The sequence below is a fragment of the Eleutherodactylus coqui genome, chromosome 6 (assembly GCF_035609145.1).
Source record: "Eleutherodactylus coqui strain aEleCoq1 chromosome 6, aEleCoq1.hap1, whole genome shotgun sequence".
NCBI lineage: Eukaryota > Metazoa > Chordata > Amphibia > Anura > Eleutherodactylidae > Eleutherodactylus > Eleutherodactylus coqui.
The window spans coordinates 79,782,434-79,854,522 of NC_089842.1; the positions used below are offsets into that span (position 1 = coordinate 79,782,434).

At 42.0% G+C, this 72,089-nt stretch overlaps 1 protein-coding gene across 1 annotated transcript; it reads left to right on the plus strand.

Annotated features, from left to right (window-relative positions):
- Window positions 1-6,847: 6,847 nt before the first annotated feature.
- LOC136632270 (free fatty acid receptor 2-like) lies at window positions 6,848-46,622 on the plus strand. Its single transcript, XM_066607043.1, has 2 exons — window positions 6,848-7,107; window positions 43,816-46,622. The coding sequence occupies exons 1-2, from the start codon at window positions 7,067-7,069 to the stop codon at window positions 44,774-44,776; spliced, it is 1,002 nt and encodes a 333-aa protein (XP_066463140.1). The 5' UTR covers window positions 6,848-7,066; the 3' UTR covers window positions 44,777-46,622.
- The last annotated feature ends 25,467 nt before the right edge of the window (window positions 46,623-72,089 follow it).

The window sequence follows — 72,089 nt, forward strand, 5'->3', positions numbered from 1 at the left end:
CAGCTCCTGATGGCGGTGGCACAGGATTATGTTTCTCATTGCTTCTGTACAGCATTGTGGGCTATCGCCCCGCCCCTTTTAAAGAGGGTCGCTGCCTAGCCGTGCCAACCCTCTGCAGTGTGTGCCTGCGGGTCCTCGTCATGGCAGACGCACTTATAAATAGACATGAGGGTGGTGTGGCATGAGGGCAGCTGAAGGCTGCGCAGGGACACTTTTGTGTGCGCTGTGGACACTGGGTCGTGCAGGGGGGGTTGGGCAGCATGTAACCCAGGAGAAGTGGCAGCGGAGTGTCATGCAGGCAGTGATTGTGCTTTGTTGTAGGTAGTGTGGTGCTTAGCTAAGGTATGCCATGCTAATGAGGGCTTTTCAGAAGTAAAAGTTGTTGGGAGCGGGGGGGGCCCACTCTTGCCGGTATTGTGGCTTAATAGTGGGACCTGTGAACTTGAGATGCAGCCCAACATGTAGCCCCTTGCCTGCCCTATCCGTTGCTGTGTCGTTCCCATCACTTTCTTGAATTGCCCAGATTTTCACACAAGGAAACCTTAGCGAGCATCGGTGAAAAACAAAAACGCTCGGGTCGCCCATTGACTTCAATGGGGTTCGTTACTCGAAACGAACCCTCGAGCATTGCGAAAATTTCGTCCCGAGTAACGAGCACCCGAGCATTTTGGTGCTCGCTCATCTCTAGTTATTTTCTTTTTTATGTATATATTTTTATTTTATTCTGTAATTTTGTTTTACTTATTTATGTATTTAATTTTTTTTACTATCTATGTCCCCATGACATCATGTAAGACCTCTGCGGAACATTCACATCTTTTGTTATTTTTATTTGACACTTTTCCACTGTGGCTGGGGCATCCATGGGAGCCCCAGTTACAGGGAAAAACATTCCCTGTAGTGACAACAGTCACTGGCATTACTGATCAGGGTCTATTACGACCCTGCATCTCTGCTATAGCAGGGAATCCCGGCGGTCATGGGACTGTCGGCTCGTGTAGTGGAAGTTATACTTTCACTTTTTAGTACTTAGCACTCATTGAGTACTGCGTACTCAGGAAAGGAGAAGGCAGAAGGTGTTAAAAACCACTCCTTTTTTCTCCTTAGAGTTCTCAGCTGTGACAAACAGCTCACAACCTGACTTTCTTCTGCTTGATTGCAGAAGCAGGGGCTTTAATCCGACGTATTTTTTACTATTAGCTGGGATTAAAGCCCAGGACCAAGTGCTATAAATTTTCAGTGCTTGGTCCTTAATGGGTTAAACACAACTTGGTATACCTGGAGGGAGCCTATTCAATTATAGTTATGGCATACATTGAATCCAATACCCCACTGCTGCAAGACAACAAAAACAACCACTAACCTTTTTAATTTACCAATCCTAATGTTTCCAAGGGGTTCACTAACCTTTTGGCTTCATCTAGTAATCCATTAGATATTCGTTCATTCATTTCAATCGAGAATATATTTTGGAAACATGAATAAGGTCCTATCCACACACTCCATGGTTTTTCCAGTCCTAACGTGTTTGTGACAAAGTCTATTTAATTATCCTACTCATTTGACCTGGAATCAAATGTTCCTGGATAATTGAGTACGGCGTGTTTATTAGCTGATCTTATTCTATTTCAATTATGAGATATCTATTCTAGACAGATTGCAGAAAAGGTACAGATGAAAGAAAAACTCTACCTGACACAATCAATGTTCGATGAGGACACAGGGGAAGTGAGGCCAGCTATGAATTTAAAAGAAATGGTACATTTTTGGAGCTACATATTACCAAATCAAGGAGAAAACTCCTGAAAACCAGACTTTTCCAATATAACTATCCTTCAGTATACTAATACGTTTTACTTTTTGCCCAACTTTTTGATCAGTATGTTTGAGAGGTAACCTGTGCAACCCATAGACAGTGAATAACAAATTAGGTTCTACACAATCTTGTGGTCAATCAAATGTGCTGGCAGAGCTTCCATTCCAAGAAAGAGCCAGATGGCCATTGTCAACCGACGATGGAGCAAGGAGATGGCAGAATTTACTTTACTTATTCTTAATATTTTACATGCGCAGAAGACCTGTGCGGCGCGAGCACGCCGGAGCGGCCCCTTCAACAGGACAGAAAAGGCAGACTGTGCAAGCACGTCTAATCGAGGCAGAAGAAGGCTTCGGTCGGCGACATGGAGACGGGGACGCCAACACCGGAGGGGGGGGGGGGTAAGTATATAACTTCTGTATGGCCAATATTTAATGCACGATGTATATTACAAAGTGCATTTATATGGCCATACGGAAGTGTATAACCCCACTTGCTTTCACGGGACAACCCCTTTAACTTTGATTAAGATTGGACCTGAAAATTTATTTTTTATGCTGTAACATAAAAAATCCACCTTTTCTGATTCTGTAATACAATGAGAATTTTTCAAGACCCCCTTTACCAGCCCAGTTTCTGTGCAGCAGTAGGATTCAAATTTTTAACAGGTCTCCCAATTGACTGACTAAAATATACATTCTGTAGATACATATCCCTAAACTATTAATCAAAGAAAATAATTGCAGTATAGAAAATATCTATTATTAGAATCACTAATATTAGAATAATGTTCATTACATAAATACAGCACCAGAACCAGCCTCAGCACATAAATATAGCACCAGACCAGAAACAACCTTATAACATGCATATGGCACCAGAACCGATCCCATAACATGCATATATTACCAGAACCCAGCTCATAACATAAATACAGCACCAGAGCCAAGCTCATAAAATAAAAACAATAACAAAACTAAGCTCATAACAGAAATACTGCACTAGAACCAAGCCCATAACATAAATACAGCAAAAAAAACAAGCTCATAGTATAAATACAACACAAGAACCAAGCTCATAATATAAATGTAGCATAAGAACCAAGCTCATAACATGCTGTACACATAGCCCCAAAGCCAAGCTCTGTAAAAAAAATACAGCACCAGAACAACCTCATAACATAAATACAGCACCAGAGCCAAGGTCAAAAAATAAATATGACTACAGAAGTAAGCTTATAACATAAATACAGCCTCAGAACCAAACTCAAATATAAATATTGTACTAGAACCAAACCCCTATCATAAAAACAGCCTTAGAACCAATCTCGTAATACCGTATCAGAGCCAAACTCATAATGAACTGAGCTCATAACAGCAAATTAGCTGACAGGTCACAGTTGTTAAACAAAAATGTGGGGCAGTCAACAGTGGAAAATTAAATCACAGTTAATTAATTAAAGTGTGTATTATCCTGAAAGTGTTAACTATATTTAAAGAAGCACTGTTGTTGTATTTTTTTTATTGAGGGGCTGGGGGTTCCCTCACAATTTCACTGACCTCTGCAGTAAAGAACATAGTTGCTTTTATTTTTCAAGAGCTGAATATGAAATGAAAACTGCTCAGTGATTGGATGCTGTCGGCAAGAAAGGCAGTTTTTCTTTTAGCTAGCTATCATAATTTGGCCCCATTAATTGCAGGACACAGAGTGTTGTCAGAGTGCTGGTCATGTGACCTTGAGCCTAGAAAAAAAAGTGCAGAATACACAGCCTGGAGGGGACAAGCTACCAGACTGGGTTCTTTGCAGTAGAAGTCACTGATATAATGCTGGATTCCCCCTTAACAGAAAAAAGGAAAGCTTCTTAACATTGCCATAGTTCAGTAACTGAACAGAAATGAAAAATCTTGAAGGAAGTAGATGAAGATACGAAAGTCTGTTCAAAAATAGATACATTTATGAGAAATGATGAATTTAACAATTACGAAGAAAGTATTTGTAAGACACTTGACAATATGGGATAGGAAATAATTAAAAAGAAATAAGAAAAAGTCTTATGGGAATTGACCACAGTTTCAAAGTACAAAAATAAACCAGTATTCAACAAATTTCAACCATTAGCACAAGTTCCTTTTCCAAAAACAACTCAGTCATATGTTCAAATCAGCCAGGAATAAGAACAAATATCAATACTATACAGATCATATATACAGCCCAAAATAGAGAGTTACTATAAGGGTTTATTCAGATCACCGTATATCGGCTGGGTATTCACGCTGGCCGATATTCGGCGTCTCTCTCTGCAGGGGGAGGAGGCTGGAAGATCCGGAAACAGTGGTCTAAGCTCCCGCCCCCTCTCTGCCTCCTCTCCACCCCCTCTCCGCCCCTCTGCACTATTTGCAATGAGGGAAGGCGGGACAGGGGTGGAGCTAATTCCCGATCCCGCCTTTCCTCATACGGCCATTCTGCCATCACTTAGTGGTAAGCATCGTGGGAGACTGGACCCAGAGATCGGCAAGGGTATTAATGGTGAGACTTCCACCGATCAGGAAGTTATTCCCTATCCTATTTTAAAAAAAGGAGTCTAAAAATATGCTAGACAAGAAATAGGAAGAGGGATGGCAGCATTTAGGGAAGCAGTGGATATGAACCTTAGAAGACTGCGCCCTTCACATTATGGTATATAATCTGACACAAAAGGAGACAACAGCTCAGCTACTAAAGATTTACAAGAGAACTATGATGAAGAATGCAAATAACATTGGTTGGATAAAGAGGTGTATGAAGCACTGAGTAAAGATCCCGCAGAACAGTATACCAGGGAATTAGTAAATCTGTGGGATACACAAATAGAAAATGTGATATCCAATAAACAGGAATATGATTTATTGTATTCCTAGACTGCATAAAGACTATTTACATCCTTGCCTGTCCCCTTTAGTACCGCACTTTGGTGCCCTCCGATCCGCCAGGGTTAGCTGCCACTGTACTGAGACTGTTCATAGGAAAACAACATGGGATTCTCTGCAGTGAAGGGCGATCCCCTTTAAATGAAAAGTGTGAAAGTGTGAAGACCAGCAGTCCTCAGGTGTAGCCCAAAGTCAAATCAGTCAATTGCACAGTGGGTCCACCATTTAATATCTACCAGTTTATTCAATGCCACGAACAAACTACTATGTTGCCACAGTTTTTTCCAACTTACTGAACCACTTTAATAACTGACCCAACATTTTGGAACTGCACACAACTTAGCGATTATTAGCTGAGTGGGAGGCTGTATGCTGGCCGTTTTAGTGCATTTTGGGCTCACTGTTTTGGAGATAGCTGTATGCCGGTGTCTGAAATATGCTCATGTGCAAATGGCCTAAGGGCTCCTGTAGATGAGGGCAGGCATATTTACGCTTCTGAGAGCATGACATCATTGCGCTGTGAAGGGAACGCTATCACATGCTTTTGCGCGCATATCCACGCGTTCTATTGTACTTTTCTACACTGCTGGGCCCGTCCAGCACTGTGATTGAACTAGCGGAGCAGTCTAGTTAGTCCTCAAAGTTATCAACTAACATAACGAAATTACGCAGTTCCATGCCCTATAATGCCTTGGGTGCGCAAAAAATAGAGTACACCACGTATATTTTTGCATGCAAGAAAATATAGTGCAAAAACGATGAATATGAGGGAACCCATTGAATGGGCTTTTTTGTCAGTGGTTTGCACAAACGATTTTGCACCTACGAAAATGCATGAAAAATCACCCGTCTGCAAGAGCCCTAAAACAAATTAAATAGCCCATATTCTTTTAACTAGCAAGTAGAAGTTCTACCCAGTGTTATACCTAGTATTTTTTTCAAGGCTGTGGAATCAATAGGCCAAACCTCCGAATCCTCAATTTTTCCAGACTCGGACTCATATATTGCTCATTTTTTTAAAAGTAATATATTTATTGTATTAGGGCTTATTCACACGAGCATATATCGGACGCCGTTTTCATGGCCAACCGATATGCACTACTATCTAAGGAAATTGGATTCCATTCCTCGATGCCTATGATTAAGGGCAACATGCTTGCCGGAAACAAGTAAAACGGCTCATATCCTTTGTTCCTCCATGCCTGTCTGTCTGGATCATCTAATAAAGACTGAAAGCTGTTAACCCAACGTTGGACTTTCTCCATTTTTCTTTGTACATCAGTTGTGGTTTGCAGCCAGTCTGTGCATGGGAGCGTCTGCAGAGGAGCTGGTTTCTGGTTTGCATTTCTCCTTCAGAGATAGTATCACCTCCATCAGATCCTCCTTCATAGATGACCTCAAATCACTTCTAATTACTTTAAGTTAAGTTTTATAAACTGCACATTTCTATAATTCCGACTCCACCAAAATGGGATTCTGACTCCGACTCCACTACTCCAACTTTATATCCCTGTTTTTTTGTTATGATGGGGAAGGGAGGCTCCTAGAGATGAGCGAGCATACTCACTAAGGGCAATTACTCGAGCAAGCATTGTCCTTAGCGAGTACCTGCCTGCTTGGAAGAAAAGATTTGGGTGCCGGCAGGGGGTGGGGAGCGGCGTGGGAGAGTGGGGGGGAACAGAGGGGAGATCTCTCTTTCCCTCTCTCCCCCCCCCCCCGCTCCCCCCTGCTCACTCCCGCAACTCGGAATCTTTTCTTCCAAGCGGGCAGGTACTCGCTAAGGACAATGCTCGTTCGAGTAATTGCCCTTAACGAGTATGCTCGCTCATCTCTAGAGGCTACCAATAAAAACTTTGCACGGAGCACTATATAACCAGGCCCTTAATACCCCTTTAACAAGGCAGATACTGATTACACACTGAGACCATAGCCCACCTGGCCTCTGCCTACTTGTTGCTGCATTTCGCCCTCACTCAGCATGTTCCTCTTGTCTCGGGGTGTGTCTGCTTCTGACATTTTACATTTCCTTCTCTGTCATTCAGTAAGTGTTTTTGTCTTGTATCTCCCGTGGAAATGTGACGTCAGCCTTCTACAAGTTTACTTAAGTCTCTGCAGGCAACAGGCAGAGCAGCAGTGGAGCTATAACCTTCTGCTGGCAGCACTGCCTGACACATCCCTTCACTATGGTTATCCCTAACCCAAGGAGAAATGCAGAGGTATCATCCAGTCGCTAGATATAAAGTCACCTCAATTGTTGCAGATGCAGGATTGTTTTTCTTCCTGGAATGTGAAGTTTGCAAGTCATTGTACATGATAATCCATAAAGTGGAGACAGACGGATTCTATGACAGCTGCAATAGAGATGGACTCATCCAACTACTCTGGGTATGTTAATATTGAATTTTATACATTATGTATTTCAATATATTATAGACTATGATATTATATATAAGCTAGAATGTTAGGTGATAGCTAGATAAATAGATAGTTTTTGTCCAATCTAGTATGATAGTTCGCTACTATGTATTAGTACAGGACAAATATATCACTCCCGAGTTTTCAAGCCTCTGAGGATAAACAATAAATGTTTTAATCCAAAACAAACAGGTGAGAAATTAAAACAAAGCATATTAAAAAGTTGCAGAACTTTTCACTTTCAGGCAGCCTGCACATGAATGGGTCAGATTCTGCATGCAGCAGCCCACGACAGAACCCGACTCTGTGCCCGGCCAGGGACCCTGCGTATCTGTCATTTATCATCTTTTCTGTACTGCAGATGACCACGGCAAGCCGGCATTGGACATGCATAGTACAGATTTGTTTTTTTCCGTGCCATCACCAGGCGAGGACATGGATACCCGCGACCTATCTGCAATATAAATTGTGGATGGGGCGTCTGTACAGACACTGCATAAAAATAGAGCATGCTGCAATTTTTCCTCTGCTCGTGGAAATGACGATTCGTTTCCGCAAGTGTGCAGGAACAAGTGCTTTTCCATAGCATGCTATGAACGGGATTTGCTTCGGATCCGCCGTGCGTACGCCGACCGCGGATTCTGCAATGCAAATCCATTCGTGTGCAGGCGACCATAGGCCGGCTGCACACGGCCGTGACGGGCTCCGCTGTGGAATATGACGCGGCGGCGGTAGGCGGGGAAGCGGTTTCACGCTATCTTCCACTGTGCTACAGTGGAAGATAGCGTGACGGACGGCTTCCATTGACTGCAATGGAAGCCGTCTGCGCGTACACCCACGGCAAATAGAGCATGCCGCAGGAGAGGACGGGAGATTTCACGGTGCAGAATTCCGTGAGCATTGTGCTATTAGGTTCAATAGAACCTAATAGCTGCGGGCAACGCAGCAGATTTCCGCCGTCCGTGGGAAGGAGCCCTTAGTGTTTCTTCCATATCATAGGCAGCTTTAGAGTATGATGATTTCAGCAAACAGCCCCTCATATCTCATATTCCTGGACCTCGGTGAGTGATACTGGGGATAAAATATTAAGGTTATTTGAAGTCACACAGGAATTTACACATCTTTTTAATCTGTATATAAAGTATATAATACTGCAGATGAAAGTCATAATCTTGTCATGTTGCAATCAATCAAAAAAACAAACATGGCAGCAGTCCAGCTGGATGTGGCGACGCGCACAGACACTAACACAAATGCGCAGACTTTCTACTCCTGACTCGGAACCAGGCATCTAGTCCTGTATAGTCAGAGTTCCCTGAGACAGCTGAGTGACAGTCTCTGTGCGGCGACTGCTGTTCTCCTGCAGCGTTGGACGTCTCTGCTCATTTCACCTTTTAAACATTAATAGTCATAAAGCACAAAGCTCCGGAGGAAAGGACAAATATTTATAAGGTGACGGGATAACTTTTCATCAGATGTGTCAAGTTTGGTGCCAAAGTTCCACAGGCTAAAACTATAAGTGTCAAGAGGTTTGCAGAGGCCGATGAGTGATATCCTAAAGATCGACTGAGTTTACTTAAGAAAGGTTCTTCATGGCGGTATAAAGTTTATTGAAGAGCATACACGATGGATGTATTGCAGTGCGGTCAAGAGGTTGGGCTTTGGGTTGTTACATTCATTGCAGAGATTGGTTATTAAGAAAATCCGCAGAAAATCAAGACAAAAGAATCCCATGTGAACATGTCCTTAGGTGGTGGTGGGGGTCTCTATTCTGTGACTTTCCAACTTTTGGGATACTGCAGCTCTCAGGACAGACTGGGAGTTGTAGTTCCCAACACCGGGAGTATTACATGTTGGCGGCCTCTACTGAAGGTCTCCTGAATAAAGCTAGGGCTAAACAGTAACTTTGGTTGTGACATAGGCTGCGTGATCAGTGACTGCTGTGCAACCCTGTGACCTCACACTCTCATTAATGTCAATGGGGTCATAATGCAACTCGCAAGTTGCTACGAACTGCAGATTGCAAACATCGACAAAGGTTGGATTTTTTACAATCTGTAGTTCACGGTCATAGAAATTTCCAAGTTGAATCATGAACATGACCACAAAACTTTGCAGCACTATTGGCCCTGTAAAAAAAAAAAACTGAAGTCAAATGGGACGGCTTCAAAAAGAAACATTTTAGTGTTTTTTTCTATCATTGGTTGCAATGGGAAAAAACAGATTCCGTTTAAATTCAGTTTAAAAAAATGGAACAGAGGAATGGAAAGCCCTACGGCCACTCTCACACATGGTGTTGGTAAAACGCCACGATTTTGATTGTGGCATTTTACGGCGATTCCTATCAGCGTTTTCAAACACAGATTTACTGCAACCTACAGCTTTTTTTAATGCACGCCATCATTCTGAGGTGTGTTAAAAAGCGCAAAGAAAGAGCAGACAGCGCCGTGTCCGGGCACAGGTCTGCAAGGCCCCATTGAAATCAATGGGCATGTTCTACCACGATTACCGTGGCGTTCGAAACATCACGGTAATCACAGTAAAAAGTGCATGTGTGAGAGTGACGTAATGGATCATCAGGGTATCTGCCAAAAAGAAGGTTGCTTAAGATCTGGGAAGGAATGTATCATGTCTTGCCACATTAATAAATATGATCTGGGAAGGAATGTATCATGTCTTGCCACATTAATAAATATGTCACAGATCTTTTTACAAGAATTCCCCACCCCCACCCCTTCCCCCCCGGCCAATTACTGCGATTATTTATGAATTACATTTTCCTTGAACAAGAGGAAGTAAAATGCATCACATTAAAGTGTAATATGTACAATTTATGCTCTTAGCATATTACACAGAAATACTTTACATACTTTACATTGTAGCACATTATACTGCGGCACATTGGCAGCACAGTATGATGTAACAGGGTTACTAGAGCATCAGTTGTATCAAATATTAAAGAATTGGCACTGTATAGAGAAGGAGTGTCAGGTTGCTCTCACACAAACACTTTTTACCCCAATTACCATGGTGTTTTGAATGCCGCGGTAATTGTGGTATAACGCTCCCATTGATATCAATTGGGCCTCACAGACATGCGTTCAACCACGGCACTGGCACTGGATGGCACTTTACAGTGCCACAATTTTTAGCACTGTCTGCTCTATTTTTCGGTGTTTAGCGCACCTCATCACCCATCATAATGATGGGGTGCGCTAAAACACGCTGTTGGACAAAGAAACCTGCGGCTGAAAATGAGAGTAAAATCACGGTAAAGCAACGCAATTTCAATACCTTTGAAATTGTGTCACCCCCAGGCCTCCTGTTGTGTTTAATCCAGCTGACCAGAGGAAGGGGCTCGACCTTGAAATGTGTATTCACTGGCTGGTTCTCTATGTTGTTAAATAAAAAAGAAGTGCTTTCACTATCTCCTCTTGGACCTTTAGCTTTCAACTGGCTTAGAGTGTTGTGCCTTCACCACCAGGATTTTATCACATTCTCTTTTGTTATGCTCTTTGACTGCCAGGGGGGATATCTGCTCCAGTAAGAAGTGGAATAAGAGAGCAGGGCAGCCTAAACAGGTCCCAGTAGTGGGAGACTCAACTAGAGGGACAGATAGGGCAATCTGCCACAAAGGCCAAGATTGTTGAATGGTGTGTTGTCTTCCTGACGCTCGAGTTCGACACATCATGGATTGGGTTGACAGATTACTGGGAGGGACTGGTGAAGATCCAGCGGTCATGGTACATATGACAAGTTTATAGGTAGGGAGTGGGTCCTTAAAAATGATTTCAGGAAATTAAAATGTAAGCTTAGGGCAAAGACCTCCAAAGTAGTATTTTCTGAAGTACTTTCTGTACCATGTTCCACACCAGAAAGGCAGAGGGAGATTAGGGAGGCAAACAAGTAGTTTAAGAGCTGTTGGCTATAGGTTCTACCGTAGGGATGGGCTGCATCTAAATTGGGAGGGTGCAGCTATGCTAGGTGAGAAGATAGCTAGAAGGTGTGAGGAGTGTTTAAACTAGGGACTGGAGGGAAGGGAAACCAGAGCAGTAGAGGGGAAGACAATGTAGACAGTGACATGGAACTAAGTAATGGTGGTGAAGCATTGGGAGGGTCAGAACAGTTAACAGTGATAGACTTAAAATAAAAAATAACCCAAATCTTCTAAACTGTATGGTGACTAATGCTAGAATTCAATAAAGGTGACAAACAAAGTAATAATATCTGAGGAAAAATATGACATAGTGGGAATACCTGAGACATGCTGGATAAAAGCTTTGACTGGGTGATGAACTTACAGGGTTATAGTCTGCTCAGAAGGCATTGTAAAAATGGAAAGGCAGAGAGGTTTGTTTTTATGTAAAGTCCTGTTTAAAGCCCATTGAAAGAAGATATATGGGAGAGAAATGAACATGTGGAGTCTGTATGCGTAGAGATACATGAAGGGAAAAATAGTAATACAATCCCCATAAAGGTTTTCTATAGGCCACCAAATATAACAGAAAGAACTGAAAATCTATTACCGAGGCAAATAGATGAAGCAGCAAATCACAATCAGGTGATTATTATGGGGGACTTCAACAATCTGGATATAAACTGTGAAACCTGAAATGTGGATCTTAGAAGGCTAACAAGTTTCTGTCAATAATTACCTTACCAAACGTGTACAGGACCCAACTAGAGGGGTGGCTATTTTGGAATTATTATTAATCAATAGAACTGACAGAATAACAGGGGTGCAGATTGAAGGGCACCTGGGAAATAGTGACCATAATATAATGCATTTACACTTCGATCAGCTTAGTGATGCCCTTTAATCTTACTGACTGGGACAATGTCCTCAGAAAGAAGAGTACAGGCAATAAATGGGAAATGTTTAAAAACATGTTAAATCCTAATGGCCCATTTAGACACAACGATTATTGCTCAAAAATAATCATTGTATCTAACTGCACTGACATCGTGCAGTTTTCGTTAAGCCGTCGCTGAACGTAGTCTTCCAACGTGCTAAAAGAGAACAATCAGCCTTATCAGGAGTTCACAGTAGGATACAGCTGATAGTATTGTTTCAGCTGTATCCCACTCCCTGAACACAGGTGGGGTATGAAGAACAGAGCGGTGCAGCTGTGTTCTTCATGCTCCATGAACAGCCGGGGTATAAAGAACACAGTGGTCCAGCTGTGTTCTGCATACCCTGCTCAGAGCGCCTGGCTGTATAACAGCTGAGCGCTCCGAGCAGAGAACAGCTGAATGCAGAAGACAAGCGGCCCAACTTGTCTTTTTTATACCCCGCTTGGAGCACAAAGCTGTAAAGGCACACAATTATCGCTCAAAAGTCGCTCAGAAGACCTCTTTTGAGCGATAATCGTTGTGTCTAAACCAGGCTTAACTGTGAGCAGTTCATACCTTACAGGAATAAAAGAATTAGGAATAGGAGAAATCCAATGTGACTCAATGAAGATGTAAAAGGGGCAATAAACAACTTAAAAAGCACTTTAACTACTAAAACAAGAAGGCAGTGAAGAAGCACTAATAACCTACAAGGAACAAAATTATGTAAAAAGCAGATAAAAGCAGCAAAGATGAAGACAGCCAAACTTATTTCCTAAGAGAGTAAAAGTAACCATAAACTGTTCTTCAATTAGATAAAAAGCACAATTAATACTTAAAGTGTTGATCCTTTAATAAATAATGAAGGAAAAATAGCAGAGGGGGACGATGAGAAAGCAAATTTATGTAATATTTCTTTTCTCCAGTGTATTCACAGAGGAAATTAAAATGTCAGATTAGATGCAGAGTGATAACGTAAACTCTCCGCTAAATGTCACCAGTCTAGCCGCGGAGGAAGTGCAGAACCGTCTTAAAAAGATTAATATAAACAAATCGCTGGGTCCCAATGGCATACATCCCTGGGTTTTAAGGGAATTAAGTAATATGGTAGACAGATCATTGTTTATTATATTTAAGGATTCTATAGTGATGGGGTCTGTTCCACTGGATTGGCGCATAGCCAATGTGGTGCCAATATTTAAAAAGGAGTCGAAAAGCAAACCTGGAAATTACAGGCCGGTAGGTCTTACTTCTATCGTGGGTAAAATGTTTGAAGGGTTTATAAGAGATGCTATCCTGGAGTACCTCAAGGAAAGTAGCTGTATAACTCCATATCAGCATGAGTTTGTGAGAGATCACTCCTGTCACACCTACCTGATCCGCTTCTACAAGAAGGTAAGTTCTAGACTGGACCGGGGAGAGTCATTGAATATTGTTTATCCAGACTTTTTCAAAGCGTTTGATACTGTTGGTATATAAAATGATAATGCTTGGTCTGGGCGAGAATGTGTGTAAGTGGGCAAGTAACTGGCTCAGTGATAGATATCAGAGGGTGGTTATTAATGGTACATACTCTGACTGGGTCACCGTTACTAGTGGGCAGTTACAGTATTGGGCTCTATTTTTTTATATATATTTATTAATGACTAGATAGGATTGTGCAGTAGAATATCAATATTTGAAGATTAAACAAAACTATGTAAAGTAATTAACACAGGAGAGGACAGAATGTGATTGCCAATGGATCTGGATAAGTTTGGGGCTTGGGCAGAAAAGTGTCAAATGAGGTTTGAGGCCGGATCCACACGGGCTAGAAAATCTCGCTAGAAAATCATTGCTATAAAACGCATGTATGTGAAGCCCATGGTTTCCAATGGGTTCTTTCAGGCTACAAAACATCTCGCATGTGGATAAACCCATTGGAAATCATGGGCCTCACATACATGCGTTTTATAGCAATGATTTTCTAGCGAGATTTTCTAGCCCGTGTGGATCCTGCCTGACACTGATAAATGTAAGGTTCTGCACATGGGCAGGGAAATACTTGTCACCATTACACACTAAATGAGAAACCACTGGGCAAAACTGAAATGGAAAAGGACTTGGGGAGTTTAGTTAGCTGTAAACTTAACTGGAGCAACCAGTGTCAGGCAGCTGCTGCCAAGGCAAATAGGACCATAGGGTGCATCAAAAGAGGTCTAGGGGCACATGACAAGAATATTGTTCTTCGTCTTTACAAGTCACTGGTCAGACCACACATGGAACATTGTGGGCAGTTTTGGGCACAGGTACTCAAGAAGGACATAAAAGAGCTTGAGCGGGTACAAATGTGGGCAACTAAAGTAATAAATGGAATGGGTGGACTACAATACTCAGAGAGGTTATTGAAATTAAGGGTTATTATTTAGTTTAGAAAAAAATACTGCTGAGGGTTGACCTAATAACTATGTATAATTATATCAGGGCATAATACAGAGAGTCGGGGTCAATGCAAAGATCTCTCCCATCATCTATTTATACCCAGGACTGTGACTAACAAAGGGATGCCCTCTACATCTAGGGGAAAGAAGATTTCTACAACAACATGGAAGGGGGTTCTTTACTGTAAGAGCAGTGAGACTATGGAACTCTCTGCTTGAAGAATTGGTGATAGCAAACTCACTAAAGTAGTTCAAGAGGGGCCCGGACACCTTCCTTGAGCTTTACATTATTAAATATTATAGCCAATGAATTTTTCAAAGGGGTTGTTGATCTAATGATTATTCCGATTGCCAGGAGTCTGAAAGGAATTTTTTCACCTTAAGGCCTCAGTCACACGGGCGATTTTTCGAGCGATTTGTGCATGTGCATGTGACCGTCGATTTTATAGAACCATTGCTTTGCAATGGTATCGGACACATGGGCGCTTTTTATGCGCTTGTCTGATAAATTATAGAACAGAAATCGCACATTGCACCTATCTGCGATCTGCGATTCCTTGTGTTCTGTGTATGCGCTCAATGGGGCCGGCGGCAGCAGCGCCAACCCCATTGAGAACATATACTACACAAATCATTCTCCTCTGCCACAGAAGAATGATGTTTGCCCATTGAATTCAATGGAGCCGGCAATACAGCCAGCTCCATTGAAAGCAATGGGCTGCCAGTGAGCGCGGGATGAATGTTCGGGAAGGGCTTAAAAATATAAGCCCTTCCCTGAAAATCATCCAAAAATGTGTAAAAATTTTAAAAAAATATATACTCACCTTGTCCCTGCAGACGGAGTTCAGCCGCGGCCGGCCGGCAGTTCTCCTGAACTGCTCTGAGTAGTATTCAGCAGGCGGGGATTTAAAATCCCCGTCTGCTGAATGGGCTGCCTCTGATTGGTCACAGCCCTCACCAATCAGAGGCAGCTCTCACTCACCCATTCATGAATTCATGAATGGGTGAGTGAGTGCTGCCTCTAATCGGCTCAGCGCAGGGACCAATCAGGGGCAGCTCTCAGCTGTCATTCAATAGCATTCTTATATTTTTAAGCCCTTCCCGAAAATTCATCCTACGCTCGCCGGCAGCCCATTGCTTTCAATGGAGCCGGCTTTAATGCCGGCTCCATTGAATTCAATGGGGTGGACAGCGCTCCTGTGCTCCGGCCCGTTTCAAAGGAAACGCGGCTAGGAGCAGATTTTTCCGGCGATTTTTCGGCCCCGGTCACGCGATTTGCAGATGCGCATCCGTCATGCGATCCGCAAATCGCGGCAAAAAACGCCCGTCTGACCGAGGCCTAAATAAGAAAATTGGGGGAAAAAAACATTGATTTGTTTTTTTTTCCTCCGAATCAACAAGGGGGAGGGGGTTAATAGGCTGAAGTAGATGATCTTTGGAAATGTTAGAATATTCGTTTAATTTAGGTAATACTCATAGCATTATCAATCAGGTATGCCTAATTATATATGCAATGCATCGGAGAAGAACTTAGACACAAGTCAGTGGTTGAAGCTCAGAGTTTTGCTGATCTCGCTTCTCTTTTTTATTACTTCCAAAGAAGTAAAGAGTAACAATAACCAGTTAGTGTCAGACAACACCCTATAGCTATCTGCAGTTGCCGTAGTTTTGCACTTTTTAACGCACCTCATCACCCATCATAATGATGGGGTGCGTTAAAAACCGCTGTCGAACTCTGTAACCTGCGTCCCAAAAAAAGGCAGTAAAATCACAGCAAAACGCAGTTATAAAAATCGCTACGTTTTGCCGGTAGTGTGTGTGAGAGTTTCCTTAGGGTGGTCTCACATTTGCATAGGAACCTCTGGTTGGAGGTTTTGTCACAGATTTGGCGCAGAATACTAGAAGGAAAAACACTATATAGAAAAGCCAGACAGTTGAGAGGAAAGCGAACGGACCCCATTATAGTTAATTGGGTCTGATCAGCACTATTTAATTCAATCCTAAGGCCTCTTTTAAAAGGGGATCTACCTTAGGTACACAACAATCATGGGAGTAAAAAACATGCGACTCTTAGAACTAATGGTTTCCTATGGTAACGTTCAGATGCTTGATTTTTGAGTGCTTAGCTCCCCTTGTGAATGAGCCCTGAGAGGGAGCCATTCGGCCATGGGGATTCCCCTTTCCTACTCCCCGAACATAGCAGGAAAGCGAAATACCCTAAGGCCCCAGTGTCTACGGGCGTTGCGAAGTCCCGCAGCAGATCTCCGCCGCGAGAGCCACTGCCCAGGAGCAGGAGTCAGTAGACAGGCTGACCTGTGGAGATCCATCTGACAGATGGGCTCACCGCAGAGAATCGGGGCAATTTGCAGCATGCTGCAAATTGCCGGCCGCAAGCGGAGAATCGCAATGGTTCTCTGCTTGTGGACACGGGGCCGGCACTTTTTATAGCAACACTATGGAAAGCTTCAGACGGAGTGATTCGCCGGCGATTTACCACCGGCGAAATCACTGCCGTGGACAGGGGGCCTAAATAAACTTCCTATTGATGCACATTTCCCACATAAAGGAATATACTAAATTGTTCTAATTCTATTATGATGATTAAATGTCCATCTGCCCTGAACAACAATAATTGAGGGGACTATAAACTTATAAAAATACAGTATAACACAATGGTTGCCATCACACAGGCAGTAAACGTGGAATTTCCACTAGCGGAATTTCTGCGGAAGCTCCATAGTGTTTACAATACAACGCACATGAATCACAAATCCCTTTCAAATAAAGCAGATACATTTTCTCCTTCGGAAAAGCATAGAATTTGACAAATGCTGCATGTCTATTTATGTTGCGGAAACTGTGCCTATCTGCTGTGGATTTTCTCATTGAGATCAATGGGAAAGATAAAATCCACACCAAAATCCATGGTTACATAGTAATCAGTTGATGGAAACAATAGGGGTGCGGGTCCTGCTCCAACGAGCTTACATACTACAAGTAATGGGGTGATACAGAAGGTTGGAGATGTCCAAGGTATGGCAGGATGGAGAGTGTGGGATGCTATACACATAGACAATGGTCAGACTTAAGCCATGTGGTGGCTGTATCGGTGTTACTGCAGGGGGGCGGTTGATTATGGGTAGCAGGGGTTGCAGTCAGCAGGACAGGCAGCATGTTATCGGGTGGAGTACAGAGGGGTTTGGTTTAGCGGATATGGTATGCCTTCCTGAAGAGGTGCGTTTATACAAAATCCACAACAAGAACACAGTAAATTCCACGCAGCTCGTTAATCTGTCCATCTGCAGAAACGCAACAGAAACTCCACAGCACTTTCTCCGCAGCTGAGTGTAAAAGCATCCTAAAATGTTTAACTTTTTTTGCCTGGAATGACTGATAACAGATAACAATGACTGATAGTTGCGCAAGTAATAGAGAAAAGAATGACCATAGGATTAGTGTTCCGATACTTAGGATCTGTTCACACTGCTCTGTTTTATCCAGCATAAGCTCCATCTCACTTTCTACCTTATATGCAGAAAACTGCATAGGGACAGACAGCAAGATGGAATCAGGACAAAACATAGGGTACAATATGTGAGAAGGAGACCTCTTTGGTCTCTGTTTCCCATAGGAAATCTTGGGGAAAAAAAGCACTGATGATCCCAGAAATATTGATGCAAGGCATCCCAGAAATATTGATGAACTGAAAAACTCGTACATTTGCAGGAAGGAATGGTTCAAAATTCCTCAACATTATGCAAATATTATTTGCAGCTCCAGGAAATGTTTGGTGGAAGTGATTGCTGCAGGAAATTAAATTCAAGGTGTCACTAACTTTTTCTCCCTGCATTGTGGATGTTTACTTAGTGTGCTCAATAAAAGTCATGAATGATACAACTGTTAGTGTGTTATTAGTTTAATTACATTGCGTCTGTCTATAATTGTGACTTGGATATCAAGCCAGGTTCACATTTGAGCTGGAACCTCCATTCGCAAGTTCCATCGCAGATTCGAAACAACATACCAAGAAGAAATAGCGCTGCATGACGGGCTGCTGAACGGAAACAGAAGGGACTCCATTATAGTCAATGGGGTCCGTTTGGCGCTGTCCGATTCCATTATAAGATAGACTTTTTTCGGCCAGGGATTCCCCTTTCCTGTTTCCTGAATGCAGCAGGAATACGGAATCCCCACTTAAGATGTGAAAGCAGCTTTAAACCACCTTTTACTAGTAATCAATGCAGAAATCCAGGTTGATACAAAATGTTCACTTATTTCTTTTCCTGCAGTTGCATATACTAGTGATTGATTGCACTCCAGGAACTGGTTTTGCGTTCTCTGATCTCGCTGAGCTGGACCATGTACTGTATATGGTAAGGGTAGATTGGGATCTTAAAACCCAGGAACATAATGTGCTGGTACTGCTGCATATAAACCTGCCATAATGAAGTGTAGACACTGGCCTTGAGAGGAGTCCTATAAAATCCAATCTTGATAACACATGAGAGGAAATTCGGATTGTAAAACTACAAGGTACTAAATCTGCCTGTTCGTGTTATTTAACTGCAGCAGTAGAAACAGAGAACATCTACTATGTATCACTGCTACTACCCTTAAAATCCTCCATATTGTAAACAGCGGCGGCTGTGCTTTACGGAGTCTACCATCTTAACTAAATCTATTCCAGGAATATAAATCATTGGATTACCCTCTTGTTACATACTTACACAAAATATTCTGTTGGGTTTTACATTGTATGGGGGTAAACCTGGGTGACAGCTCATATGGTTTTACTGGGGTTCAACAGCAGTTTTCAAAAAGTTTTTCCTAGATACTAAATGGCAAGTCTGCTTATGAGTAAAGATGAGCGAACACCAAAATGTTCGGGTTCGCGTTATTCGAAACGAACTTCCCGCGATGTTCGGGTGTTCGTTTCGAATAACGAACCCCATTGAAGTCAATGGGCGACCGGAACATTTTTGTATTTCGCCGATGCTCGCTAAGGTTTTCATGTGTGAAAATCTTGGCAATTCAAGAAAATGATGGGAACGACACAGCAAGTTCTCCTCTGCCACAGCTGTAACAGCTGTGGCAGAGAAGAACGATGTTAGCCCATTGAATTCAATGGAGCCGTCAATACAGCCGACTCCACTGAATGCAATGGGCTGCCAATCAGAGGCAGCCCTCACTCACCCATTCATGGATTCATGAATGGGTGTGAGTGAGGGCTGGCCTCTGATTGGTCAGGCTGTGACCAATCAGAGGCATCTTATTCAGCAGGCGGGGATTTTAAATCCCTGGCTGCTGAATACTACTCACAGCTGTTCAGAGCAGTTCAGGAGAACTGCAGCCTGCCGCGCTGAACTCCGTCTGCCGGCACCAGGTGAGTATATATATATTTTTTATTTTTACACATTTCTGGATGAATTGCAGGAAAGGGCTTATATATTTAACCCCTTTCCGACAATTCATCCCGCGATCGCCGGCAGCCCATTGCATTCAGTGGAGTCGGCTGTATTGCCGGTTCCATTGAATTCAATGGGCAAACATCGTTCTTCTCTGTCACAGCTGTTACAGCTGTGGCAGAGAAGAAGGATTTGTCTTCTATATGTTCTCAATGGGGTTGGCGCTGCTGCCGCCGGCCCCATTGAGCACATATAGAAAAGATTTCTCAGTGAAGAAAGTTAAAGTAACCCGAACATCCGAACATCGTGTGGTGTTCGTTACGAATAACGAACATCCCGAACACCCTAATATTCGCCCGAGCATCAAGCTCGGACGAGTACGTTCGCTCATCTCTACTTATGAGATATTCCCTTCTCACATATAACTGGCGACACTGAGGGCCCATTCACACGGGTGTATCTCCCATCTGTGTGCTGTCCGTGTATTTCACGATCAGCACACAGACCCATTATAGCCTATAAGCCTATTCACATGTGCGAGTTTTCACACGGAACACTGGTAAAAACCGCAGCATGTCTTATTCTGGGCTATATTACGGATGAGAATGGGATATGCAATGTCCACTGCCTGCAGAGATTGGAAAGCAGACAGGCGTGCATCCGTGTGCTGTCTGATGCGTGTTGTAGCCCAATGCTATGTCCACCATGGACATTCAGTAGCCGATCTACAGTGCAAAATGACACAGTGATGGTTCTAATGGAATCTCTAAAACATAACTTTTATTCATCAAATAAAAAATAAAAAGGATTTTGGATCTCAAAATCCTAAATTCTAGACACACGAACAAAATATATATATAAAACCTAACCCCTATCTTAAAGAGGGGAAAGCAATGTATGAACCGCCTAGGCAAAAGGTATTTTGTATCAAGGATACCGGTTTTCTATCCCTGTATCCAGCCGTATACAACTTATGGATAGAGAAAGAATATAGGTCAGTTCACTAAGATTGATGTTCCCAACTTAGTTGTATTGCTGCGGCTATTCAATAGGTAGGTAACATATAAAGCCCCCGTCTTTATAGTAGGTGTATTGTTCCTCCCATTGATATACGCTGCCTGCTGTCTCAGAAAGCCGTGGGTATGAGAGCAAACACGCTTTCTACGGCTGGTTCAGGATTTGAAAAAAACCCAATGACTAGCTGACCTCTAAGTATAGCTAAAGCTCCACACAATTTTTTGTGAGCTGTAGCCAACGAGAGCCAAAATGCAGTACACCAAACTGCCAAATAAATTCTTCCGGAGGTCAGAGGTCAGCTAGTCATTGGATTTTTTTCAAATCCTGAATCAGCCGTAGAAAGCGTGACTAAACACGTAGTAGGGGTCTCTTCTGGTCAGCTCTTCCTCGATCCTTGTGACATCTCTGTCCAGTTTCCTGGCAGAGGGCAGTGTATGGCGGGCTTCAGTAAGATAAGCCAGCAAAGCAGGCAGCTTCTTGCGCTTTGAGGCCTGGACCCTAAGGGTAACCTGCACCAACAGCCCAATGGGTTGCAGCTTTGCCCTATCTGCATATAATGGCAATCACGAGAAAATCGCAGCAAAATCGCACATGTGCTCATGCGATGTCTGAGCGCCCATCATGTTTTTATTGGAAAAACATCGCTGCCGCTTGTGATTTTCTCGCGCCATAGACAGTAGGAGTTCCTAATGTTAAAAACACATGGCATCGCACGAACATCACAAGCTCGTGCGTTGCAATGCACTAAAACAGAGGCTCCAATGAAAAACGTGGTCGATTAAAAAAAGGCAAAAAACTTAAAAAGATAGGGCAGGCTGTGATTTTCAAATCTCGCAACATCACAGAAAACATCGCAATTGGGAATGAAACCTTTGAAAAGCACGTCTTTCATAATTCTGTGTTTTCTCGCACTCTCACATTGCGTAAACATTGTGAGATCTTATCGCAAGTGTGAAGGCAGCCTGCAGTGGCTCAAACAGAATCAGCCTCCACTATGCCAACATTTTAACGATGGTCCGCAGCCGTGGCAGCCCCTCTGGTGGATAGGGACTCATCCCAACCTCCACCTTCACACTGGTCTTCAGTTACACCACTGTTACCAGCTGCTGGATAGGCTTGCAGCACTAATTGCTGGGCTGCACCTAGACCTGCCTTTACTTCAAATAGCAAGTCCATATGTAGCCAGGCCATAAGTGGCAAAACGCGGGCATTATCCATGCCGCTAATGCTCATGTACTCGCACCCGAAGGAATTTAAGGAATTTGGATTGTTTATCTTGACTGCCGTCCACTTAGCAGCATTGTATTCTAGAATCAGCCTTGGTTCCCCTTTGACATCTGTAACCTTGATAAACGAGCTGTGGGTAAACTGTATATAATAACTCTCTGGAGGACTCATCCTTGTTAGTGAATGTTGTGATTTTTAAGTGTCTTTTTAAAGATCCACCATCCCATAATATGAAGTAAATATGTTTTGTTTATACATAAATATTGTTCCTTATGTTATAATAACAAGGCTATAAGTGCTGCTTAACTGGCCTTTAACTCCTTCCTGTACTATTCTCTTTAGGACCAAAGAATAAGAACACTAAATGTGACTCAGACTCACTGCTGATGGAGTATTATAGAGATTATATACTTGTACATATAGGACATGAGCCTCGTGTGGTGCAAAGTGTAAGGTAGTCCTAAACTCTCGCTCACAACTTGAAGGTTGTGGGCTCAATCCCCGCTTGGTTCAGGTAGCCGTCACAAGGTGGACTCAGCTTTCCATCCATTCAAGGTCAATAAAATGAGTACCCTGGCGCAAGCACTGAGTTGTGAGTCCTAGCATGATTTCACAGTTTGTACATTTTCTTGGCAGACTGTTTTTGCGGTTTGCCATCGCCCTCCCAGTTATTAGATGACGTCACCCTAGGAGTCAGTCACGACTCAGTGCTTACACCAGAGGACTTTACCTTACCTTACATAGAGGGCAGTATTATATAATAGTTATATTGTACATAGGAGGCAGTATTATAGTAGTTATATTCTTGTACATAGGAGCAGTATTATAGTAGTGATATTCTTGTACATAGGGGCAGTATTATAGTAGTTATATTCATGTACATAGGGGGCAGTATTATAGTAGTTATATTCTTGTACATAGGGGGCAGTATTATAGTAGTTATATTCTTGTACATAGGGGCAGTATTATAGTAGTGATATTCTTGTACATAGGGGCAGTATTATAGTAGTTATATTCATGTACATAGGGGGCAGTATTATAGTAGTTATATTCTTGTACATAGGGGCAGTATTATAGTAGTTATATTCTTGTACATAGGGGGCAGTATTATAGTAGTTATATTCTTGTACATAAGGGGCAGTATTATAGTAGTTATATTCTTGTACATAGGGAGCAGTATTATAGTAGTTATATTCTTGTACATAGGAGTAGTATTATAGTAGTTATATTCTTGTACATAGGAGGCAGTATTATAGTAGTTATATTCTTGTACATAGGAGCAGTATTATAGTAGTTATATTCTTGTACATAGGGGCAGTATTATAGTAGTTATATTCTTGTACATAAAGGGCAGTATTATAGTAGTTATATTCTTGTACATAGGGGGCAGTATTATAGTAGTTATATTCTTGTACATAGGAGGCAGTATTATAGTAGTTATATTCTTGTACATAGGGGCAGTATTACAGTAGTTATATTCTTGTACATAGGGGCAGTATTATAGTAGTTATATTCTTGTACATAGGGAGCAGTATTATAGTAGTTATATTCTTGTACATAGGAGGCAGTATTATAGTAGTTGTATTCTTCTACATAGGGAGTAGTATTATACCAATTATATACTTGTACATAGGTGGTAGTATTATAGTACTTATATTCTTGTACACAGGTGACAGTAATATAGTAGTTTTATGCTTGTACATAGGGGGCAGTATTATAGTAGTTATATTCTTGTACATAGGGGCAGTATTATAGTAGTTATATTCTTGTACATAGGGGACAGTATTATAGTAGTTATGTTCTTGTACATAGGGAGCAGTATTATAGTAGTTATATTCTTGTTCATAGGGGGCAGTATTATAGTAGTTATATTATTGTACATAGGGGACAGTATTATACTAGTTATATTCTTGTACATAGGAAGCAGTATTATAGTAGTTATATTCTTGTACATAGGAGGCAGTATTATAGTAGTTATATTCTTGTACATAGGAGGCAGTATTATAGTAGTTATATTCTTGTACATAATAGCAGTATTATACTAGTTATGTTCTTGTACATAGGAGGCAGTATTATAGTAGTTATATTCTTGTACATAGGAAGCAGTATTATAGTAGTTATATTCTTGTACATAGGAGGCAGTATTATAGTAGTTATATTCTTGTACATAGGAGGCAGTATTATAGTAGTTATATTCTTGTACATAATAGCAGTATTATACTAGTTATGTTCTTGTACATAGGGGGCAGTATTATAGTAGTTATATTCTTGTTCATAGGGGGCAGTATTATAGTAGTTATATTATTGTACATAGGGGACAGTATTATATTAGTTATATTCTTGTACATAGAAAGCAGTATTATAGTAGTTATATTCTTGTACATAGGAGGCAGTATTATAGTAGTTATATACTTGTACATAGGTGGTAGTATTATAGTAGTTATATTCTTGTACACAGGGGACAGTATTGTATAGTTATATTCTTGTACATAGGTGCAGTATTGTGGTAGGTATGTTCTTGTACATAGCAGGCACTATTATAGTAGGTATATTTTTGTACACAGGGGTAATATAATAATACTTATATTCTTGTACAAAGGAGACATTATTATATTAGTTATATTTTTGTATATAAGGGGCAGTATTATAGTAGCTATATTCTTGTACATAGGAGGCAGTATTATATTTATATACTTAAGGTTTTCCAATCCATTTTTGGCTGTGGGGGAATTAAATATATATTAACAAATAAAATTAATATCTATGTGCTGACGCATTGCTTCTCTGCTTCTCCAGTCAGTCTGCTTACTTTGTAGCAGCTAGGTAGTTGTTTACCGATGTGAGCTCTGCAGCCAATAGGAGGCCCCAACACAATGCATCACGGGTCACATTCCATGGCATCATGGGCTCAAGAATGTAAAAAAAAGATTAAGTTAGACAACCCCTCTACATATTGAGCACTAATGCAGTAGTTACATTTTTGTACATGGTGGGCAGTATTGTAGTAGATATATCATTGCATCACTCAGCAGGAAGGAACACTGAGAACAGTAGAAAATTCATCCCAGGCAATATGAGAAGCGTGCTTTCCCCTGCAGAATGTAGGGGAAGAATATATAATCCGACTGGAGATCGTTTTTTAGGCCCAATGTCTACCTATCTACTACGCGAACGCAGGGGACCACCTTAATAAACTTAATGGATGAAGGGACCACTAATAAGAGTACAGTGAGTCTACCGGATCCTGAGAAAGATATGACCATCATTAATTTGTCAAATAAGATTCTGTCTATGGAGGAAATTGCAGTCCTCGAAAAAGGTCTGTCATTCGTGCCTACACATCAGTTTGATCTGTTTACGTGGGAGAAAGACTTAGTGCTATTTCTTAGAAAGCTACGCTGGCGTAAGTATTACGCCAACCAAGAGCGTAAGAAAAGCACTGAATTGAATCTTGATCCGAGCGACATCACTGCTCTTAACGACCTAGAACAGCTCTCACAAGAAGCTCGCAGACCCATAGGGGAAGGCCCTTTTACGAACTTGAAGAATAAAAGTACTAGTATGCCGCCTGTTGGTGATAATCCACACATTGATATATTTGAAATTCTGGTAAAACAAGAACTTCAATTACCATCACAAGAAAAGTGTTTCCATCACCAAAATCTCTCAGTAATCGAGAAAAATGCCTTGGTCTCCTTAGAAAAAGGTCACAACATTGTAATAAAACAATCAGATCAAGGAGGAAATATTGTCATCATGGATAAATCAGATTACCAAGAAATGTGTTTACAGCTCCTAAAAGATACTTCAAGCTATGGTAAACTCTCAAAGGATCCTACTGATGAATTCTCACAACAATTAAAAGAAATATTAACCAAGGCTTTAGAAAATCACTTGATTGACAACAGAAAATTTGAGTTCTTACATATCAGTCATCCTCAGGTGGCGACGTTTTATGCCATACCCAAAGTTCATAAGGGCCTGTCCCTGCTTAAAGGTCGCCCAATAATCTCTGGGATTAACAGCATTACACAAAATCCAAGTGTCTATATTGACAAAGTTCTTCGGAATTTCGTAGAGGCACTGCCTTCATACGTTCAAGACACCACCGACGTACTCAGGAAACTAGATGACATCTGCATCTCAGAAACAGTTTATCTTGCAAGCTTAGATGTAGAAGCTCTTTATACATCTATTCCCCATCATGGTGGCCTCAAAGCAATAAAGCACTTCCTCAGCCAAAGGGGTCAACATTTTAGTCTGCATAACATGTTCATAATAGAACTATTACAGTTCGTCCTTAAACATAATTATTTTCTGTTTAATGGCAAATTCTCCCACCAGCTCAAGGGTACCGCGATGGGGAGCCCATGTGCCCCCACTTACGCAAATCTTTACCTGGGCTGGTGGGAGGAAAAATTTGTCTTTGAGGAATCCAACTTAAAGTGGACAAACATGGTAGACATCTGGCTGAGGTACATTGACGATGTGCTTATACTGTGGTCAGGGGATACTGATTCCTTTCAAGATTTCGTCAGTATGTTGAATAAAAACGATTTCGGGTTGAGGTTCACATCAGAGATTAACTCCCAATCAATCATGTTCTTGGACCTCCAAATTTCTAAAACCTCGACTGGCACCTTGGCAACTACTATCTACAGGAAGCCCACAGCTACCAACAATCTCCTCCATTATCAAAGCCACCATCCATGGGCCCTTAAAAAGGGCATTCCAAAGGGGCAGATTTTGAGGACAAAAAGAAATTGCTCTGAACCCCAGGAATTCGGAGTAAAACCTAGAGAAATGGCGGATAGATTCACAAGACGAGGTTATCCAGAGAACGTGATTAGAGAGGCGCAAATGGCAGTGGCAGTAAGAACAAGAACTGAGCTCCTATCAAGAAAAGTGAAAGAACAGGGTGAAGGTTTAATACGGATGATAGCAACATACGATGAAAAATCCGCCAAAGTTAGGGGAATTTTCCAAAAATATTAGAACAATCTAAGAAGGGACACTGACCTCACAAGATGTTTATCTGAGCAACCCTCTATTACATACCAGAGGGGGAGGAGCTTGAGGGACAGATTGGTGCACAGCCACTATATTCCCAAAGTGGACCCACAAAACTGGCTGGATCAACACCCAATTTCAGGCTCTTTCAGGTGTTCGGGCTGCAAAGCCTGTCCTTTTATGGAGAGGACCAAAACCTTCACCGGTGCAGCAACGGGGAAAACCTACTCCATTAGGAGCTTCATTAACTGCAGAACCACAGCCGTTATATATGTCGCAACATGTCCTTGTCCAAAGGATTATGTAGGTAAGACGACCCAACAATTGGGAAGAAGAGTGCTCTCACATATAGGAAACATAAACAGGAATGAGAGCACTAGTTTAGTGAACCGCATCCGAGACGTACATGGGAATGATCCCCATAAGGTGGTATTTAGAGGAATCGAGACCCTGCATTTGACGGCACGTAGAGGCAATGTAGATCGCGATCTACTTCAGAAGGAATCAAGATGGATCCATCGCTTGAATTCAGTTGCTCCAAATGGCTTGAATGAATGTTTGTCGTTTGCTCCTTTCATTTAAGAGTTAATAGATACCATGAATATAATGTGAGGACCTCAAAAATACATTTGTAAATTAAATATGGTTGTAATAACACACAGTTTATAATAGTAACATTTTGAGATGAATGGATCAAATAAAAACAAGAAACCATAATTAAGACAATGGTGTAGTCTTTTTATGGAAACACTTGTCTTGTTCAGCAAGAAAAATCAGTTCATTTGCTGTTAGCTTGAGCTACAATTAAAAGATACCACTCCAAATAAATATCACTGCACAAATCATAGAAATGACACGACAGCCCTGTTCTAATGTTCATTGCTCATAATGGTTTGCTAGGTAGTGTGATCATAAAACAATAGGATCGCCTATTTAATACATTATTCATATAATAAAACAGTTGGAGATAGTCTCTCCGTTAAAAGTGAGCGATTTCAAACAATTAGGCTGCATTCACAAACGGCGGATTTGCCGCGGTTCTGCCGCAGCAGGACCGCCCGCGGCAAAACCGCCCGCGGCCGCTAATCACGGGATTAGCCAGCCATGTGGACGAGGTTTCTCAGAAACCTCACCCACACGGGACGGCTAATCCGCTGCGGTAAGTCAGGCTGAAACCACGGCTGCGGCCGCCGCAGCCGCAGTTTCCAAAGATTGAGCATGTCTGTTTACTTTCGTTTTTTTGTTTATTTATGTCACGGCCGTGCTCTCCTCTATGGGAGAGCCGGCCGCAACGGAAAAGCATGCGGCCGGGCCGCTTCGAAGCTGCCGCGGCTTAAACCGCAGCGGTTCTCCCGGCGGAAATCTCGCGGTTTTTGCTGTGGCCAAACCGCGAGATTTCCGAGGGGAATCTGCCCCGTGTGAACCCTGCCATAAGGGGACAGTGAGCATGGGTGTTGAACAAGCAGACAGCAAGTGAGAGATTAACAACAAACTGTCAAGTAAGACAGCGGGACTCACGATATAACGCTGAATTTCTGCAATAGCTAAAGGCGCCTCGTGAGTTAACAGGTCACATGACACCCGCGGTCACATGACTTGAGTCATGTGACACTAGCGGTCACATGATCGCAGCAGATGGGAACGCCCACTTCAAGGCCCGGCGCCTTGTGATAGGTGCAGACAGAGATGAGCCCCCAATGAGAGGGGAGGAGTTTGGTATACTTAAACCCTGACAAACCAGAGGATACCAGGTCTGTCAGTTTATTGTGGGACATTGATCCCGGCGGTTGCACATGCTGTGGTGTGGGGGAACAATTGGAGGGTGCTATCAGATATCACATCCGATTCCAGTACTATGTTACAGCTCTCATTAGTGATCCGGGCAGCAAACTAAGTCAGCTTTAGTGTTCAGTCACTGCAATTGAGCCAAAGTATCTAGCGCTTTTGACTTAGACTAACCTAAAGCTGCACTAAGGACACTAATGATAACACAGTTTATCAATGGGCTCATAATATTGAGGCCCAACTGTGTTTATGACCGCCTATATAAAAACATTTCAAGTAGCTGTGTAACATCTGTTAGCTACTGATAGTTTATGAATAGAGATGAGCGAGCGTACTCGGAAAAGCACTACTCGCTCGAGTAATTTGCTTTATCCGAGTATCGCTGTGCTCGTCCCTGAAGATTCGGGTGCCGGCACGGAGCGGGGAGCTGCAGGGGAGAGCGGGGAGGAACGGAGGGGAGATCTTTCTCTCCCTCTCTCCCGCCCGCTCTCCCCTGCTCCCCGCTGCGACTCACCTGTCAGCCGCAGCGGCACCCGAATCTTCAGGGACGAGCACAGCGATACTCGGATAAAGCAAATTACTCGAGCGAGTAGTGCTTTTCCGAGTACGCTCGCTCATCTCTATTTATGAACAAACATCAGGGACAGCTACACAGAAGTACCCCAGTAAGTTACTAGAATAATTTATGGAATAAGATCACACTGATGACCATTAGTCTAACAGAGTCACAGTGAAGATACATACATCAGTTGGATACCAGTCCGCGTATCATCGTAACCACATGATTCCCGAGTGATATCATTAATGTGGTTAGAGATTTAGCTCGGATGGCATCCGTTAACCACGACTAAACTTAAATCAATCTGGGCTGGATACTTCAAGTGCTGAGCTGAAACCAATTAATATCATAATTCAGACCATTTGCACCACAAGTATTATCAAATTTTGGGGAAAAGAAAACTCCCGTACTGCATATAAAAATCCCCAAGAAAGAAGGGAGTTTTTGCTAAGTGATTAATACATCCTCACTATCCATCATCAAAGTGGACCTATTTCTGTAATATACTGTCTCCCCATCCTGATGAATCAGTCACAGGTTGGAGGTGACTGAAGAAGCGCGTCGACTGTGGGAGAATAAATTAATTTCTGCACGACACACAAAAACAAGTTGATCGTGCATAATTTATATACTTTTTGTCCACCAAGAGAATCCATTGATATTGGAACTACAGTGTTGATACTTTACTGATCGTAAATTGATCATTTAGATTGATATATATCTGTGTATCAGCCTGAGCCAATCAGAGGCAGGTCTAACTCACACCCCCTTCACACCCACTGGCGGCCGCGCTGAACTCTGTCTGCCGGGACAAGGTAAGTATATATATATTTTTTATTTTAACACATTTCTGGATGAATTGCAGGGAAGGGCTTCTATATTTAAGCCCTTCCTGACAATTCATCCCGCGCACGCCGGCAGCCCATTGCTTTCAGTGGAACCTGCTGTATTGCCGGCTCCATTGAATTCAATGGGCAAACATCGTTCTTCTCTGCCACAGCTGTTACAGCTGTGGCAGAGAAGAATGATTTGTCTTCTATATGTTCTCAATGGGCTCGGCGCTGCTGCCGCCGGCCCCGTTGAGCGCATATAGAGAAGAGAACAGGAATCGCAGATCGCAGATAGGTGCGATCTGCGATTTCTGACTATGGCCTAAGAAGGACCGTTGGGGTTCTTGAAGCCTAAAATAACTCCTAACGCTCTCCCTATAGCAGCTCCGGCATCAGCAGCACTGTCCCTGATCTCTGTCAGAATGCATCTGTGGCGAGCCGCGGGCGGGCAGATTTTAATACTCGGGTGACACCTGATCTCGCCAGCCACTCACTGCAGGGGGGTGGTATAAGGCTGGAACATCACAGGAGGAAGTTGTAACGCCTTCCCTGTCTTTCTATTGTCCAGAAAAGCGCGCAAATTTCTCAGGGAAGAAAATGAAAGTGACTCGAACACCGCGTGGTGCTCGTCTCGAGTAACGAGCATCTCGAACACCCTAATACTCGAACGAGTATCAAGCTCGGACGAGTACGCTCGCTCATTTCTATTTGTCAGTGAACTTAATTTTTTACAGAGTGAATAAAAGTTATATTTTATGTTTAAAATTAGTTAGTGGGCTCTTCCCAGTGGGGGTAATATAATAATACTTATATTCTTGTACAAAGGAGACATTATTATATTAGTTATATTCTTGTATATAGGGGACAGTATTATAGTAGTTATATTCTTGTACATAGGGAGCAGTATTATAGTAGTTATATTCTTGTACATAGGAGGCAGTATTATAGTAGTTATATTCTTGTACAAGGGAGCAGTATTATAGTAGTTATATTCTTGTACATAGGGGGCAGTATTATAGTAGTTATATTCTTGTACATAGGGAGCAGTATTATAGTAGTTATATTCTTGTATATAGTAGGCAGTATTATAGTAGTTATATTCTTGTACATAGGGGCAGTATTATAGTAGTTATATTCTTGTACATAGGGGGCAGTATTATAGCAGTTATATTTTTGTACATAGGAGCAGTATTATCGTAGTTATATTCTTGTACATAGGGGGCAGTATTATAATAGTTATATTCTTGTACATAGGGGGTAGTATTATAGTAGTTATATTCTTGTACATAGGAGGCAGTATTATAGTAGTTATATTCTTGTCCATAGGGGCAGTATTATAGTAGTTATATTCTTGTACATAGGGGCAGTATTATAGTAGTTATATTCTTGTACATAGGGGGCATTATTATAGTAGTTATATTCTTGTACATAGGAGGCAGTATTATAGTAGTTATATTCTTGTACATAGGAGCAGTATTATAGTACTTATATTCTTGTACATAGGAGGCAGTATTATAGTAGTTATATTCTTGTACATAGGGAGTAGTATTATAGTAGTTATATTCTTGTATATAGTGGGCAGTATTATAGTAGTTATATTCTTGTACATAGGGGGCAGTATTATAGTAGCTATATTCATGTACGTAGGGGACAGTATTATAGTAGTTATATTCTCGTACATAGAAGGCAGTCTTATAGTAGTTATATTCTTGTACATAGGGGGCAGTATTATAGTAGTTATATTCTTGTACATAGGGGCAGTATTATAGTAGCTATATTCATGTACGTAGGGGACAGTATTATAGTAGTTATATTCTCGTACATAGAAGGCAGTCTTATAGTAGTTATATTCTTGTACATAGGGGCAGTATTATAGTAATTATATTATTGTACATAGGGGGCAGTATTAGAGTAGTTATATTCTTGTACATAGGGGGCAGTGTTATAGAAGTTATATTCTGGCACATAGAGGGCAGTATTATAGTAGTTATATTCTTGTACACAGAAGGCAGTATTATAGTAGTTATATTCTTGTACATAGGGGGCAGTATTATAGTAGTTATATTCTTGTACATAGGAGGCAGTATTATATTAGTTATATTCTTGTACATAGGGGGCTGTATTATAGTAGTTATATTCTTGTACATAGGGGCAGTATTATAGTAGCTATATTCATGTACGTAGGGGACAGTATTATAGTAGTTATATTCTCGTACATAGAAGGCAGTCTTATAGTAGTTATATTCTTGTACATAGGGGCAGTATTATAGTAATGATATTATTGTACATAGGGGGCAGTATTAGAGTAGTTATATTCTTGTACATAGGGGGCAGTGTTATAGAAGTTATATTCTGGCACATAGAGGGCAGTATTATAGTAGTTATATTCTTGTACATAGAAGGCAGTATTATAGTAGTTATATTCTTGTACATAGGGGGCAGTATTATAGTAGTTATATTCTTGTACATAGGAGGCAGTATTATATAAGTTATATTCTTGTACATAGGAGGCAGTATTATATTTATATACTTAAGGTTTTGCAGTACATTTTTGGCTTTGGGGGAGTTAAATATATATTAACAAATAAAATTAATATCTATGTGCTGACGCATTGCTCCTCTGCTTCTCCAGTCAGTCGGCTTACTTTGTAGCAGCTAGGTAGTTGTTTACCGATGTGACCCCTGCAGCCAATAGGAGACCCCAACACAATGCATCACGGGTCACATTCCATGGCATCATGGGCTCAAGAATGTAAAAAAAAGATTAAGTTAGACAACCCCTCTACATATTGAGCACTAATGCAGTAGTTACATTTTTGTACATAGTGGGCAGTATTGTAGTAGATATATCACTGCATCACTCAGCAGGAAGGAACACTGAGAACAGTAGAAAATTCATCCCAGGCAATATGGGAAGCGTGCTTTCCCCTGCAGAATGATGGGACAGAACTTCATAAGGAAAACAATAGACCTATTTACTAAAATTTATGGCCATGTAGCTCAGAAATATTTACTGTTCTATCGTTGTTAATATCAGCTATGATTGGAGTTGATCATTAATAAGACTATAATGGAATACACTTGTGTATCAGAGTCACATTTCTCTTTATTGCAGGCAATAAAACCCTTCTTACCAAAGCTTGGGAACCACCACTAGTGTAATTGGTTATTTTGTGCTTTGAATTAGCACATGTTGATTTCCTTGCTAAAGACACAGACAGTAGTACTAGTAGTCTCTCCGAAATCCTACCTACATAGATTTCTATGGAGTGGCAGCTGTGTCAATAAATCCTGTTTATGGAAAGGCCTATAATATGACAGATATCAGTAGACAGACTGTATGACCAGATAAAGATGCACTGCCTTATCATATGTGATGTTGACTCTAACCACATCTTGTAATCTGGCTGCAAGCAGGATAATTAAAATAGCAGTTAGATTAAAAAAAAGTGTATTATGGGTAAATTAACGACCATTTCCATTTTTTTAAAGAAGTACAAGAAGATATAATTAAAAGAAAAGTACCATAAAAACATTCTATAGTATTTCATGAGATACATTTAAAGGGGTGTTTAAACTTTAGTTACCTTAAGGGCTCTTTCACACGAGCGAAGTCATTTTACGTTCGCAAATTTGCATAAATGGACGATTTTCCGCGATCAAGTCCTGAGTTTAATTAGCGTTTTCTCGTCGATTCACACTACCTAGTTCGACGTTTTTAGCAAAAAAATACATCGCACCCCAGAAAGCCCTCACTCAGTAATGACTTCCAATGTCTACATAGAGGCACCTGTAAGCTTTTCGCAGCGTTGGGTGCTGCTAAAATGCATCCACCTCTCCTTTTTTTCCGGCTCCTATAGAATTCTATGGGAGCTGCCGCCATATATCAGTCAAAAGATAGTTCCAGAACTTTTGTTTTTACCCACCGTATATTCAACCTGCATGTAAGGTTGCATATACAGTGTAAGGTCACTGCTGTGACTTTTTTTCCTTGCTTTCACCACTTTTACAGATTAGCAGGACAGTGTTGCCAACCGTCCAGAAATTCCTGGACAGTTCTCAAAAATTTGAGACTTTTTTTCAGTTTCCATTAAAAAGATTCGACATGTTCTTGTATCTTTTGAGGCTGCTGGTACCTGAGCCGGTTATAATGATTGTAATTATGGTCATTGTACATCTCGTATTAAATGCTGGTAACGAGCTCATATCAATAGCTGACCTATAGACATGCTGTGTATCACTAAGGCCACTTTCACATCTGCACTGGAACCTCCGCTCCGTTGCAGATCCGCCACAAAATGCCTGAAGAAAAAGCGCGGTATGCAGCGCTTTTTCAGATAGTGAAATGTTGAACAGCTGAGCGGAAATCAAATGAACCCCAAAATAGTCAATGAGGTCTGTTCAACACTGTTCAAGTCCCGTCATAAGACAAATATGTTCCCCTTTCCTACTTCCGTAGCAGGGCAGGAAAACGGAACTCCCGAACACGCATGACAAAGCCACCTTATAGTCTTTATCATTCAGTACGGTTTTCTGATGTGTTCATAAAAAATGTTGGCTGTCTGATTTTTTTTCAGAAGTTGTCCAGGCCATTGCAAGTGATGGTAGTGTCAGTCATGAATACAGAGGAGGAGTGCTTAAAAGGGAACTGCCATCAGGATGTGTGTGCAACCTGGGCAAACTGCTGCTAGTACTTTGGTAGTAGCAGAATCCATCCAGTCTCCACTATGCATGCCATAGTCAAGAGTTACTGCCTGTAGCGTCAGAGGTGCGATTAACAGGTAGGCCTGAGTGCAACTACCGAGATATGCACCATCGAGCTGAAGGCACAAGAGAAAAGACACAGAAAGCCTAAGTGGAGCTGTGCCGCTGGTGCTGAATGGAGCCATGGTGAGATGATTACATGGACCGGAGTCCATAGCTTGTAAACCTGAAGAGTCTGAGTGGTGGTGTGCAGCAAGACTCCAGTGTAGCTTCTGGAATACAAGCTGGTGAAGACACTGAGAGACTTTGGGCGTCATAGCTGAGTTGTGTGAGCTGTGGATGTACTGGGGGACCTTTTCTAAGTTAGGCTTGAGGAGGACAGGATCTTGTGGACCGTAGGCCTATGGGTTTACCTGGGCGCTAGGTTTTTGAGCCATCAATTTCTTGAATAAGTCGTAGTTGCAGGAGCTTGTCAAGATCGGTTGGTGTAAGGATGGGGTCGGTGTCCTTGACCGCACAATGATGATCACACTGCACTGATGCTGGAGAACATTTACTAGCATAGAACTGTAGCAATAACACTTGTCGCCTAGTTTGTTTTTGAAGATTCGGCTTCTATAGGTCATCGTTGGGAAACAGGGTCACAGGGGACCAGATAATTACTGCACCAGGTAGTGGAACTTGTGCCAATCCATGTCAACATGGCTGCAGCTCTGGAGATGACTTGGCGCCTTGCAAGATGGCGCTCATAATCCTCACCAACAGGATCAGCATAGCTGTCCGCACGTCACCTCCTTGCTAACCTTCTTGCTCTATCACCCCCCCCCCCCCCCCCCCCGCAGTTTGCCCTCTTTTACTTTTATACACTCCGCACACAGAATATTCTCACAAGGGTCTGTTCTCCCTTCGTATCACCGCAGCAACTATGGTCCGGCAGCGACAAAACAGTGCGCACAACATAGTCATGAGAAAGCAAAGATGGAACTGCCTAACTCCACTAGTCTAAATCCCATGGAGTTGTAGAACAGGGGCACTCCTATTACAGAAGTGTTATTCCAGAATTGGAGTGACAAGCGGTCCGTAAGAGATTGGTTGCCCTGAGGCCTGGCAGCGACCTCCTTGCCCAACTTGAATTAAGTGGGTGAATTGGTAGGCAAATAGGGGCACTAATATTCCAAATGGGTTTTTAGAAGACGAGTTGAAGCGAGTCCTGCCTCTTCCTGCATGCTAAGAGAAACTTCAAATGTTTTGATATATTTCTGCAAGCAAAAAGTTAACCTATACTAAAGTTACTATTGTACTCCTGCTTTTATAGCTATTACAACTTTAGTAGTGCACCCCCTTAAAGAGACAGTACCATTTTTTGTGAAGGACATGAAAGAAACCATACTTTTGTATGATCAGAGTACAGTGTGATATGCATGTTCACAGCCATATGTAGAAGGATACAAAGACCCAGAGAGGTGCACAGTAACATTCATTTTTAGTGAAAGGTGCAACCCTGGAAGTGGCATATTAGCGGGGCCAGTTGCAGCAGGAAGTAGTCTTCCAGAGACCTATAGTGGCATAGTAGGATAGAAATGTTCACTTTTGTACATGACTCAGACAGACTATGTGAGGACCTCTCAGGAAAATTACATTTGCGCCATGTATAAGAAAATAAAAACTTTTTCTCACCCCAAAGGTCTACTAGATTTTAGGAAAAAAATCTGAAAATCAATTCTCTCCCGCTGCTGTTACCGCTGCTATCCAAATCTTACATCTTCATCTAAGAATCTGAGAACTCAGAATTCTCCAAACATTACAACACAACCTTTTTGTACATAGCCAATGCAAAGCAACTCAGATCAGTAGTACTTCAAAGAGGTTCTTTTCGTGCAAAAATTCCTCGCATCATTTCAGTGAAATTGCGATCCTTGTTTCATGCGCGTCAGAGGATCGGCAAGTGTTTCTCATTGATTTCAATGGGAAGCAATACATCCCATTTGCATGCGCTGTGTTTCACTGTCCCATTGAAACGGGTGATGCGTTCCGAGGAACATGAAAAAATAGGACATGCAGTGATCCTTTACCTGGCAGCATCGCTGTGGGGGAAAACGTCACTCATGTGTATGACTCCATTCAAAAGAATGGCGCTCATATTCACGCGAGTTTTGTGCGTCTTGTGTGAATGTAGCCTTAGTCAATAGGAATTTGGGCTGGAGTTCTTGTTAAGGGAGTGAATGCATGAGCATAGATATGAAATCTGGGAAAACCCCAATACAATCATTGCCCATAACATTAAGAAGTAGTATTTCCGGGTAGGTGTAGTTCACATGAGCCATTCTACACTTCTGTTTACTCAAGATGTTTAGATCCACTGAGTCACAAAGACTTTCTGTGCCCGCGCAAAACAAACACATTATTAGGAATATGAATAAACGTTTACTTGGGCAGAACAACACTTAATCGCGTCTACATAATCATAATAATATCAGAGCCAAAGAAAACCTACAAGAGAATCCAGCTTCTAAATACATAAATTAACAATAATTAAAACAAGCTTCCAAACTGTCAAAAGGTTGTAGGGCTCATCATGGGATTCTATGATCACTGCGTATTACTAATAGGCCAATTTCCCATACGATCAGGGTCCAAATCACGATGTCCAAAAGAGTTTAAGAGTTAATAGACATAAACTTGTTCTCAATCAGTAGGGGATGGACCCTCAGAATAATTCCTCTTTCGGACCAAGCTGTTATCATTCCCAAAACCAAAGGGGTAACTTGAGGCTGCTGAACCCCAATGCAAAATCAGTATCAAGGACCCCATGTATTTTATAGTACTACCTGTATTTTATAGTACTGGTATCCTCATAGGGGACAAAAAGGACCTGTCAGGCTCCTGAGCCCATAACTATTGAACTCAACTGAAAATCTATACTGGAGAGGAATATATAAGTAGTGAAGAGCAAACTTTTGAAAAGTTCAGTTCATCCGCTTCTCCATACCTTTGCAAAAAGCTTGCTTCGGTCCAAATTAGTTCAAACCAGAACAGAAACCCCTAAATCTGGTGCACAACACTGTCTAAGGGCCCTTTCCCACGAACGCATTACGGTGTTTTTACGTTTTCACAACTGCTCCATATAAGCGCCTGAATGGGCGTTTTTCCGCGATCACTGCCAGCGTTTTCTTGTCCATTCACACGACCGCGAGCCTCAGTGGAAAAAATACTCCACACTCCGGAAAACCCTTGCTCTGCCAAAATCCAGCGTTGGACGCTGCAAAAATGTCTCCCCTCCCTTCTCTTTCCCTGCTCCCTTAGGAGTCTATAGGACCTGCCGGTATATATTGTCCAAAACATAGTACCAGAGCTATGTTTTGGCTGAGCGTAAATGTGCTGGCCGTGAATATGTTCTATTTTTCGCGCTGCCGTGTATTTACGCATTGTATATTCGCCGTGTGAACAGCTGCATTGGAAACCAATGCTTCACATCGTACCGTATATGCGCCGTGGCGTGATAACGCGACATATATGCGCTTGTGAGAATAAAACCTAAGGCTTTATTCACACGAACGATATAACGCGGCTAATTTAGCCGTGCAATACAATCACAACTATTGGAACCATTGGTTTCCTATGTATTCATTCAGACAAACAATTTTTTGGCATGCTAAAAAAAATCAGAGTGAAAGATATCGCACATAAGCATTTTCAGCGACCGCAATTTCTGTATGCGTAATAATATAGGTCTTGCCCTATCTTTGGACGCACAGTGCTGGAGGCTATATAGACTTCTATGGGAGTCTATAGGAGCCGGCAGAAAAAGGGAGGGGAAGGGAGTTTAGCAGTGGCTAGTGCTGCTAAACACTGACAGGTGCTTCTAGTGAGGCATTTAAAAGTACTTACTATGAATTCTACCTACTGAGGGATTTCAGGGCAGCGGCACATTTTCCCTGCAGACAGCCATGTGAATGGACGGAAAAGTCGTGAATAATAGCCGCAACTTGGTCATAGCTATTCTTCGTTCATGCAATATTTGGTTCAGATGGTTGCGATTTCATTGCACAGCTAACAGCCACGTTATATTATTTGTTTGAAAGAGGCCTAAGAACCATAAAATTCCTGGAGAACACTCTGAGTTTGTAATATAAGGCTGTTATGGCTCTTAGGCTGGATTCAGTCGAACGTATATCGGCTCGGTTTTCACGCCCAGCCGATATACGGCATCTCTCTCTACAGGGAGGAGCCTGGAAGAGGCGGGAGCAGTGCTCTGAGCTCCTGCCCCCTCTCTGCCTCCTCTCCGCCCCTCTGCACTATTTGCAATGGGGAGAGGCAAGACAAGGGTGGGGCTAATTCTTGGAACTTAGCCCCGTCCCGCCTCCTTTCATTGCAAATAGTGCAGACGGGCGGAGAAGGGGTGGAGAGGAGGCAGAGAGGGGGCGGGAACTCAGTTCCTACTCCTGGCTCTTCCATCCCCCCCCCCCTGCAGATGAGGACACCGTATATCAGCTCGGCGTGAAAACCGAGCCGATATACGGTCATCTGAATTCACCCTGAGGGCTCAGTCACACGGGCGTTTATTGCCGCGATTTGCGCATGCGCATGCGTCCGGCGATTTTTTAAAACCATTGCTTTGCAATGGTATCGGACACATGAGCGCTTTTTATGCGCTCGTCCGATAAATTAGAGAACAGAAATCGCAGATCGCACCTATCTGCGATCTGCGATTCCTGTTCTCTTCTCTATATGCGCTCAATGGGGCCGGCGGCAGCAGCGCCGACCCCAATGAGAACATATAGAAGACAAATCATTCTTCTCTGCCACAGCTGGAACAGCTGTGGCAGAGAAGAACGATGTTTGCCCATTGAATTCAATGGAGCGGCAATACAGCCGCTCCATTGAAAGCAATGGGCTGCCGGCGTGCGCGGGGTTAATTGTCGGGAAGGGGTTAAATATATAACCCCTTTCCTGCAATGCATCCTGAAAAGTGAAAAAATAAAAAAAAAGGATGTACTCACCTGCTCCCGGCAGCCTGAGATCCCCGCGGCCGTCCTGCAGTGGGTGTGAAGGGGGTGTGACTCAGGCTTGCCCCTGATTGGCTCAGCCTGCGCCAATCAGAGGCTGATCTCAGTCACACCCATTCATGAATTCATGAATGGGTGTGACTGAGACTTGCTTCTGATTGGCTCAGCGCTGAGCCAATCAGGGGCAAGCCTGAGTCACACCCCCTTCACACCCACTGCAGGCCGGCCGCCGGGACCTCCAACTGCCGGGAGCAGGTAAGTACATACATTTTTTTTATTTTTTCACTTTTCAGGATGCATTGCAGGAAAGGGGTTATATATTTAACCCCTTCCCGACAATTCATCCCACACTCGCCCGCAGCGCTTGCATTCAATGGAGCCGCTGTATTGCCGTCTCCATTGAATGCAATGCGCTGGACAGCTCCGGCCCGTTTCTAATGAAACGCGGCTAGGAGCAGATTTTCGGGCGATTTTTGGGCCGATTTTTCGGCGCCGGTCACGCGATTTGCGCATGCGCATCCGTCATGCGATGCGCAAATCGCGTGAAAAAACGCCCGTGTGACTAAGGCCTTAGACGGTATTACACCAGTGTTCAGGACTAGTGTTGAGTGAACCAAAAAAGTGGAACCCTGTTTCAGGTAGAAATTTGCTAAAAGCTTGGTTTGGGTTCATTCTATCAGTACGCTCAATAAAATAAATAAGCATGGGTTAGATTCAAGAAAAAATTATCCATGAGTGTCGAATATAGCTGATTTAAATATTCTCCACCTATAAAAATCCCTGAGTAGATCAATACCCTATTTTGATATTTTGGATCTTATCAAATATAGAGGGATCCATTATCAGGAATCCACTCTGCATGGACTGATGTAGACTTTAAAGCAAAGATGGAGGTACTTTTGATCTTATTGACAGAATTTATTCCTCCATAGGAACATCATGTTTTGGAATTTGACATATTAATGCCACCATGTAATATCTATTCCTCAATAGTGCAGTCTTTCCACCCCTGCAACTGTGCAGCCCAATGCTTTTCTAGTTAAGGACTGATATGGCCATTTCCACCACGATTGAGGTACTCCTTGTTGAAGCAGTCAAAGTTCTTGCATATGAACCCTACTTTCAGTGGGCTTTAATAATGCCAACAATTCAGCCTGCCCATTGTGTTCAAATTCTATTTCCATGACCTTTTAAAATATTATTTAACTTGTAAATGTGTTTTTATGAGTTCATAGCATCCTTTGCATATCTTATCTCCATTTTAAGGGAACGTGTTACATCTCCACAGAACCGTAAACTAAGTGGGAGGATGCCAGCTGAGATATTTTTTATACTCACCGGCTCCCCCTGTCCTCCTGTGTAGTCGTCGTGTGACACAAAAATCTGACTCTTTTTCGGATTCCCATGCTTTCCCATAGACTTGTATAGGAGAGTGCGAGTGTGAAGACCCAGATTTTCGTGCTGCATGTCAACTTCATAGGGGGACAATGCTAGATCACGGGAGCAGGTGAGTATAAAAAATACATCACCCGGTTCCCTGTCAAGTCCCCAAACAGAACTTAGCTTATAGTATTGTGGGGATGTGACAGGTTCCCTTTAAGAGGAACTGATCCATGTAAATTGTATGATCAACAACAGGCATTTAATTGAGAATATTTATTACCGTACTCATTAGAGAGCAGCAGCTGACCTGCCGAGCAAGCAGTAGTTTAATTAATGTCTATCTTATTAGATTATTCTATAACGAGTCACATAATAAAACCTCATAAGGAGATTTTCATATCCGGCTCACACATCCTCACTGTTTAACAGAGAGGTTAACAGAGAGATTGAGCGTTTATAAAAAGAGGCCTGTAAGAAAAGGGAGGTTTGCCTCAAGCTGTCAGGGTCCTATGGGTTACTGCTCATGTTTTTGGAGAGCAAGAAAAAAACTTAAAATCTAGAATATTTAGAAACATGAACATCAGGAAAATAAATCCTATCATTTACTAATCATATACTCTCAGTCAAACCCCTTACACCAATATTACATGGCAAGAAGCTCTCCCTGTTAAGGCCCATTTAGACACAGCGATTATCGCTCAAAAGCCGGATTTTGAGCGATAATCATTGTGTTTAACTGCACTGACATCGTGCAGTTTTCGTTAAGGCTGGGTTCACACAGGGCAGATTTGCCGCGGTTTTGCCGCGGATCGCCGTTGCATATCCGCACTGCGGCAAAACCGCTGCGTTTGCAGTGCAATGCAGCACAAATGTGTTTGGGCAAAAAGCTGTTCTCACAGGATGGATTTTTTCCGCACAGCCGCAGTGCAGAAATGCAACTGCGGCGCGGTTTTCCAAGGCGCAGCATGTCCATTCTTCTGTCTTTTCCGCAGCGCTTTTTTGTCCATAGACCTCTATGGACGCAGCAAAATCCGCACCAAAATACGGTGCAAAAAGTAAAAAGGGCTGTAGAAAAAACGCTTCCGCAAGAAAATCCGCAAGACAAAAATAACCTTTGAAGCGGTTTTGCCGCAGAAGCTGTTCCTCTGCGGCAAAACCACAACGGAAAAAATGCAGCAGAAATGCAACAAATCTGCCCTGTGTGAACGCAGCCTAAGCAGTTGTGATCGGCCGAACAACGATCAGCCTTATCAGGAGTTCACAATGGGATAAAGTGGATACTATTGTTTCAGCTGTATCCTGCTCCCTGAACACAGGTGGGGTATGAAGAATAGAGAGGTCCCAGCTGTGTTCTTCATACTCTGCACAGAGCGCACAGCTGTATACCAGCTGAGCGCTCCGTGAACAGTCGGGGTATGAAGAACACAGCGGTCCAGCTGTGTTCTGCATACCCCGCTCGGAGCACTTGGCTGTATAATAGTTGTGTACTCCAAGCAGAGAACAGCTGGATGCAGAAGACAAGCGGCCCCGCTTGTCTTCTGTATACCCTGCTCAGAGCACTCAGCTGTATAACAGCCGGGCGCTCCGAGCAGAGAACAGCTGGATGCAGAAGACAAGCGGCCCTGCTTGCTTTCTGTAAACCCCGCTCAGAGTGCAAGGTGATCACTCAACATTTGAGCAATCACATTGCACTGTAAAGGCACACAATGATCATCACTCAAAAGACATCTTTTGAGCGATAATTGTTGTGTCTAAATGGGCCATATAGCCATTGGTCATTACAAAGCATATGGATTAATATTGATCATCTTCCTTATCAGTATATAACTATTAGCAATCACCAGACCCAAAACTACCTCATATAGTAAGAATTGTTGTATACACTAACAATATACTAATAAACTGCAAAGGGCATCAACATAAATAAAGTGCAATACTAAAGAGACTGTAAAACAAGACAAATGAACTAACTCATGTGACAAGATATCCCAGGATGGAATCCTAACATGCCTTTCGGTCCAGAAAGTCTTTGTCTGGGTCTGAGAAATCTGTGGGCTAGAAAGTATGGACACCTGAGTCTTCTTGGAGTTGAGAACAAGCCAAATGTGCTTAGTGAGAGTTGATCAAACATCCACACCGTACTTAGAAGGCCATTGAATACGTATGTTGAGTACACTAGTCTTACAAATATGATTATTTAGTGGGGACTGTTTTAGGGCAGATTATGCAAAAATAAAAGAATCAATAAAAATGGTTCCATGAGAGTCAGACACTGCTTGATTTTAGGACCACTTGATGAGAGTGCCAAAAAGCTCTCTAAATCTCTAAAATCACAACAACCTTTAGCGTGATAGGTCCAGATGGACTCAAGCTGAACTTTATTAATGAATTCTCTGATAATTATGATAAAATTGAATCTAGCACTTCTGCCTTTGTGTCACTTATGGTTTCTTCTGTCTTGACTGACCCATTTCTATCATATTCTTCTTTTCTTTAAAGGCTCCATCAGCATAATCAAATAGTCCTGGCCATCTACATTTTCACTTTTATGACCGGTCTGCCTTCCAACCTGTTGGCTTTCTACGCTTTTCTAGTCAAGGTTCGCAAGAAGCCAACTCCAGTAGACGTCCTTCTTCTTAACTTGACCATCTCGGACCTCGTCTTGCTACTCTTCCTTCCTTTGAAGATGCGGGAGGCTGCAGCTGGTATGATTTGGGATGCACCTTTGTTTCTTTGTCCCCTTACAAGTTTTTGCTATTACAGCAGCATCTACATCAGTACTTTGTTCCTCACAGCTGTCAGTGTAGAACGTTACCTTGGAGTGGCTTTTCCAATTAAATACAAGCTCCACCGAAAACCTGCCTATACAACATTCGCAAGCATCATCTTCTGGTTTATGGCCTGTGCTCATTGCAGTATTGTTTATGTGGTCCAGTACGCTATACCCAATAATGCAACATCTCCCAATGTAACCAAATGCTATGAAGAATTCACTAAGGAGCAACTGAGGATTCTGTTACCGGTACGCTTAGAGTTGGGAGTGGTCCTGTTTTTCATTCCATTCATCATAACACTTTACTGTTACATAAACTTTGTATGGATTTTGATGACCCTGCCCAACATCCAAAGGAAAAGGAAGCAACGAGCTATCGGCTTGGCCGTGGCCACTCTTGCCAACTTCTGTATCTGCTTTGCTCCGTACAATATATCTCATATTGTTGGGTTTATAAAAAATGAGAGTCCAACATGGAGGGTGGATGCTCTTCTTCTTAGCACATTAAATGCCACATTAGACCCAATTGTTTTCTATTTCACATCAACAGCCGTCCAAAAAACATTTTTCGACTTTTTAGCTGTCATCTTGGTAAAACTACGGACCATTTTCCCATGCAAGAAGCTCTATCCACCTGGATTTGATTCTCCAATTAGAGACAGCAATACAGAAAGATCTTCCACTTGAGCCCTCATGGAGAGCAGAACTTATGGTATTCAAGCACTGTCTGAGCAACAAGTTCTGGAACTATGGATCATCCTTTGTTTGAAAGGCTTGGTTAACCCAATAAGCTCAAAAAGAGTCAATGTTAAGCAAAACAGTTCCATTATAAGGGATGAAGACATATTTAAAAAGTGATAAGACACACATTGTAAAGCTCTAAAGGATTGAAGGAATCATGATGTTCATCTTTGTCTTCAAGAAGCAACATCCCAAGTGACATATATATATAGATATAAACTGTATATTGACTTTTACTGAACAGCTAGACAATTACATAAATGTTTTAATGGCTGCATAAGACATTATATTACTGATAGGGTTTTCTTATACATGAAAAAATTGCACGCATCGAAATTTTCAATTTTTATTTCATCATTTTGCCATCTCAGTGGTGTGCAATTAACTGGTAGGTCCACATGTTACAAGTGACATATGGAATGAATCTCCACAATTCAATACTGAACTTTGATGTAAACCTATTACATTACTTATCTTCCTGAGTTAGAGTCTGTATTGTGCCTGAAAGCTGCACTTACAATTCTGCTTCCGAACTATAATCTTCCGGCATTCCCTTGTTTGTTCAATGCCTACACAGAACTTGCTCTTCTAATATTTGCATTCTGGAAAGCACTGCAAAGGTACCCATACGCTTTCAACAGCCGTTGACCGAACATTCGAGCATTTGTGTGCTTAAGACACAACCAAGCAGCTCTATTTCTTTGGCAACATAAGGATGGGGCATTGAAATTCCCCCAATAACATCTATCTTGGCAAATTTGAGCAGCCCCCATACACATGGTCCAGTTGTTCCCTTAAATGAATGGCATGGAAGTTGCACAAGCGCTCAGCAATCTCCGGAATTCTCATTGAAATTAATGGAATGTCACGCGCTTGTGCAACCGCTGCTCTATTCATTTGAAGGCCGATCGGACTCCAATTCTCTGGATCATTGGGGGTCCCAGTGGTCAGACGCTCACTGATTAGCTAGTTTTCCTCTTTCCCATGATAGGGGATAACTTGTCACAACTAGAATACCCCTGATGTAGGACAAAAGAAAAACCATTTGTACAGTATTAGCCAATTGAATGAACTGTTATTGCTCTCAGAGGAAGAAAATAATATTCCTGCATGTATGATATCCTTCAATGGGTAGCAAAAATAAAAGAAACGCTGTACTATTGTAGGCCTGATGAAGAGCCCTGCAGTTAGTAGTGTTACAATCTTGAAATTCTGCTCTTTATAATCATTCCTTTTATTGTCGTCACCCAGTAAAAAGTGTCATATCTGCAAGAATATTATTTCTTTTTATTAATGAGAGCAATAGCAATCTCAATTAGGAAAAACTCCCCCCCATTATAGTTATTCAAGCTGTTACATTCTGATGTCGTAATTTGAGGTGGCTGGGCCTCTAGAAAGGTTCATAAGAATTGTGCAGCTTTAATAGTAGTGATGGAGGAAACTTTTTGGCCTGATCAAGCATTATGGCTGAGGTGCCACAGCATTCTTCTACACCTACTACAGTTATCTCTCTGCGGCAAGGTGTAAGTCTGATAGCAAGCTTGCTGATTGTTTCCAATAACAAACAAATAGTGAGTGCAGCTTTGGAATATAATAGGCTGTAACTCGGGATCAGTACAGGATAAGCCCTCTAGGAGAGCAGATGAATTTATGGTATTCAAGCACTGTCGTGTGACTTAAAGGGGTTGTCCCGCGGCAGCAAGTGGGTCTATACACTTCTGTATGGCCATATTAATGCACTTTGTAATGTACATTGTGCATTAATTATGAGCCATACAGAAGTTATCAAAAGTTATTCACTTACCTGTTCCGTTGCTGGCGTCCTCGTCTCCATGGTTGCCGTCTAATTTTCGCCGTCTAATGGCCAAATTAGACGCGCTTGCGCAGTCCGGGTCTTCTTATCTTCTCAATGGGGCTCCGTGTAGCTCCGTGTAGCTCCGCCCCGTCACGTGCCGATTCCAGCCAATCAGGAGGCTGGAATCGGCAATGGACCGCACAGAAGCCCTGCGGTCCACCGAGGGAGAAGATGCCGGCGGCCATCTTCAGCCGGTAAGTAAGAAGTCACCGGAGCGCGGGTATTCAGGTAAGCGCTGTGCGGATTTTTCTTTAGGTCCCTGCATCGGGGTTGTCTCGCGCCGAACGGGGGGGGGGGGGGTTGAAAAAAAAAAAACCCGTTTCGGCGCGGGACAACCCCTTTAACTAGCAAAATAATGAGTTCAGCTCCGGAGTACAATAAAGTCTTAAACTCAGCATCATAACAGAATAAGTGATGATATATACACAGTGACTCCACCAGTAGAATAGTGAATGCAGCTCTGGGGTATAACAGACAATGTAACTCTGGATTAGTACAGTGTGATATATATACACAGCGACTCCATCAGTAGAGTAGCGAATGCAGCATTGGAGTATAGAACAGACTATAACTCAGATCAGTACAACAGAAATAATGCAATACACATACACACACATGTATATATATATATATAAATGATTGGGGATATAGCCCATTTGACTCCACAGGATATACCACAGACCTCTGATTGGTATTGGTCCCACCTCTGGGACCTACACCTATCTTGAGTTAAGCCTGCAACTGCTCCTGTAATACCAAATGCAGCAATCGGAAGGTCAACACTTTCTGGACCTCCCATAGGGAGTTACACAAATAGTGTAGTACGGCGAGTTATGTTACCTTTGTAGCTCTGAAACTGTAGAAACAGCATAGCTTACTGTGTAACGCTGTTTGCATAACTTCTATTGACTTCTAATGGAGTTATGGAAACAGCATAACCCAGCTGAGCTAGGGTGTTTCCATCTGTCCGGCCACCCAGCTACCTCTTATTCAGTAGTTTTAATTTTTAGAGAGTGAGGTAATAATTGTTACTTTATCTATATCTCAAGAAGAATGGAAGTTACAATGAAAACCTAAACAGACCAGTCAGCCAATCAGATTTCAATTCCCCTTGGGATGTTATATCTTTACCTCTGTGCATTATGAGATGTTGCATATATTTGATCAGATCCTATATTAAATGTTGTTGTATACAATGCCTGTACATATACAGTTTGTGCACTGATGTATATGAAAATATTATTCTTTGTTGTTCATATTTACTGTATACACTTTATGACTTGATATCGTTTCTATAATGAGGATATTTCTCTGGCCAGTACATTTGTATGTCATATATTCCACTATAAAAAAAAGGGAGAGGCGCAACAATTGGAAACAGACAATAGTTTAGCTCCACCCCCTGTCTGACATGTGACTTAACACCTCTACTCCTACAATACACTCCTCCCTGGTAACAGGAGGCCAGCAGAATTCTGACTGCAGCTTTAGTCATGAAAGGAGTCACTCATAATGCCGAAATATATTATATTAATGGGGGGGATAGATTGGAGACTTAGCTATAGGTTGCGCAAAAGTTGCACTCGGGCCCTAATGCCAAGGAGGCCCAATGGACCTTCTGCCACATAAGGGTACAACACTGCCATAATTGCTAGTTATACAGGTGACGGTTATAGATACAATGGGGTATCCCAAAAGAAACAGGAATCTACTTCTGATAGATGGTCGTTAAAAGTACAGGCTTCTGTTGCTAGTTGAATGTCTTCGGGAACCCTTCTGAGGTGAGGCGTAAGTATAGGGGGTGCAGAGGGTCCCTAGAGGGCCCATAAAGTCTCTCTTCCCCATATTGCAAACCAATACTATCAATGAAGCTTTATAGTTGGGGGCCCAGTTCCAGATTTTGCAATGGGGCCCGGCATCTTCAAGTTACCCCTGTGCTTCTGAGGTGGTATGCCAGCCGATGTTGGAGAAGGCTGCGTCCAGCTCAAGTTGTTCAGTTTTTCACCTATTTTGTGATGGCTAATTCATATGAACAACGTGCAGCTATGAAATTTTGTTTCATTTTCCACTGCTGAAAGCATTAGTAAGGAACAGTCACATAGAGTGAGATTGGTTGAATACGAAGGGTGAGGCACAGGGGTCATGCCGTGTTTAGTCAAAAATTGCTTAACACTCAGTGCTGTGTGAGAAAACAGGCGTTGGATGGCATACCGCCAAGAAGGGTTCTGCAGACATTCACCTAGCAACAGAAGCCTGTACTAGTAACACCCATCCACCAGTAGAAAATTCCTGTTTCTTGTAGGTACCCCCTCGTATTTTATTAGGGACCAAGAGCCTCTTATCAGAAGGAATGATGCCCAGGTATCCGAAGATGACCAGACCTAGTCCTGTTTTTTCTTGTACTTATTTATTTTATGAGGGTCCAGATAATGTAAGACAATTTGTCTTCATGCTGGAGCTGTAACTTAAGATGAATTTGCCAAATGTGTAAATTGGACCAAGATAATATTCCATTTACTGGTCATATCACTAAACCACAAATGCACTAGAAAGTCATCATACAAAATGGCTACAATACTTCCACTTTGAATTTTTAGAATGTTAGATGCAAAAATAAATTTAAAAAAGCTTCCCCCCCCCCCCCCAATGGATAGACGTATTGTGTATAATGTGCCAAGTTACTGATGCCTGTACCAAAGAAAATGCTGCATTTATAGTAAATGCCTAAGAGGCCTTACTTATAGAATCTGTGTCAGAGGGGTAGGCCTGGTACCCATAGTAACCAATCAAAATTCAAATCAAATTTCATTTTAGCAACCAATGAAAGCTGGACTGTGATTGGTAGCAAAAGCAAAACCTGAATTTTGATTGGTTGCTCTAAAATGTTTATCCTCTGAGGAGCGACTCATATAGGAGGCCCACTGTCCTTGCATATTATGACTTGAATACAATTAAGATGTGTAGAGCAGCTCTTAATATGTACAATACAAAATAAAAATATTTTTCTACATAAAGGATTTTGCTTTAATATATAGACTCTTTTTATCAGCAGTGATTATTCATCTTGGCATTCATTGGAAGTAATAATAATCATCTTTATCTGCATAGCGCCAACTTATTTAGCAGCGCTTTCAAAGCACGGGTAAACACAAAACAGTACGACAATTACATATGGTATTCAATTACTTGGAAGCAAACGCAGTGGGGGTGATACAGGAGGTACAGGGGCAGGAGATGTACACGATCAGCAAAGTGGAGCTGTGGGGAACCATAGGGAGGGGCAAGGGGCATGTTCTTTGGGGAGAGGGAATGAGTTCAGAAGATTTGGTATGCTTCTTTGAAGAGGTGCATTTTTAAGGCGCGTCTAAAGTTCCATACACCAGGGATTGCCCAGATGTTTTGCGGTAGTGCGTTCCGGAGGGCCGATGCTGCTCTACAGAGCTCCTGGAGGTGAGCATGTAAGTAAAGTTTCTCGGGAAGCACTGGTATATAGCTTTAAGTATTTAATTAAAGGAGAATGAAGATGCCTAGTGCCCTGATGCCTAACACACCCTCATGGGTAGAAATTACCAATTGCCCCCCCAAAATGATAGCCAGGGTACTACTAGAGAGATTGATCAGCCCGAAATTTGACTCGTGGCAGTAGTCACAAGAGTGAACCCATATGTATTGTTAAGTCTGCAGCACAAAACACCATACTATTAAACGGGAAGTGTTGAAGATGCATGCTCAAGGGAGCGATCTTGACCCAAAATCCAAGTATTCCAGCTTATAAAACAGTCCAAGAGCAGCATAGAAGGTACAAATACTCGCACCACATCAGATGCATCTTTATTGCCTCCACATAAATACAGAACATTTTGAAGCATTGCATATTTATGTGGAGACAATAAAGATGCATCTGATGTGATGTGAGTATCTGCACCTTCTATGCTGCTCTTGGACTGTTTTATAAGAGTGAACCCATAATCATAAATACTGTGCCCTACGCAGAGTGAAAGTTAGAGCTTCCCCCATAATAACAGCATGAGTGCTTCAATTGGTTCTAACTAGTGAATGTACCTGTTATGTCAGACAAATATATATGTTGTGTTCTAAAATGATTAATCAGGGGCGTAACTATAGAGGGTGCAGGGGATGCGGTTGCACCTGGGCCCAGGAGCCTTAGGCGGCCCATAAGGCCTCTCTTCTCCATATAGGGAGCCCAGTACTATGAATAAAGCATTATAGTTTGGGGCCCTGTTACAGGTTTTGCATCGGGGCCCGGGAGCTTCAAGTTACACCTCTGTGATTAATGTATACACATACATACCATACAAACACAGATAACATAAAAGTGTAAGAAGAAAACCCAAAACAGGTAAGACAGGGAAACTAACGCTAAACTTAACTTACTTATAACAGAAGATCCTACCTACAAGTGGAACACTCGCCCTGATGAGGGCAAGCCATGTCAGAAACCTGAGGTGACGGTGACTTTCCCTAAATGGTGACAGGAAATAGTAGCAAAGTTTAGATGACATACAGTGTATAATAAACCATAAGTGTACAGGGAGTAAGATGTTCAAACACCCCAGATTAGTAAATAAATCACCAGCAGACTTATCTTAATTGAGACACAGGACAGGACCGGGGCCGTCGACATGACCAGAAACACCATCAGACTAAGAGTATAACTGGCTTGCTATGTGAGAAGCTGCTGGAATAAATATACACCAAGTAAAGCTCATTGTCTGGCTTGGATGCAACCTCTCAGCCAACCAATTTGTCCATAAACCAGCAGAGAAGTGTCCCCTTTGGCATCTAGCACCTAAATGACAGTGAGCTTGCACTGGCATAAGGATCACGCGGTTGAGTTTGATGCTATGACATCACCCTGATCCTGGTCCTCATTCACGGCCATTGAGCTATGATAGTAATCCTGCAATGACAGGCAGTATGCATTGATAATTTCAAGAGAGTAATGGTGTGGACAGCGCCTCTTGAAGGCCGAAATGGCCAGCAGTGCTTAATGGTGCGTGAAGATATAATAGTGGGGTTGATGTATAGAGGAGACCCTCTCCCACTAAGGGGACATCAAAGATGAGAGCATGCAAGGAGTAGAAAACTGGGTGGCTAGGAGCCCCCAGAGGATATATGTAAAGATAGAGAGCAAAAAAAATCCTGCACTCAGGGTGACCTCCAAAGAACCCTATAAGGAAATCTTGTGGTTTGATATCTCATGTAGTGAAGTGAGTCAACCCAAGATGGTATCAAAAAAGGATATTTATTCTATAAAACAAGGAAGTGCAACGCGTTTCGGAGCTCTGTATGTTACCTGTAATTCTATATATTTTTCTTTATACTACATTAACCCTCTATCACATTTCAAATATTAATAGATAGAGGGTTAATGCTTGATTTGTGTAAAGCTCTGTTCCCCCTTGTCTCTACACCCCACCCCCCCCTTAGTGGTCCTCAGCCCTCATGACATCCCCCTGGGCAAGGCTGTGGTGAACAAGGATGTTTTCAGGGACCCAGCTCTGAAGCGTAATTCTGGGATAACTAACCCCAGGGATGAGTGGTTTGCATGGACCGGACAAGGGAAACAATTCTTGATGCAGATAGGAATAGGGATTCTGGTTACTCTTATCATACTCCTGCTACTTTCTGTCTGTATTGTGCCCTGCATAAAGCGCTCCTGTGCTAAGCTTACAGATCAGATGGTACCTGTCGCCCCCGTATACGTAGATGTAGAGACCCCAGGCAATGGCTATATGCCTATAATACAACAGAGCGATTTGTCCCCTTATGGATCTGTCTCAGCAGAAGCAGGGGTGACCACTCTAGTCTCCCAGCCATTAGAATAGAATAGCATGTGTGTTGTAGATCCCTTCTGTGTCTATTAGGTCTTCGCGTTTAGTTAGTTAGGATTAGTTGTCGGGGAAGGGATTAGCCCTTGGACAGCTGACCAACAATGATAGGTAGGGCATAGATCATAAGCTAGAGATAGGGAAAGCAAACCTTACCCCACCCAGTAAAAGTTATAAAGTATTGTTTATTTTGAGACAGCTTCTAGGGGGGATTGAGAAGGTACAGGCTCATAATATGGAAGAATCTGTCTCAAAATGGCCGCTAGATACAAAATGGAGCATTATAAGATGTAAATAAGCTTGTGCGTAGTGAAACAATAATTCAAGCAGAAATAGCTTTAGAGCATGAGATACGGTACAATGTCTAATGATTTGTTTCTATTTTTCCGAGAACCAAGCCTGGTACAATCATTATCAGAAGAGACTCCCCCATGCCCTGAGATTTAGAAAAAGAAAGAAGCGTGCTAATAAGACGCTGCGACCATCCAAACTTACAAGGGAGGAACCCAGATAATGCCGGGGAAGCAGATTTTTGAAGGACATTTTAGATATATACTCACGTTATGCTGCTGCTGAACAATGCGTGATTCTTAATGTTTGTCTAACCCAATGAGATTAACGCCGTGACTAATGACACATTCCTTTCCAGTATTAGAACTATACCAAGTCAATAAACGCTCAGTTTAAGCTTAAGCAGAGTGAGCTGTATACTTGCCGCGGCTCAACTCTACGTATCTGTGGGAACTGAAAACTGACTCTGTTTAGTTCTTGGCCTCCCTGGTGCACCCTGATATGAACTATTTGGACCTCAAGACTTGAAAGTTTATGTGGCCGTGCAGCGGTCCTTAACACTATATTTTACATCTATATTTTATATCTATATTCTACATCTATAGCTAGACTACTGTGCTTGAGAAAGGAGGCATGTGAGCTCTGAAACGCATTGCACTTTCTTGTTTTATAGAATAAATATCCTTTTGTGATACCACTTCACTACATGAGATATCAAACCACAAGAATTCCTTATAAGGTTCTTTCGAGGTCACCCTGAGCGCAGGATCTTTTTTGCTCTTTATCTTTAATCTAATAATGTCAGAAACAGAACCACCATAGTAGTGTTATTGTGTCATTTCTAATAACAATGACAGCCAAACAAGGTTGTCAACCAGATTTTTTCTTTTTTTTTCTGGACAACTTTTCCAAAACTCAAAAACAGCCAACACTATTTTTATAAATGATAAAGATTATAAGTGTTAGAATGTCAATAGGTCATACACCAATATGAACTCATCACCACCATTTACCGTGAGCTGTAAAATGATTATAACAGTCATAATAACCTGTTCAAATACCAGAAACTTCAAAAGAATCATGGACACATCTATTTTTTTTTCACGGACGCTGAAAAATGTTACGTGTGCTGATGGGATCTGTAGTTCTAAGCTTGCTAGCAGAACAGCTCCACAGGTGGTTGAGGGTAAATTGAGCTGGCTGGGTGTGGTATTCTCCAGCAGCCAATCCCATTTAGCCTTCAGCACATATAAACCCAGCTCTTGTCAGTTTGAAGCTGATCTTGTTCTGTTTGGGTGTATCTGGTTTGTGCCCACATGATTGTAACAGAAAAAATGTCCTGCTTTTAGGGATTGTCCCGGAATTTTTGGATAGGTGACAACCCTGGAACAAGAGTGCCCTCACAGTGATTAGTCAAAGTACCCTTGTAATGAGTACGAGAGCATAATTACTGGGACATCCAAAGTCTCGCTCTTATTGACAAACACACCCAGGGTAAACCCAAAATTAGAAGAACCCCAGAGATGGTAACAACCAGAGCGCCTCCATTGCAAGTGACCAGCTCATGTATATCCATTGCAAAATTACATTATACTATCTGCATATTACCAGTTATGACTTTTGTGGAGTTTTTAGAACACCCAGGAGTATAGCTTACCTCCTCTCTATACTTTACAAAGAAATAAACCAAACATCAGAGAATAATAAAACAGCCATAATAACATCTTTAGAGTCAGCTTAATTACATTTAAATCCCGAGAGCCAGAGTATCTTCATCTCCTCATCTGCTCATTACTGCTCTTCTTCTTTATCCCAGCTCAGTCTAGCTATGCTTTCCCCTCAGACCAAGGACCTAAGTGTCAATCAATAAACTACAATTGAAGTTGAAGAAAATATGATGTGTCGATATCTCTCAACATTTGATTCCCCATTCATCATACACTGGATATACCGTCAAAGTACTAGGGGCACCCAAAAACAGCCAAATAATGCGCACCTTGGATACAGTTGCATAATGAGCTCCCACTGTAAGGGTCCACTTAATGAGTCCCACAAAATATAGGACAATTGGGAGGTATGATAGGCTTTAGGATACATATTCCAGATCCAGCAAAGGGTCTTTTAGAAGAGCAAGGTAAGAATTAATGTTCAAATCTTTGGGACTTTCAAATGCTAGGACACAGGCATTCAATGTCAATTGGTTTGTCCTGACTTTGGGATGATTCAGTTGCATTGGTGTAGACAATTGCCCCACATTGGAGGTATCTCTACTATAGAATGTCACTGACATTCGAGAGGTCACATGAAATAAAAGTAAAAATTACTTGGACCATTGTCCATTATTTTATATTTTTAATTAGCATTTTACAAGGAGCTAATGCTTCGGCAAAAGCTCATTTTACAAGGTTGCTTATTTACAAATCAACTTATGTCTTTGAGATGAATGACTGGGTCAATTCTACCATCAGATAACGCCTCGGAGAGAAACAATGCCCTGACGGCTGCTTCCTATTAAACCAGGATTGTTTCAAGTTAACATTTTATATGGATTTATTTCAACATCTATCTCTATTAGTCAAGACTTTATGTTAAATCAGTTTTTATTAAAGTTTTGCAAATGTCATAAAATAAGCAACAGCACAAATTTCTTACAGGACCATATAAATGTGGGAATCGGTAACCTTAACATTTCCTTAATTTCTTAATCATTTTTTTTCATTTCAAAACATATTTCATACATTTCTCCTTTTGATTTTGTGATACATTAATTTTTACATTATATTATTATAGGGCAGAGAAAATCCCCTTAAAATGTATAAACTCAGCAATTTTAACTTTCACATTGCCTGATCTATGGATCGGTTTTACTGTAGTTATTAAAATTATAATTCCCCAAGTACATCTCTTTCCCTCTTATCCAACCAGTTAGTGTCTTCATTAGAACTGTTCCCTTCCCTAAAGCCCCATTTACACGTAATGATTATCGCTCACAATTTGCTCAAACAATGGCTTTTGAGTGATAATCGTTCCGTGTAAGCGCTTCCATATTTCACTCTTCGGCTGAAGAATGATTTTTAGGTGAACATAAAATCCATCGTTCAGTTGGATAGAGATAGCAGGGACCGCATGCTGTGTTCTCCATGGGAGCAGCTGATTACATTATATTCAGCAACAGCCCATGGCAGCCCTTGCGAAGACAATGCAGCTGAGTGCAAAGTACAGACCACATGCTGGGGTTCACATGCAACTGCTGGAGGCTCATTTAAATGCAAATGAAGCTGATAAAGTGCTAATGGGCATTAGTGCCTATTAGTACTTTATGCGAAATGATCGCTAAAACTATCAATCTTTGAATCATTTGAAAGATGGTCCCATGCGTGTAAATGAGCTTTAATACCTGAGCCAATATATGACATTAGGCAGGGCACAAAACCACAAAAATTATGAATTTTTTTAAACTCCTTGGACAAGAAACAGGTCAAATCTAAACAGAAGGGGGAAAAGAGAAGAGAGAAAGAAAAAGAAGAAAGCCGAACAGAGAACTCAATCACAAAAGAAACAGCATTCGTCCATAAACATTTTCAACCTCTCCAATCATACTCTCTCTCCAGCTGAACTTTCACTTCTGAACAAAGGCCTATCTTTCTGTTCCTCAGATCATAATAATGAGTTTGAATTATTTATTGATATTAATAATAAGACATCTTACACTAATGAGCCATTTTGTCATCCAGAGCACCCTAAATTCTGTTACTAATTCCGACCAGACCTCAATATCTGTACCTAGTGCTCTCAATCCTCCTTCATCCCCTTCTCTACTTCAATCCTCCCTCAAACCTAAATCAGTTCACTACCGACTACAACATAAAGGTCACCATATTGAAACTTTTTACACGTTTATTTCCTCTAAAGTTAAAAATATCAACAAAAGCTATAAAGCACCTGATAATTTCACCAAAGAAGAAAGTCTTCAGCGGCCAAATCAGATTTGATTATTGGCAGTGCAGACAAGGGTGATGGTGTTGTAGTACAAGACCAAGGGACCTACAAGACTGAAGCCATATGCATTTTGTCCAACAAACACTATTATATTCCATTATCTACAGATCCCACCAACAACGTCCTTAAATCCTTCATGGATTTGATTAAAACAGCCTGATATAATATAATCATAGAAAAAGAGAGAGATTTTTTTAATTCTCAAGAATTCCTGCCTTCTGATCTTTTACCTCCTAGTCAAAATTCATAAGGAACAGAAAAACCTACCAAGGAGACCCATAATTTCTAGAATTAACTTTATTACGAGTAATTTATCTCAGCACATCAATATTATTCAGCAATACATTGTCCCTTTGGAGTCATACCTCAAAACAGTGCTTCCTTTATCACTATCCTGACTGATATACAATGGAAACCTTCCTAGCATTGGGCTACCTTACACATCATGGCATTGTACTCTAACATCCTCTATAATGCTGGTGTAGCAGTAACTTGGTCAATTCTTGAGTTAGACACCCCCATTCCCCATAGACAGAAGCAATTTATCATCAACGGTATAGAGTTCATTCTCAAAAATAACTTATTTTCCTTTGACTCACAATTATTTCGACAAATAAAGGGAACCGCGATGGGCATAAGATTCGTACCAAGCTTTGTGAATTTCTACGTGGGAGAATTCAAGGAAAGGTATTAATAATAATATAATAACCTTTATTTATATAATGCGAACATATTCCGCAGCGCTTACAAGACAGGGGGAAACAAACAAAACCACGGCTACATGTAGTAATCAATTGATGAAAACAGTAGGGCTGAGGGGCCTGCACCAACGAGCATACATACTACAAGTAATAGGGTGATACAGAAGGTAAAGGGCTGGAGATGTGCACGGTATGGCGGGGTGGAGAGTGTGGGATGCTATATACATAAACAATGGTCAAAATTGATCTGTATAGTGGCTGAATTGGTATGACTGCAGGGGGCTGTGGATTACAGCTAGCAGGGTTTACAATCAGTAGGACAGGGAGCATGTTATGAGGTGGAGTACAGAGGGGTTTAGTTTAGGGGATATGGTATGCCTCCCTGAAGAGGTGCATTTTTAGAGGACGCCTGAAGTTGTGTGAGTCAGAGATTGCCTAGATAGTTTGAGATGCGTTCCAGAGGACTGGTGTTGCTGTGGAGAAGTCTTGGAGGCAGGAATGAGAGGGTCGAGTTAAATGAGCACTTAATCGGATTTCATTAGCAGAGCAGAGGGTGCGGGCTGGGTAGTGGATTGAGATGAGGGATGCAATATAGGGCGGCACGGTGCTGTTGAGAGCTTTGTAGATGAGGGTACTGAGTCTCAATTGAGGTACATAATATCCCAACACCATTATATTATATAATGCTATATTGATGACCTAAACTTTATATGGAAAGGGTCATTAAAGATTTCAAAACTTTTACGACATATATAAACACTTGGAATCTAATTTTTGCAAGCTAAAGTTCCAAAGAATCCATTGAAATTTTAGATCTGAATTTGAGCCAGGAAGCTGCAAAATTTTGTACAAAAACTTTCTTCAAACCAGTCGATAGTAATAGTCTTTTAGATCACTGGAGCGCCCATTTCAAAAAGTGGAAAAACAATATTCCATTTGGCCAGTTCCATTGCATTGCAGTTCCATAACAGTTATTTAGATTTCCGCAGCTGCCACTACAAAAAGTGGAAACTGAATGTACACTATGGGCAGCTGCAAAGAGTGAGGAGAAATTGCACAGATTTCGAAGAATTCAAGAAGCAAGAGAAAATAATAAAAGAGAGATTTCGAAACAAAGGCTACCTTAAACGTCTGGTGGATTCCACATACCACAAAGGTAATAAAGAAAGATAAGGAACAACAGGCATTAGGGACACAAAGTATGAGTAAGAAAAAGAATGAGGAAGTGACAAATAAATTCAGATTAGCATTCACGACCAAATGCAGTAGACAATATGGCACAATTAACCCCTTAAGGACCAGACACTTTTTAGGGATTTTACCCATGTGGCGGTTTTACTGCTCCATTTTTTTTCCTTTAGCTACCAAAATTATTTTTGCTGCATTTTTTTTTTCCGTGACATATAGGACTATTTTTATCTTTTTCACTGACTTTTTTTTCCGTTTTTTAGTTTTATTGGGGGTAAAATGCTAAAAAAAATGATTTTTTTAACATTTATAGTTTTTTTTTAAATTATTTTTATATTTACACGAAAATAAAGTATGGAAATGGGTTCTTCTATTTATTTCAGACGTTTTGATATATAGTATGTATGGTTTTGGTTTACAGGGCGCATCCAGCGACGGTTTTTGTTGATGTCTGCTTTGTGTTATTCTTTTTCTTTTGTATGTATTGTTGTTTTATTCTGTTGTTTTGTCTTACTTATGTATGTAATTGTGTTTTTTACTATCTGTGTCCCCCATGACGTCATATAAGACCTCTGGGGGACATTCACTTTTTTTTTTTTTTCTTTATTTGACATTTTCCCACTTTAGCTGGGGCGTCCATAGGATCCCCAGTTACAGGGGAAAGCAACCCCTGTAGTGACATTTGTCACCTGCAGAGCTGCCAGAGTCTAAGTCTGACCCTCCCGGGAGGTCACATGCCCCACCCAAGGCTCCCATAGTGAAAGTACATGTTACTTTCACTTTGCCCAGACAGTGCTCATTGAGCACTGTATATCGGGGAAGCAGAAGGCAGGAAGGGTTAAAAACCCCTCCTGCCTTCTGCTCCGGGTTATCAGCTGTCACTAACAGCTGATAACCCCTTCCTGCCTCTGACTGATTGCAGAGGCAGGAGACTTAGAGCACCGCCGTATTCTTACTATCGGCGGTCCTCTAAGCCCAGGACCAGCCGCCGTATATATATTAATTCTAACTGGCCATTATTGAAAGAAGATCCACTCTTAAAAGAAAACATACCAGATCATCCATTATGCATATTCAGGAAAAACAAAACCCTAAAAAACCTCTTGGCACCATCTTGTCCCAAGAAAGAGAAAAATATGAGCTTGAAATTACGAAAAGTAGACAATGACATCAGAGGTGTCTACAAGTGCGGTGAAAAAAAGTGAAAGTGTTGCTGGAGTATAACGGATAAATGTAAGGAAATCCCACTGAAAGAAGGGGAACCGATCACTATCAAACAACATCTAACTTGTAAAACTGAATCGGTTATTTATTTACTTGAGTGTCCCTGTGGAATGAAATATGTGGGGAGGACCATCAATACATTAAAAGATAGGATAAGCAAGCATAGAAGCAATATAAAAAATGTTTTTTTAAAACGTAGAGTGTCCCACCATTTTTTAAATTTTCACAATAGAGATCTCAGGGGCTTGAAAGTGACGCCACTTGAATCCATACATTCCAAATCCATCCAAAAACTGCGTGAAAAGGAAATGTATTGGATTTTTAGACTAGACACATTGGTACAAAATGGTCTTAATGAAGTATTAGAGAAAATTTATTGAATGGTCTGGATTTATTACTGAAAATTTAACGAATGGTTTGTTTTTAATACTCATTTTTAGACAATACAAAAGTGATATTAACTGATACTTTTATATTCTATATATATATATATATATATATATATATATTTACACGAACTATCCTTTTAAATATTTTATATATCTTGTTTACAATACTTTTATAATTTATATGCTCTATTTTTTTAGGTATATACTACAATGACGTATGAATCATCACCTATGTATCTATATTTGTACTACGATTAGATCATATGTAATATGTGGCATCCGATCGGGGAGTGTAGGGATTCAGATTGAACAAGTTTCTGGTAACACACATTTGTATATATGGTTTATATTTATTCGTAACATCACCTAAATACCTTTGTTTAAAACCTAAAGTTTTGCATGAGGCACTTTTTAAATAACCTGTTTGAATATGACAAATACGTCACTGTGAGTCATTAACCTCCCGGTATTAATTACCAATACCATTCAAAACTGTGGGTTACAACAAACAGACCTGTAATGCAGACAGACTGTGGCGTATTAAGTAATCTCGGCAATACTTCCAGCTAATTCTCCTTGTATTAAGAGGATCTAATGATTTATTTATTAATATTGGTCATATCCACGTCTATTACGGGGTATCCATAGCAACCCAGTGACGCCACCGTGATGTATCAGCATTTCTAGATGCCGATCACGGGACCGTCATATTCCAAATTCAATCATAGGCTTTGAATTTGGATACGCAAGCGCGCTAATCACATGACCTCGAAGTCATGACGTATTGACGTCACGACGTCACTTGGAGTCAGACACCGCTCACGTGACTCACTAGTCACATGGGCGCGACTAACCTGGAAGCTCCATCAGCATGGGATGCCACAAACGAGTGAGTAACTATATAAAGTGTGAAGTGTTTTATAATTGTAATTTACTTGATAAAGTCGTCATAGAGCGACGAAACGCGTTGTACAATTTAAATAAATCCATTGACAAATAGCAGATTTGTCACGATCCGGATCATTGTTGAGGCAGCGCGGGAGCATCTTTGTAACTCTAGCACTTTTCATCACTGTGGGTCCAACCATACTGTTGGACACAGAAGCCCTGCAGCGGACTCCAATCATCAGAGGGATCCAGCGATCCCATTGTAAAGATCCATTGTGATCTGATAAGCAGACCTGGACGAGGAGGTGTGGGTGAGACTCTGCAAGCAGGAGATCTCACCATACACCGGGTGAGTCCTTATTATACATTATCTTTCTACCATTTCATCATAGTCACTATCTTCATTCAGGCCTACACTCTGAGCAGCCCCTTATAAGCGCCTCCCTGACGTATTTATGCTTTCAATCAGCTGAGTGGGCACATGCTCTCACCGCCGCAAATACACAGAGGTCGGAGTGGAAGTGTCGACGCCGACCTCCTATGTAGTGACTGGCGGTTTTAACTGCAGGCATGGCTCTTATTGAAATCAATGGCAGCTGTGCCTGCAGTTACAAGTGCCAGCCACTACACAGAGGTCAGTGCTGAGACTTTCGCTCCAACCTCTGTTTATTTGCGGTGCTGATAGCATGCGCGCGCTCAGCTGATCGGTCAGGGTCCCGAGCGACGGATTCCGGCCTATCACCTATTGATGACCTATCCTGATGATAGGTCTTCAATAGTATTTCCCTGGAAAACCCCTTTAAGCACAGTGTGTCGTGACATGGAGAAGTAGCATACAATTGTGACTTCAATGCCTTCTCCATTATGGCAGTGAAACAAGTGGCTGCTAACATTGAAAATAGATTGGATTTACTTGGGAAACAAGAGATGTAATGGATTTTTAAATTAAACACCTTAGCCCCTTTGGACCTCAACAAAGGACTAGAACATTTTTGATTAACAATTAAGGATGAGCGAGTATACTCGCTAAAGGCAATTGCTCGAGCGAGCATTGCCTTTAGCGAGTATCTCCCCGCTCGAGACTGGAGGTTCGGGTGCCGGCACGGGGGAGCGGTGAGTAGCGGCGCTCAGCAGGAGGGAGCGGGGGGGGGGAGATAGGGAGAGAGAGATCTCCCCTCTGTTCCGCCCCGCTCTCCCCCGCAGCTCCCTGCCCGCTGCCGGAACCCGACCCTTCAGTCTCGAGCGGGCAGGTACTCGCTAAAGGCAATGCTCTGCCTTTAGCGAGTATACTCACTCATCTCTATTAACAATCCTCACTTTTTTCCTTTCTTCTTTCCAATCCCCACATACTTCCAGTGACCCCACTCACCCTCTACCCCCAACCCCCCACCTTTACACCTTCCATTTAAAAAAAACATTCCTCTTTTATATATTTTATACATTATTTCCTGCCTTACATTGATTCATCACTACGAAAACTTGGACATTACAGTCAGCAGTCCCTTCTCTATTTGGTACAGTTCCTCACCATTCATTTCTACACTAGCCACCTAGAGCACATGCCCTCCAAGGGTTTTCCCTCATGCGCAACATCAGGAACTTGGGATTCCCTAGCACTTATGTCCCTGACGACCCTGCGATCCAGTGCTGTTCCCACACAGATCACACTTTAAATAGATCTCCTGGCCTGTCCTGCATTCATCTGACATTTCTCCAACTTGTCTTACCTTATGCAATCCAACCCTGGTTCGTGTATAAAGCCATATACGGGCGTCTGAATATATGTGTGGGTATATATTCATACAAATATGAATTAAATTGCTAGTCTTTTATTGCCTCTGATTGATTTAATAATGAAATCTTCATTAAGATGACACGTTGTTTTGCCTATTCCCTGCTGGTCAGCTTTAATCTATATATATAAAGGTGAAAGCCCTCACTCACTCACTTACTGACTCGCCACTAATACTCTAACTTCCCGGTGTCGTACAAACATGAAATTTGGCATGACTATTCTTTAGGTCCTAAATAGGAAAAGGAAAGGGGTCACAACATGATTATTGAATGTTAAGTGCAAAAATATTGGCATCCCTATGTAATGTAACTTCCTGGTGTCGTACAAACATGAAATTTGACACGAGCATTCTTTAGGTCCTAAATAGGAAAAGTAAAGGGGTCATAACACGATTATTTAATGCTAAGTACAAAAGTATTGGCACCCCTATGTAATGTACCTAATCTAATTCTCTAACTTTCCGGTGTCGTACGAACATAAAAATTTGGCACAACCATTCTTTAGGTCCTAAATACGAAACTTAAAGGAGTTGCAACTCAAATATTCGATGTTAATTGAATACTTTTTTTCCCCACTGTATGCCTATATACCGCGTGGTCTGTTGTTAATAGGGACAGATATTCTACAGTGGATATATTGCTGCTGGGTGTGAAAGCTTGTATACCAGCAGAGAACTTAAACAGGGTTCTTTTGAACTAGCAGAGAAAATTGCTGCATCACGTTTGCACACCTTTATAAAACGTGGTCTGTACGTTGGGAGAAGGTATATTTCTGCTGCTGCCAATGTACATATCAGCAAAGCAGACAGACAAATTATACTTTGGTGTGGGGAACATTGCAGCTCTCTGTTTGTGGCCTTCGACATTGTTCAAAGTCATCAGTCTGGCCACTACGAATTGTTTTACAGATCTTATGCAGTGGAGGGAGGAAAATACAATTATGCTGCACCAAATGCGGACAGCTCACAAAGATACAAGCTATACCACCCCAACCATCCACAAGCACAGAGCCTGAATGCAAGCATTGCACAGCTGCTTGCAATGGAAATTGTGTCCTTCAGGCTAGTGGACAGAGGCTCCTTTCGCAATGTGATGCTCTGTGCTAACCCACAGTACCAAATGCCCAGCCACTATTTCTTTGTCCAAAAAGCCGTCCCTGCCCTGCACCGCCAAATGAGTGATAATGTGTCCCTGGCATTGAAGAATGCTATCAGTGGCAGGGGGGACCTGACCACAGACACGTGGGGTGTTACATATCCTTAACAGCTGGGTCAATCTGAAACCAAAAGTGGTGTTCTATGTTTCATGATAGCCCCAAGAGTTGTGGGACAATCATCCTGGTCTGTCCCCTCTTCACCTTCTCCTGCTCTACTTCCTCCTTCTCTTCCTCCACCTCTTCATACCACTTTTCACAGATATCTATATGGGGCAAAATCCGACCTCCATACAGCAGTGCATGTGGTAAATGCCAAATACTGTCCTAAAACTCATATGTCTGGAGGAGTGCAGCCACAGATCTGTTGATGGCTCTGCAAGCCCAGTCTGACATGTGGCTAATCCTGCACAATCTGAAGCCAGGCAAGGTTGTGTGTGGCAATGGAGCAAACCTGCTGGCAGCCCTTCGCCTCAGCAATCTCACACACCTGCCTTGCCTGGCCCAAGTGATGAATCTGGTAGTGCAGTGCTAGAATAGGCCAGGAAACTGGTACTCTTTCGGCATTCACAGCCAGCGACCTCTTGTCTAGCAGAGGCGCAGTGACAATTCGAGCTGCCACCCAATGGTGTCATCGGTGACATACCAACACAGTGGATTTCCATATTGTATATGTTGCACAGGGTAAGCCAGCAGTAGAGAGCAATCATGGAGTACGAAGATGGCGTATTACATTAGCAGGCGTAGTATGGAGGTTGGTCACTTGGCACCTGTGGAGTGGCCCCAGATCAAAGATGTTTATGCCGTTACAGCCTGCTTTGAGAAAGTGACAAAAATAGTCAGTTGTTATGACACACTGATCAATATGACCATCCCTGTTGTCTGTCTCCTGGAACAGATGCTACAGGGCCTCAGAGACAATAATGTATTGTTGTCTTAGGAGGAGGAGGAAGGGACACCAATCTCCTAACTGTCTGGCCAGTACACCATTGCTGAACATCGCAGGCAGGGCAATTTGGGGGAAAAAGGGGGGGTCTTCTCTAACACATTTCTCCACCCAAGGGAGAAGTATAGAGGAGGAAGAACAGCAAGGAGAGGAGGGGGATAATACAGGTCCAGAGATGGGGGAGGGGGCTACGCAATGTTCCTTCCATACATCACTAACCCTAGCTATTATATGTGGATGGTGAGACCAGGCGGAGGAGACTCTTAAGTCTGACCCCGAGGAATGTGGGCCATCACCCATAGGCATATGTAGGGGCGTAACTATAAAGGATGCAGGGGATGCGGTTGCACCCGGGCCCAGGAGCCTTGGGGGGCCCATAAGGCCTCTCTTCTCCATCTAGGGAACCCAGTACTATGAGTAAAGCATTATAGTTGGTGGCCCTGTTACAAGTTTTGCATCGGGGACCAGGAGCTTCAGGTTACTCCTCTGGGCATATGAGTACTTTTATGCCGTAGTGTTTGCAGAAGAACCATCACAGGCTCTACATTAAAACATCAGATAATTACTGAATGAGCACCCTCCTTGATCCCTGCTACAAAGCCAAAATGACAAATCTCATTCATCAGGAAAGACTGCTAAGCACCTTCAGCACAGCATTTCTGCCTGTGCAATGGATCACAGCTCTGCAGCTCATGGAGGACGAGCAGGAAGCCTACCCACAGTAGCACCACCACCAGTGGCAGGGGAAGTCTAACTGAGGTGGGACATAGTTTTTCCAGCCCATTGCAGCCTGTAGCAAAAGAACAGGGTAGGACTGACCGTCAGCTTATCCATGACAGTCAAAGAGTATTTTAGCTCCCACATAGATGTAATCAGACATGGCATTAGCTCCTTTCACTTCTTGGTGTCTATGCTGGAGAAGTGACCAGAGCTTGCACAACATGCTTTAGAGGTGCTTGCCTGCCCCACTGTCAGTGTGCTATCAGGAAGGGTATTCAGCAAAGCTCAGGGTATGCACCACCACCACCATGGCAGATTCCACTGATTAGTTTGCACGCAGGCAGCTTTAACTCACATATGAGTGAACCTAGATTTATATTAAAGACCACACTGTGCCCTTAGGGTACTGTTGCTGCTGCTGGTGGTGGTGATGGAACTGCTGCTGTTGATCTCCTTCTTCGACCATGTAACCTCTTCCATCTCCCAAAATGAAAATTTTCTAAAGCACAAGAAACAGCTGTAGCTCTAGACCTTTTCCTTGGAGAAGGTCCGTGCTTGGCTGTTTTGTATATTTAGTAGAATTCGCCCTTTGCAAATTTTATGACATTCCTTTTAAAACTAGCAGCATGCCCCAGATGCTTGCTGCCTGAGGTGAAGCGGTGCAGATGTGTAGTAGGGGAACGCAGGGAGGAGGGCCCCATGATTCTACTAGATGGGGGGGGCTAGCTGACTAGATGTAGTACCAATATGTCAGGTAATTGTACTGTACTATTGATAATATACGACTTATTGAATATTATTCTGGTAGCACATTTGCTGTCTTTCTTGGCACAATTTTTGATCAAGGAGACCCTATGTGAGTCTTCTGTGCTCTGATTGACCCCCTACACCTCTATTTTGACCATTTTTTTGGAGGAGCACAGTGTTTCCCAGATGTGTGGCTGCATTCCATACAATTTAGGGGACTTTTGCTGCATTTTAGGGGACCTTTTGTAGGGCAAATTAGTGCACCCGATTTTTACTCCCGTTGACTTTAATGGGAGTCGGAATGGACCATCCCGACTCATGATGATTTTTGTGAAATCGGACTGATGCCAACACGAACTGGTTGCTCATCACTAGTTTCTAATTTAGTGCTTGAAAACCTTAACAATGTGAGGTAAATTACATTTATGTTTATATGCACTTGTAAATGTGTATTTATAGTTGCGAATGATGTGCAAAAATTGAGTTAAAGCGTAGCAAAACACATATTTGAAGATTGCAAAAAAGTGCTCCTGGGGAATATTAACCCTTTCCAATCCACTGTCTGACCTCTGAAGACATTATGATTTAAGGCTGTACAGCTCCGATGTTGGAAGACATCTGTGGGGGTTCTCTTACTGTATATCGCCAGCCTCTCTTCTGTTGGAGCCTATCCAACATGTCACCTCATGCAGTACTGGCTTTAGCCAGCATATAGCGCCGTTGTATAACGGCAGAAAAAGAGTAAGCCCCCTAGGAAAACCAGGATACAAATTGGATTGGAAAGGGTTAATTTTAAATTGAAACTAGGAAATAGTTTAAAGCAAAGAAGAGGCAGCCAGCTGTGTGGCTCCCCCCTTCAAAATGTGAGCTCTGTGCATTTTTTGAGATCTGCTGATCATGGTTGCGGCAACTTGCAATTCGCACTGCAACCGTATTGTCTACAATGAGAGTGCAAGGTTGCAGGGCTACACAATAAAAGCCTAACCTCCCTGTAGTGGTGGCTACAAGCATACAGTGTTATCTTATCAGTCTATCCATACAGGGGAGCTGGCTCTGCTTCAGAGGAAGACAAGGCTCTGACTCCTGTGCAGATATATTAAGAAATGAATGACACATTTGAATCTAATCAGATTAAAAAAGGAGAAGTATTTACAATCTTGTTAAAGTGTATTTTAGTTTATTTACATTTTTTTAAGGGAACCTTCCACTTTGTGCGTGCATCCCAAACTGCATAATTTACCAATTTAACAATTTCCCCAAATCTACTGTGCTTGGTCCTTAAAGGGTTAAAGAAATTCACAGAGGCAGTAGTCTAATAGTTATATTTAAGCCCTTCACAGTTTAGACTAGATTAAAATGAAACTTTTTAAATTGATAATTGCTTTAAAAACATATACCACTATAGGGCACACCTAACAAAAAACTCCACAAAACAGGCAAACATATGGGTAGCACACTGAAATTGGTTGGCAACCGAAATGAATAGTGTAGCTAATGCCAACCAACACAGGTATCCTTCAATCCACTGCTATATTGCCATCCTTGTGTAACATTAAATGAAGGATACTCAAAATGGTCATTCCTTAAAGACTCGATAACTCCCCTAAAGCAATAGGCTAGATGATTTGTAAATTGCCTATTAAATTCTTGCAACAAGTTTCAGAATGACCATAAAGGATGATCATAGTGTCATTCATGCATAATGTTGTATTGTGAATTCAGGGAACATGCAAGACTTCATAGATGTCAATATAGTGGAGTCATATGCATGTTTTAACTTAATACAATTTGGGACTGCTTTCACTTATATGAGATTTGGGACTTCAACGCGTTTCCCCGTGGATCTCACGGATCATCAGGAAGTGAATATCTGTGAAATATGCTGGACACAGTATGCTGCCCAAGGTAAAAGAGGCTTATGTGTATACTAAATCACCCTTCTGAGAGACTGCGGAATCACCTTATCCACATCTTCTACAGCAACAAGAATAAGGCCCTTGTGGACATACAAACTTTAAGGAATACACTTACAGAGAACGTGAAGCTGGAAATGCAACACTTTTACAGAACACTACGATGCTGCCTTATACAGAACAAGGAAAAGAAAGTCCAGAGACTTCGACTCAGAGCAGGCCTCTACCCAAACACGGATCAGGAGCAGCCCGAGTCTGGCAGGATGGTACAGAACCCCCAACGGGACATGGACAAAGGTAAAATCAGCTGTGTTATCAATCTGTCATCTCACAACCCCAGTAAGGTGGAGCTCAAGGTCCTCTCCAGGGGACTTTCATTCTGTCCCACTAAAACGCTTGACAAAACAGAACTTTGTAGTGACATGGAGGAATATTTCAGAAGACTAAGACTGAAAGAATTCTTTCATGATAAAGAGGACACAGAACTTTCAAGCACACAAACACTGGAGAAACTTGGGGCAAAAAGAAGTCTGATTGGACGCCCTCTCCTGGCCGCAATCCCACTTTAGACAAATACATAGACTCCTTTAGGCATGCGGTGCAATCCACTATACTGGACAAGCATGGAAGTGAAACATTTAATATCAATATGCAGGAAAGAAGGGCCATCCATGCACTTAAGAGCAACAAGGAAATCACCATTCAGCCTGCAGATAAGGGTGGTGCTATAGTCCTCATGAATACATCGGACTACAAGAAAGAAGCAGACAGCTGACAGACACCAGATACTACACCAAACTGAATCAAGACCCGACTCAGAAATATGTGAGGAAATTGAGAAGGGTCATCAGAAGCCTGTCTGTGGGCTCCACAAAACGTCTGGACGTGATACCGGAGGACCCCAAGGTTGGAACATTCTACATGCTTCCAAAACTACACAAAGCTGGCAACCTGGGGAGGCCGATTATCTCAGGTGTGGGAACCCTCACTGAAGGAATCTCAGGATGGGTGGAAGGCATACGCAAACTACAGGTGAGAAACACAACCAGCTACCTGCAAGACACCATGGACCTACTGAACAAACTGTCAACCGTAGGTCCCCTCCCCAATGGCGCCATCCTGGCCACTATGGATGTGGAATCCTTGTATTCCAACATCCCACACGAGGATGGACTGACTGCCTGCCAGGCGCACCTTGAGGCCAATGGGGTCGCCTCTGATGCAGTGCTACAACTCACAAGATTCATCCTCACACACAATTATTTCTCCTTTGGCAAAGAGATATTCCTGCAACTCACCGGGACTGCCATGGGCAGTAAAATGGCACCGCAATATGCCAACCTTTTTATGGCAAAACTGGAGAATGACTTTCTGGCCTCCTGCCCTAGCAAACCATTGGCCTACTTCCGCTACATTGATGACATCATGATCATCTGGACCCACACCAAACAAAAATGAATAAAATTCCATGAAAGATTCAATGCATTCCACCCCACCATAAACCTGAAATTAAACTTCTTGCATACAGAAATCAACTTTTTGGACACCACCATAAAGATTTTAAACAACTCAATACAGACATCCCTATACCGAAAACCAATTGATCGGCCTACATACCTCAGATGGGACAGTTTCCATCCTAAACACATCAAAAAGTCTATTGTCTACAGCCAGGCCATCGGGTATAACCGGATCTGCTCCAACCCAACAGACAGAGAGGAACATCTATACCATCTTAAAAGGACATTTATAAATCAGGGCTACCATCCCACCTCAATTGAGGACCAAATCACCAGAGCCACCAGGATACCCAGGAATCAACTACTCCAATACAAGGAGAATGAAAGAAGCAATCGTGTGCCTCTAGTAGTGACCTACAATCCGCAACTAGAGGTACTAAGGAAAACCGCAAAGAAACTCCACCATACCCTACACAAGGATGACCGTCTGAAAACCATATTCCCGGACCCTCCCCTTCTGTGTTACAGGCAACCTCCTAACTTGAGGAACTTTATAATGAGGAGTGCATTACCCTCTGACACACAAAAAGGAACTTATCCCTGTAATGTAAGGAGCTGTAAGACCTGCTCACATATACTGACTGCGGACAGGATACGGATCCCCAACACACAGCAGGACTATAAGATCCCAGGGACATTCACATGTTCCACGTCCAATGTTGTGTACCTGATCCTGTGCAGTAAATGTCCTGTTGGGGGTCTTTATGTTGGAGAAACAGGACAGAAACTAAAAGCAAGGATGAGATCTCATCGCCACACGATTAAACACAGAAAAAGAGAATTACCTGTGGCTGAGCACTTCTCTAACCATGGACATGACATAGGAGATATGAGAGTTTTGACATTGAAGGGTGGTTTCAAGTCACAAAACCACAGAAGAATTTGGGAATATAAATGGATAACAACCTTTGACACTCTGAATACTGGGTTAAATTATTCCCCAGGATTTATGCGTGAATCGGAAGTGTGAGACATTTATTGCACAGATAAGACCCCCATCAACAGTAATTCAGGGACCATTAACTTTATCCTTATCAGTGTTTAGTTAAAAATGTCAGTGTACCTCTTGTAGCATTTCTAGCCTGACGACCCCCCCCCCCCCCCCTCCCCATCCCAGCAGTATTCTAGGGACCATAAAACTTTCACTCTGCTATCAGTGCCTAGACAAAAAAAGTTTGTTTGCTGTTGCAGAATTCTTTTTAAGTGCGAACCAATCACATCCATATCTGTGCCTTCTCATAAGTATGTATGTTGTAAGTGTGTATAAATATCCATGCCCCTTCAGATCCAATCCATTTAAGCCTGAAGAAGAACCCTGCGTTGGTTCGGAAGCTCGCTGTAACATCATGTATTTTTGTTAGCCATTAAAAGGTATCATATCTACAAGATTACGTGGTTTCTCTTGCTGGGAACAATCACATCTAAATCACCCCGTGTGGTCAACACTGAATTATACTCAATAAGACTGTACTGACCTTCATGTAAAGATGTGTATAGTGCTTAGAGAGGAGGGCATTTTTGTCGTGGCTTTCAAAGATTCTGTGCTCCTATCATTCAACAACGTTATTGGTTCCTTGTGCAGTTGAACAATAGTGCATTAGCTCGGAGAGCACGATGATCAAAGATTATATCCCTAAATGATTCTCTTAGGTAACAGAGGTGATAGTTAGGGTAGTAGTATACAGCCTTCCTAGGTTCATATAGCGTGTAAATACTGCTCCATTAACTCATGGACCCTAGGATTCGTTCTAACAGCCACAGCAGAGAGTGAGCCCTCATGAATAGTACCCCCCTCCTCCAGTGATTGCCCTTCAAGATAAAAATAAAAAAGTGATTCCGCAGTCTCTCAGAAGGGTGGTTTAGTATACACATAAGCCTCTTTTACCTTGGGCAGCATACTGTGTCCAGGATATTTCACAGATATTCACTTCCTGATGATCCGTGAGATCCACGGGGAAACGCGTCAAAGTCCAAAATCTCATATAAGTGAAAGAAGTCCCAAATTGTATTAAGTGACAACATGCATATGACTCCACTATATTGACATCTATGAAGTCTTGCATGTTCCCGACTTCACAA

Coding starts and splice junctions, on each gene's coding strand:
- LOC136632270 (XM_066607043.1), top strand. CDS start 7,067: ATGACAGCTGCAATAGAGATGGACTCATCCAACTACTCTGG. Junction 7,108..43,815: donor GACTCATCCAACTACTCTGG/GTATGTTAATAT, acceptor TTTTCTTTAAAG/GCTCCATCAGCATAATCAAA.